The sequence below is a fragment of the Brachycentrus maculatus genome, unplaced genomic scaffold (genome assembly GCF_059751285.1).
Source record: "Brachycentrus maculatus isolate JH-2025_06_01 unplaced genomic scaffold, ASM5975128v1 h1tg000419l, whole genome shotgun sequence".
In the NCBI taxonomy this organism is placed as follows: domain Eukaryota; kingdom Metazoa; phylum Arthropoda; class Insecta; order Trichoptera; family Brachycentridae; genus Brachycentrus; species Brachycentrus maculatus.
In genome coordinates, this window is record NW_028281167.1 from 183,569 (window position 1) to 254,372 (window position 70,804).

A 70,804-nucleotide genomic window follows, 5' to 3' on the forward strand; every position below is an offset into this window, starting at 1 on the left:
TGGGCATTTACATATTTAACTTATAATTTGACAAGTGAATTTATTTACAACATTTCGAGTGTGTCCAAATACTTGTTCACAAATCTGGATTTTCTCCAATCAAGCCTATGAGGGTCGTAAGAGCTGTAAATGCCTAGACTTCCCTATTCTTCTTCATCGTGTTGAGATGTCAAAAAAATGTGAAAGCTAACTTCTTATTGTAGACAATCCAGAATTGTGAACAAGTATTTGTACACACTCAAAATTTTGTAACTAATACGTTTAGAATAGAATAGGTGTTTGCGGAGAATTTTAGGCGTGCGGTGGTTTGACTTTGTGAGGAATGAAGAGATGAGGCGTAAGACGCAGCAAATCTTGGTCACAACTGTCGTCAAGAAAAGGCGATTCAGTTGGCTTGGCCATGCACTCCGCATGCCTCCTGAGAGCTTTAATCAAGCTTGCCTCTTTTACAAGGCATCAGGTTCGCGCCGCCCGGGACGACCACTGCTGACAATTCGTCGGCAGTTCTCATCAGAACTTCGGGACGCGGATCTGACTTGGGAGGATGCAAGGGAGCTGGCAGCCGACAGAAAAGCCTGGAGACAGTTTGCGGACTCCATATGCTCCACCTAGGGAGTGGTTATGGTTTATTATTATACGTTATATTACTGAGCCATCACACACTGACATAAAATATAATACATATAAGACAAATTACCAATCTGTGTTTTTAAAATGTTGCCATATTCACACGTGTCTGAAATAACTCACTTTGAAACAACAAAATGTGTTTGGAGCATTTATGTATTTTTTACGGCTCCTAAAGTGAAATTTTAACATTGCATGTGACAATATTGACTCAGGACCCGAAACCCTAATAAATTAGCTGTACCTACCCTCAACCAACCCTAAATTTAACCCCTAGAAACCGTTCAAAATAATTGTTCATTTGCAGATGTCGCATATTTTGTATTTATCTAGAAACATTATCTCAGTGATTAACCCCCCAGTGACCAAAAATATTTACTTATTTGTTTATTTTACCTAAAAGCCCTGAGGGCCTATTCAATACAAACTTTATTTTGCAGTGTCTCTTAAGGCGGATCTCGCAAACAAACAATTCAGAAAGCGATCGGGTGAGCGTGAAGCCAGACGTGTTACCTTCGCAAAAGTTTTTTTTTTTAAATGTTATATATTGAAAAAATATTTTTCACTTTTTTTTTAACTCCTTACCTTTCAATAACTCTTATATTACATACATATAATCAATTTATTTATTTATTAGTTTTTAAAATTATCAGTGGGAATAAAAACAATAGGGGAAAGCTGTCACATTGTTAATTATGGGTTTATTATAGAAATAGTGGTATTTACCAAGTAAAAGTTAAATTAAAAATGGATAGAAATTACTACAAAGTGACTGCCGAATCAATTAATGAAATTTAGGTTGTATTTAAGTATGTACATATATAGTTCATAGAATAAGATAAAGTAATTATAAAAAATGTAAACCGCTCTTGAGACGACATTTTGTCAAAATGGAGCTACATAAAGCTACATAAATTATTTTTCGGTTACTTCAATCAATTCGTGATAGTTCTCTAATAATACACCCTTTAAATATATTTTCTTCAATAAGACTGGCATTACCAAGTTCCTTCGGCGATAAACTATAAGTATCTAAGCTAAGAGTGAATTCTCGCTAAATTTAGTTATTGTCTTTTCATACCATCGCACGGTTCTTGCTATATCTTCTCATTGCGATAAAATAGACCTAGTGATTAAAACTCTGTGTTTAAAATTGCTAGTTTTCAGATTTTAGAGCGTTCAAAAGGAAGGGCATACTGGAGAAAAAAACCCAACCTACCTATTTGGGGCTGTTGACACAACGTCTTTACTGTTGACGAAAAGAAATCGAAGATCGTTGAAAATCATGAATAAGATACGACACCCATAAAGATTTCGAAAGAAAATTTTCGCAAACAGGCTTCCCTTGAGCCCTTCACTTACTTCAGCCATCTTCTTGTGTCCAGTATTGAACAAAGGCCTCCCTTTTGAACTTCCACAGTTCTCTGTTGGACGCGACTCTCTTCCAGTGCAGGCCCACCACTTTTGATATTGTCATCGGACCATCTTGTCTGGGGTCTACTCGCTTCTGCATCCTGTTCTAGGCCTCCTGTCAAGCACTTTTTTCGTATTCAGCACCTAGCAATTCACAATAATTTAGCATTTACCTAATACCTACATGTCGGCGATACAGCTCATTGATTACGGACACCCAATGTCTGTTCATCGATTGCACGGCTGTTGACTTTTCCAGGTCTTCAGTTGTGTAGTTAGTCAGGCATGTGGATTATCTGCACAGATATACAGTTATCTTCTGTTTACTCCCTCATGGTCTCATAATACCATTGACCTTGCTGCAAAAAGCCCCAGTTAGTAAGGCCATCGTGCAGCTTTTATATTTGTCAAGCCCTGTAAATACCCAGACTTCCATGTTGAGATTTTAAATACGTATTTGCCTATTTTTTCAACCGATTGCGACAAATTATCCCTTGTAATGGCATTGCCTTTGTGGAACAAAATAAAAGTACATAGTTAAAACAGTGTTAAGAAATCATTATTCAATTTGTTTATTTATATAATTTGGTTACGATCATTTACCAAAAAATACGAGCGAATATCCTTGTTGGAAATGCAATACATAACATGTGAAATGTAAATTTTGCTGTAATGTAGATAACGAATACGATATTTTTTTGATTCGTCGACGTAGGGCGATATGCTAACCGCACAGCTAGCACCCCCAGGGTACATATTCAGAGGCAGCGGTTTCTATAAAAAGGAAGATAAAGGAACATTGATTAGTTCTTGGAAGATTCGTGCCAATTCAGATGATCAAATTGGTTCAATTTCGGAGATAGAAAGCCGAAAATATGCGGAGATATAGATTAAAATATTTTTTCTTGGAAATTTCTTATTCCCCAAAAAAAATATTCTGATAACATACCATTATTTTTTTTGTATATTTCAATAATAATAATATTAATAGCCTTTTTAAGCAGGTACTTAATCCTCAATAGTCACTAACAAAAAGAGGGATGAATATGAAAAAAATATGATTTAATATGTATATTGAAAAAGAGACACAGGTAGCTATAAAAAAAATAAGTCCAACAAATAAAATTGGACAATGGATCATTATCAAACGGGAGAAATATGTAATTTAACATACTCAACCTATAAAGGATTGCATTAGACTCATTTTGTGTTTATAACAGCCGATATAATCAATATTTTCATTCATCATTTTCTTTTGCAAAATTCGCTTTCGTAAATACGTTGTTTTCGTAAGTTGGTAATGAGTGACGTCACAGAAACGATGGACTTATGTTAATATTAGTGACATTGCTAAATTATTGGCGGCTCTATTTGTTGATGTCTATGGTCCACCCTCCCACCCCCGCTCCCCTCATATTTGTATAACACAAATGGTAGTGTAAACCATAGACAATAAACCATATGACGTCATAAAACGTTCGATGATCGCATAAATTTGTTTAACAGTTCTTTCCTCACTCATACGTTCCACATGTCCAAACCGTATCAACACACCATTCTTAATTTTATCGATAATGCTTATCACAGCCTTGCATTCTTTCCTTATTTCATCGATCAAACATCGTTTTACCACACATTCGTCAGAGGGATCGCATTTCGTTATTTTAAATCCTTCAAATTGCATACACATAATACTATATTAATTTCCTCATAAATTCAAATGAGATCGCAATGCAATCCTATTCCCAACGAGTTAAAAATCAAATCCAGTAAAAATTAAACAAATTAACTGAAAACTGCAGCGCACAACTGATATGTCATTTTTATACATGTTCCAAAAAATGCATTAGATTTACTGCTTCCGTGCAGACAAAACAGATTCATCCCATGCCTTGAATGCACGAGACAACGCAGTCGAGTAAAAAAAATCTATGAGATGTATGGGTGATCTGATGGTAAGCTGGAAGTGGTCGGTACTTTTTTATTATTTCTTTTATTTTACTTGAATGTTTTTGTCAACTAGTTCTAGTAGAGCTGGCAGCATCATAGGCCCGAAGGTTCAGAGAATGCGAGTTATTTTGTTCAGTATTCATCAGTATTCATCCGGGTGTCGTGCGGCGCGCATGCGTCGATAAGAGCGGCAATCTCATTGTGTTTCGAATGCATTTATTTTCCGACAATCGAAAGTCGTGCATTATGTTTAAATGATAAAAGGTGCAATCTGTGCGCGTGCTGAATTCAAAAACCACTAAAGGATTATTTGACAAAGGACAAATTATAGAAATGTGCAGTGTGAATAAAAATACTTGAAGATTACTTGGAAAAAAAATCGGTGAGTACCATTTTGCTATATCAACACAAACATTTTATATTTTCAAAAAATATTTCACAAAAAAGTAAAATTATGTCTTGTTAGGTAATTTAAAAATTTATAGCTACTGTATTTTTGGCATCTCAACATAGATTATATTTCTTTCTTCTCATATTCTTCTTAAAATGAAGTCTGGGTATTAAGGGTAGTTAGTTAGGAAAAAATGCTCATTTGGAAAATATTTAAAAAATATCCATTACATTTTCGGTGATTACCATTTTGCATTATATAACAACTACATTGTATTTTTTTTAATAAAAAAAAATTAACCCGAAAAAATCACTTTACAATAATTTTCATTCAAGAAATAGCGTACCCTAAAAAGCACTTTTATCATGTAGCACTTAATCCTATTTTTCATCAACAAATTTTATTACTGAGACATATTTTAACTATGACATAGAAAATAACTTAAACTTTCAATAATTCAAATAAATGATTTTTGTTTTCATCCAAACTGACATATCGCTCACCCCTTTCAACAACGTCATAACTATATAATAAAAAACAGATTTTTCAGGAGATCGTTTTTAAAGTTCGAAAATATAATAAAATGTATTAAAAATACTACGAATTTTTTACTACGCCACTTACCTTTTTAGGTAAAACCTGAATGTTTTTTCTCCATTTGAAAAATATTAAGTATTTTCAAAAAAAAATATTTCTTCACAAAAAAATACTTTTTCACCAAAATGCAAAAATAATTCTTTCTGCCCTGTAGCGGGTAAATATTAAATTTAAAATATGCCGCAGTTGCTGGGATATAGTGCATTTTCTGGACATTCCGAAAACATGCACAACTGAAAATTGACGATTTTATATCTATGACGTTGTTGAAAGGAGTGAGCGATATGTATCTAAATAGAAGTATTTGCACATAAACGTTTTCATTATAGTCTCTTTTTAATAAAAAGTAAAGTGAAATATCATTTATGCTTTTAAATTGTCAAAATATATCCAGAAGGCAATATGCCCAGATAGGCTAGAAACCTCTGTCTTAGAATGTATGGAAAATTAATTTATGCAATAGTTTAACATGGCCAACTCCGTGGTGTAATGGTTAACGCATTTTTCTACTGTTCTGGAGGTCCCGGGCTCGAATCTCACCATTTGTTATTTTTTTTATCAACTTAATTGTATACATTTATTTTTAATTAATTTTTTACTTAGTAAATACCACTATTTCTTAAAATCTACTGTGACACGTGTTTCGATCCATTCCGCATCATTTTCAAACACCGTATATGAAGCTAATTGCAAATTTTAGAGTTGGGTCCTTGGGACGTTGAAGGTTGAAGAGGGGGTAGTAGCTGTTTCTAATTTTTATTTATTTATTTTTTTTTTTATTTCTTATCAGTGGGAACATATACAATAGGTCACATTTATTTAAAAAAAAAAAACAATTTTAAACACATTAAAAAAAAACAGAGATTGCAGAGACCCACCACCTTGTGTATCTTGTCGATGAAGTTCTTTTTGTATACATTTATTATTGTTTTTAACCATTTTAACCTAATATACACACAAAAAGAGAAAAAATTTCATTAATTGATTCGGCAGTCACTTTGTGGTAAAATCTATCCTTTTTTAATTAATGTTTTACTTAGTAAATACCACTATTTCTTAAAGTCTACTGTGACACGTGTTTCAATGCATTCCGCATCATTTTCAAACAAGAAAAAAAATTGCTAAATAAATTCAAGAGATTTTTTAATGATCAAACTACTTAACTTACCACGACGCCGCTTCTCCGCGGGGGTAGGCAGGGAAATAGAACGCCATACCACACTCGCTTTGCAAACATTATTCGCCACTTAAACATTCATGCGTGTCCGCATACATACCCGCCTAATAATGTACTAAAATATATAGATAATTTGGCCACTAGTTTACATCTAAAATAAATTTGAATAAGACATCAAACATCAGTTGATCTGGTTTGATTTAGACGCACATGGAGGCATGCAACATAAATATTCATGAGCAATCGCTAACACTTATATTCCTCAAGTACCTACATACATATCGACGTGCCCTACGTAAAGTGCTCTAACTACAGTTTTGTCAATTTTGAGATATCGCTCACTCCTTTAAGAACGTCATAAATCAAAAATCGTCAATTTTCAGTTGTGCATGTTTTCGGAATGCCCAGAAAATGTACTAAATTCCAGCAAAAGAGGCATATTTTCAACTTAATATTTATCCGCTACAGGGCAGAAATTGTTGTTTTTGCATTTTGAAGAAAAGGTATTGTTCAATTATGTTTTTAAATATACTAAATATTTCTCAAATGGAAAAAAAACCTTCAGGTTTTACCTAAAAAGATCTGTTGCATAGTAATAAGGTCAATAAGTGGCTTGATATTTATTTTTAATACATTGTATTATATTAATAAACTTTAAAAACGTTCTCCTCAAAAATCAAGTTTTTTTTTATTTATGACGTTCTTGAAAGGAGTGAGCGATATTTGGTGTATGTTATATCAACTGACCGTTATCTACAAGAATAAAGAAACAAAAAAGTATGCAAAATAAATTACGCCTAGTTTTCAGGCGTAAAAGACGCTATCTACATCGAATTTTCAAAAGGAACTGAACTCTTAAAATGCTAACCGCTTAATTTTGACAAAGCATAAATTTTTAACACGATTTAATACATTATTTTATCGTGTTTTTGAATGAATAATACTAGTTTAGAATTTCAGGTAAAACCGTTAATTAATAAAAAAGAATACATTGAAAAAATATTTTAAGCTCTCTCCTGTAAAGTAACAGATTTGCAGATAGAGTACTTTACGTAGGGGCCGTCGATATATTCATTACATAATTGCGTATTTCTCTTGGTCACAAACTTGTTTTAGCTCATATGTTTAGCGTAAAAACCCAGATAGTAAAGAACCGATACATTCGGATAATTTTCTTATTAATACGTACCGAGAGTTCTTGTATGAATCACTAACAATTCGTTGAAATTTCAACAGAACCCAACCGTTTTCTCAGATTCACCGTTTTACAAGATCAGAAAACGGTCCTAGTAGAATCAAGGGAATTCTCATAAGAGCAAATACAGATACATTTATTTTAAACACATTACATGCATAAATCACATATCGCTCGCTCCTTTCAACAACGTCATATATCAAAAAACTTAATTTTTCAGTAAATCGTTTTTAAAGTTTAAAAATATAATAAAATGTTTTAAAAATGAATATGAAGCCACTTATTGAACTTTTTGCTGTGCAACAGATTAAGGTTTTTTCTCCATTTGAATTTTTTTTTTTCAAAATGCAAAAACATCACTTACTGTAGCGGGTAAATATTAAGTTAAATAGGCTCACACTTCGCATTAAACATTATATGCTAAAAATGTTACCGTAATATGGTAAATATGCACCTCTATAATTTCTTAATTTGGTAGGTGTACCTTGAATATAAAAAGTTTGCGGAATTCTAACCTAGATCAGTTGAAAACAATCATTTAATACTGAAAACATTAATAGGTATTATTTTCCACATTTACCTATTTGTATTATAAAAACACTAGTTAAATCTGTTTGAGTCAAACTTTTAACTGATTTGTAGAATACTGTCATAAACAATTATCAGAATAAATAGTACGATAAACCCATTGACTCAAACACGATGATATAACCTAGACAGTAGTATAACATAGTTATCAGTAAATAAACATTTATATAATCTAACTTCACAAATAAAAAATATAAGAGATGCCTAGATTATATGAAAGCGTTTGAGTCAATGAGTTTATCTTCTTCCTGGTTCCATACCAACTTATCGTCTTTGCAGGCTGTTAGGGACAGCTTTTTTCGTCCTCAGGTTGTAGGTCCTTCTATCATATACATAGTCTTCTAGGTCATGCCTTCGAATCGTGTATCTTTCTGTAGTATCCAAGAATTTTTTGGTCGTCCTCTAGATGTCTTTCGAGAAAGATCCATGGCGATCGCCTGGTTTGCAATATTTTCAGGATCTCTAAGTCCTATGTTCCCATACCATCTCAATCGCCTTTCCTCTACCTTACTTTTGATATCAGTTACACCCAGGCTTCCACGAATACGTGAAGTCATTATTTTGTCTCTGAAGGACACTTTAACTACCGAAAATTATACGGTTTCGGGCTTGCCGACCGAATATTCGAACGAAATATTATTTGTTATTATTAGTTTCATTCGAACAAATTTTTAATGCGTTGTTATATTGAAAAATATAATAACCTGGTGAATATTGTTTCTTTGATAAGAATCAGAATTCGACGAGAGCGAGGAAATAACAATAAATTTGAATAATTTATAAAGCACCATTTTCGTAAAATGCTACCCATCTGCTGGTACTTATATAGATTTTATTTCAAAACGTGTGATGACTATCTTGTATTATGTATACGACTGCACGGTCAACTGTTGTCTACATTAACGGTTTCCAAACTTTATGCAACCACGCCTCTCTTAAAAAATCCGCACCTTCTTTCCTACTTTTTATTTTTTCAAATACTAATATGTACACGTTTTAAATAAATATAACTTTATAAAATAAAAATTAAATTTCATATAATACAGTTAACAGAACAATAGCCAAGTTTTGCATGTTAGAGCAAAACCATACCAAATATGCACATTTACCTACATTTGAACGTTTATTTTTATATTAAAATACCAACCAATCTAACGCATCAACATTTAACTTGACGGATGTTGCTGTTTACTGCCACAAAGTTTTTCAAATCTTTTTGGAATTTATGTATATACATGCATACATACAAACATAGGAATTAAATATATAAAAATAAAAGAAAAACGAAAATAAGCTGATGCACTGAAATAAATACTGATACGTAACAAAGTTTTATTTTTTTGTAGAAATTATGGTATGACATTTTTTATGTTTTTGGAGCCTCCACTGGCAATAGTCCGTGCTTCCTAGTTTGGAAACCACTGGTCTATATACTTAAATAAAACTAATGACTTTTAGACTATCGATTCGGCGCCCGAAAACGGTCAAAGACAATCAAAAACAGTCGAATCAGGCAAAAAAATGAGGAATGCTTCAGAAACATAATTTTATTCCATTGAATGCCAAATAAATGCAAAATGTTGTGGTTTCAATGAGTAAAGTATGAATAATATCTAGAAACGGCATTTTTCTTGTGTGGTTAGTTATTAAATTCAATCAACTGATAAAGTAATATAAAAATATGCTAATGAAAGTTTTATCATCAGCTAATAACGTAATATAAAAATGTGTTATAACATTTGAGTGTGTCCAAATACTTCTTCACAAATCTGGATTATCTCCAATAAGAAGTTATTTTTTGACATAGTAAAAGCTTTCCTCATCCCAACATAGATGGCTATTGTGAACTCGCGCATACTTTGTTATGAATTTGATCAATATACAAATCTAGAAGTTAAAGAAAAATAGCAGTGTGGTTGTCGAAGAACACGTGGAATAATTTTTGTATTAATTAATAAATAAAACACAGATATTTTAAGTCTACTAAGTTGTATTTTATTGTTAAAAACACATAAAAATTAATATTGTGACATTGTTTCACCTAGTTATGGCATTTTCAAACGAATGTGAAGATTAAATGGACTATTCCTTAAATAGCTATGCAATTCTAGGTACTTAAGTAATAGTTTGAAAATGTTCAGTAATAATTTACGTAGAATAATTATTGGTTTATACATATATATGAATACTGCAGTATTTCAAGCTATTTCGCTCATTTCTTTCAAGAGCGTCATAAATCAAAAATCGTCAATTTTCAGTTGTGCATGTTTTTGGAATGCCCAGAAAATGTACTATATCCCAGCAAAAGAGGCATATTTTTAACTTAATATTTACCCACTCAGGGCAGAAAATGTTGTTTTTGCATTTTGAAGAAAAGGTATTGTTTAATATATATATTTTTTAAACTAAATATTTTTCAAATGTAGAAAAAACCTTCAAGTTTTACCTTAAAAGATCTGTTTCACAGTAAAAAGTTCAAAAGTGGCTTGATATTTATTTTTAATACATTGTGTTATATTTTTCAAGTTTTTTGATAAATGACTTTCTTGAAAAGAGTGAGCGATTTGTGAACACGGATTTGGACACCCAAAATGTTGCGAAATACGACTTTCGTTGGTTTTCGCTCGGCGAAGGTCAAAGACATAAAAATGGCGCTGATCGCATCCGATGTATCATTACCAAGAGCACGCAAATTGATGCTTTTAGACGTTATTAATGTCCTATATCCTCCTTTCTCGGAATGCCGAACTTCTGAAACGTGTTGGTGTTCTGATACGAAAAAAATATTGCGAAAGCATATAGAAAGTCAAAATTTATACGGCCATTTTTGGATCTCTTGCTATAAATATTATGGTAATTATTAGCTTCCCTAATTTGTACCATTTTTTTTGTGTCACCAAGTTTTGTATTTTTTATTACTTGAACTTATTATTTCTTTTTCTATTATTTTTATTTTTACTATATATCATTTCTTATTATTTTATATATATTTTTTTTTAATTCATATTTTTTGTAATGACGTAACTAAATAAATAAATACATTTCATCACTAGCTGTACCCAGCCAAGCTTTGCTATGGCTACTATTATACTTCTTCGAGTTTTTTTTTTTAATTTCCTTTAGGATTTTTGTACCCAGCTTATAAATACAAGGTAAATTTACAGACTAGAGTTTTTTTACATATAATTTATATTTGAAAAAATAACTTTGTGATTTTCCATTTTATGAGTAAAATGTAACTTTATTTATTGTATCGGCATTCACTTTGTGATAAGACATTATAAAAATTGCAAAAGAAAAACACTTGTTTTTTACCACTTGAGTTCATTTTATGACGACTAGTTTTAGAAGCTATGCTTCCAACTTCAAGCCTAAATGTAAGCTGTAAATGTTGACATTTAGACCTAAAGATGGAAGCATTGCTTCTGAAACAAGTCTTCATAAAATAAACTCAAGTGGCAAAAAACAATGTTTTTTTTTACAAAATATAACTGTCTTAAAATCACTGTAAATATTTTTGTATAACTTAATTATAATTTTTACCGGTTTCGAAGCAAACCGCTTCTTTTTCAAGACTGATTAACACTAAAACACTATCTACTTAACAAAATTCAAAATATGTTGGACGCCAGGCAAAAGTGCTTGGGTAGATGTGGCTTTATTTTTTTTGCTATTTTTTTTTTACATTTTAATTTTTTGAAACGCTTAGATATATTTTTTTAAACCTACAACAAATGCGGTGTCATCCTTTTAATTCTAACAAAATGTTTGAAGAATTAAACGTCATTATTTTACGTTATAATAATACCATAAATCACTCTGTAACGGTCAATATTTTATCTTTCGTCTTTAACCTTTAGTCGATGTCACATTACATCATCATAAATCAATTTCCGATACATAAAACGACATGGGATATTATATTTCTAATGTTGTCACTTGAAAGTTTCCTTATCAGTACAGGGATTAAATCCTGAATTTGTTGACATATTTATTTATCTTGCATTTAAAATATTTATTTGCTCTACAACAATAAAATGTATGGTTATGTTATAATTTTAACGTTCATAACCAATGTAAGGGGTAAATATAACTTTTCTTGAATGTTTTTCGCAGATACTTTGTGGCACATTTTATAAACTTTATAAAATTGAACAACTTTGTTTTAACCACTTTTTTATTGGAACTTGAAACGTAGAAGCGGCGTGATGTTTAATTAGTTATAATAATAATAATAATTTGGATAATTTGTATAGCGCCATTTTCGTAAAATACTACCTCAAGGGCGCTTATAAAGACATGGATAATAATAATAATAATTAGATGATGATGATAATGATATAAAAAAAATAGATTAAAACGTCGTCAATCGATCTCGGGCTGTCGAGTCTGGAGCGGGGAAAAGATGAGCCGACAAATTAAAACGCCTTCCTCTTGATCCCATGGGCTGGAGAATGGCCAAGGTGTTGGGCAGGACGCCTTCCTGAGTGATGGTCGTCACGCTGGAGGGCAGCTTGTCGATCTCCTCGTCATTGTGGATGGCCAACTTCCAAACTAGCAGTTCAAACGGGACTTCACATTTATCCTCTTTTGCCGCCCTTCCGTGATCCGACATGATGGTTTTGTCTTTGAGGTTTTCCGCTTTCGCTTTCATACTAATGGGAGCTGGCGCAATTGAGGTATTTAAGTTTGTAGTTCGATTTCATAAAATTTAACCGTTTAAGCACATGTTTTCAGATTGGTATTGTCTTTGCACATTTTTATTGCAGTCATTTATCCCCGAGAAGTTAGGGGTTTCGGATGAATACACTATGGTCGTAAAGTATCCTTAAGGGACGAACACAAAGCACTTTTTAACGCCAACTTGCCACATGTGTTCATTCGGCACAGATTCTTAGAAATACACTACACCGTTTAGACCAGCATTGCTATATTGAACGACGCAATGATATTATTGATGCACTTTCATCAGTTAACAGTTAACCTTTATAAAATTATAACTTTTAACCATTTCAAGTTAACACCAATCACAATATTTATAGATGAGCAAAAAATTGTAGACTTGAGATGTAAATGTCCGGAGAAAATTAAATAAATGATGGAGCGTGGTTCTCTCAGCAGCCGCGTCGGGCGCTCGAGGAACCACACCAAGTTGGTTAATATGAATTGTTTTAATGTAAATATTCTTAAATATGCATTTTCCATTCATAAAAGAAAACAGGAAACTTTGTTACATAAGGCGACATCTCTATATCGTTTTTCAACTCTCCTGAAAAAAACATTATTTTTTGTGTTGATACTCTTTTAATCTCTTTCTAACCCTTATACACACCCCAATGGTGCATAGGGCACTGCATCATATAAACCCAAAGTTATCTTAATCGTTAACACATAAAGGAAAGGTGATCAGCCCTCCGCTTCAGGTTACAGTCCAGGGTAATATTCAATAAATATAAGAGTGACCTCCAGAATGGTAGCCGAGCGTGCTGTCCATTACGCTACGGAGGCGGACAATTTTAACATGTTATGTAAAAAATTATATGGAGTTCTACAAATTTAACGCCAAAAATATGAAAACATTATATTTTACTTAACGCCCATTTTTCGATAAATCACAACTTAATCTTCTTTTGAAGTAATTGAACGTTTTTTCTTACAACTCCATTTTTTATTAAAAAAAATAAGTTTTTCTTCATAATCAATAGGTAGGTACGCATATAGTTTTGAAAAGACAAGTGTTATTAAAAGGTAAGGAGTAAAAAAAAATAAAAAATAAATATATATATATATATATATATATATATATATATATATATATATATATATATATATATATATATATATATATATATTTATTTATATATATATATATATATATATATATATATATATATATATATGTATATTTATTTATATATATATATATATATATATATATATATATATATATATATATATATATATATATATATATATATATATATATATATATATATATATATATATATATATATATATATATATATATATATATATATATATATATATATATATATATATATATATTTATATATATATATATATATATATATATATATATATATATATATATATATATATATATATATATATATATATATATATATATATATATATATATATATATATATATATATATATATGGCACTCTATACTACTTCAAAAACGTTCGTCATCCCTGCCTAGAGCGTTCTGCTTTGGATCCCATTGATCTAATTAATTAAATTATTATTCTCCTTATATAGAGAGCGCATTAGAGACCCAATTATTTATCAGTTCGTATATTTTATTAGTAACACAATTAATTTTCATGTGTGACACTTTACTATCGAATGCATTTTATGCCCGACTGAATTTATTGAATTCAACTAACGATTGATCGTTGACACATTTTTTTTTTGAAACTATGACACTTATATGATTATCACGACATATTGAGTTCAAGTTATTTAAAATATAGTCCAGTATAGGCACTTAATTATTTCCAACATACTTCTATATTTTCATTTAATATGGTTACAAAAGTTTTTTTTATTTATTATAATCAGTTTTCTAGACATATTATTTATTGATTTTAATAAATTTTATGGACATATAATTTTTGGACATCTCATCAAAGATGCAGAAGAATATGGAAATCTGGGCATTTACGGTGCTGACGACCATCATAGGCTGGTTTAAGTGATATTATTTTTTTGATGATATTTTTTTTATTTTAATCAATTTTCTAGACATATTATTTTTCAATTTTAATCAATTTTCTAGACATTATTTTTTGATTTTAATCAATTTTCTAGACATATTATTTTTTTTATATTCATCAATTCTCTAGGCATATTATTATTTGATTTTAATAAAAATTCTAGACATATTATTTTTGGACATCTCATCAAAGATGCAGAAGAATATGGAAGTCTGGGCATTTACGGTGCTGACGACCGTCATAGGCTGGTTTAAGTGATAACTTTACACCATGTAACATCATCTATCTTCATCTCATATTTGATGAGATGTCAAAATAATAATATGAAAAATAACTCCAATAATTGGAGATAATCGAGATTTGTGAACAAGTAACACACTCAAAATGTTGTAAGACCACTTCTTTGATTTTATTAATGTAAACAAGACTAGTTTCGAGAACTACCGTACAGATGTTCGAGTAAATAAAATATTAAATGAAATTATAACCGTTTATTTTTAAAAATCTGTGGTTAATATGATAACATACATGTTTTATGTCGATGGTAATATAATATCGGTTCATAAATGATATTTTATTCCTAGAACTTGCCTTGAATCATTACTTTCACATTCAACGATTGTTTTAAATAAATTTAACCTTGTTGTGAAATACTTGTATTTGACAACTAAAAATACACATTTCTACATAAAAAATGGAGATAATCCAGATCTGTAAACAAGTATTTGAACACACAATTAAAAATGCTATACAAATTATCTAAAATTATTATTATTTTATTATTATTGCCCCTTATTTGGAGTACGTGTGTGTGTGAGACAGAGAGAGAGTCAATACATCAGCTTTCTTTTCCATGAAACAAATATATTATGTACACAGATAAAGTTACGGGTTAAAAGAATGGAGTGTTTGAATACACGTAAATGGTCACACGTAACCGAATACTTTAAGTATTTTGTTAGGATTCTAGGATTAAGATGAGATCTCTGGACGCTTTCTTTCTGAATTCCAGGGGCTATAAACTTCATCCAGCGCTGATATTTTATTTGTAAAAAATAAGACAATTAAGGTCGTGTTATTGTAATTACATAGTCTTGGGAAAAAATTTCAAACTACACTTTTTCGATGATGTTTTTAAGGTTTTCCTTCGACGAAGCTTTAGTTTATTTATTTTGATAGGCATTTTATGCCACAAGTTCCAAATAGAGGACTTTTTCTGTATAATCCATATGGCCAATCCAGTGATGGAATTCCATGAAATTTTAATATTTTCTTTGACCAAAAAATTATTCAAAATATGTTTTATTTTTTAAATATGAACATTACAAATCACTTACATGAAGGCAAGGTCATCACTCTTGCGCTTCAGAGACCAGGCCAGGGTAATTAATAAATATTATCGTTTTAATTTCACTAAAAAAAAATCTGGGGAATCGAACCCGAGGCCTCCAGCACGGTAAACACGCTAACCATTACACAGAAGAGGCGGACAAAATCCTTCATGCCGTACTTTAATATCCTCCAGAACCCATCCATGATAAGGGTAGCCACTAATATAGAAATTAAATCTACCTTAAATTTTAGACCACAAAAAATTGCGCTAAAAAGAGTCATTTATTTTAATTATTAAAATAATATTTGAAAACCCCTGGCCACTTCATCTGGCAACCCGGCCCTGGAGCAAACGGGAAAAAGTGTTTAAAAAGGTACTTGGTTGATTAGGGTAAACCCATTACACGCCGCAGCCGAATATGTAATACAGCCATTATTCAAATCTAACGGTACGTCGCACCTAAGGGGTTAATTGGTGTCACTTTGACGTATGGTCACCATTCTGGAACCTTATCTAATTTGTCAAATGTACCGGAGAAGCCATTCAAACAATTGTCCTAGAAACACACAGAATAGAGTGAAAGGTACAGTGTACATACTAAAAGCGCTTCGTAGGAACATGTTACGAGCGTTTTCACGAAGACATATAGCTTACTCCTTTCAACAACGTCATATATCAAAAATCATCAATTTTCAGTTGTGCATGTTTTCGGAATGCCAAGAAAATGAACTATATCCCAGCAAAAGCGGCATATTTTTAACCTAAATATTTACCCGCTACAGGGCGGAAAGTGTTGTTTTTGCATTTTGAAGAAAAGGTATTGTTTAATTTTTTTTTTAAATACCCACTAAATATTTTTCAAATGAACAAACTTTCAGATTTTACCTAAAAAGATTTGTTGCACAGTAAAAAGTTTAATAAGTGGCTTGATATTTATTTTTAATACATTTTATTATAATTTTGAACTGTAAAAACGATCTCCTTAAAAATTGGCGTTTTTTGATATATGACGTTGTTGAAAGGAGTTAGCGATATTTTAAGGCCATGAATTCATTAAGTTGCAACTTTATTTTCTATAAATACAGGTAATATTTTACGTCAATGATTTTTTTCTCAAAACTTAGTTTTTGCATTGAAAAAACAACTTTTCTTCGATATCGTCATATGGATTTGAAAAGAAAATAGTGATTGAAAGGTAATGAGTGAAAAAATATATAAAAATATCATTTTTATACATATTATTAAAAAATATATATATCTGATAAACACTCGTTAAAAAATCGGGCGTGGACACACGTGTACCCTGACCGCGGCTGAACGGATTCTGGTTTGAATGTTTGAGACAAGCTCGAGATCTTAGCTTTAAGATGTGATAAATTATTACAACTTACAAAAGTTTTGTATTAATAGTATGTATACATTTACAAAGACGTCCCACGAAAAATACCTTGTGTTTTATTTGCTTTTTGAAAACGCTGTTGATTTCATCGTAAAAATATTAACTTAATTTTAAAATTAATAATTCTTACAAGTACTAAATTATCTTATATTTTTTTAGTTAAAAAAATATTTAATTTTGATGATTATCGGTATATAATCACTATTACAAAAAAAAAACATCACGCCGCTTCACCTTAAGGGTACTTTTCAGGTAGTTTTTTTTCAATACAAAAACAGTGTTTTTACAAAAAAAAATATACAATTAGGTGCCTCGAATGTTTCCTGGTTTTAAAGAAAATTAAGTTGCGATTTATCGTACAAAAACTTGTTTTTTTTTTAAATATAAAATGGTGTTTTAAGGGAAAAATTCAATCATGTCAAATGATACCTGGGTTCTGAGAAAATTAAGTTGCAATTTAACGTACATTGGACCTTGACATGTGTAATAATACAACTACAATGAAATTACGTCAGGAAACGTCTTATTAAATCACAAGTAATTAAAAATGTCGCAGAAGTTCTATTCACGCCTAAGGAAACAACCGCAGTTCTGATTTCCACTAATAAATAAAGAATCAACCAGCGGATACGATAACGTATTTGAAACCGCAAGATAAATATTTAATTCAGTAACATCACGCTAAATAAACTCGGCAGTTTTTTTCTATCCAAAATAAACACAATGATTTCATCACGAATTCTAAATACAGCTTCGTCTTATGACACTAATGCGTTAAAACTTGAAATGAAACATACACAAATTCGAAGTATACGAAGAAGAAACTAATCCTATGAAAACATGGAATGAGATATGCCAAAAACATACGAGGAAGAACGCTGCTGCTTCTTTTAATTCTGTAATACCACTTACTGGGTTTGATTTCATTACACACGACTAGTTTTACAAACTACAGTTGTATTCGAAACTGGTCGTCTGTAATGAAATAAAACTCAATACGATGTATTATACAAATGTTTAACATTTTATTCCACAAAGTAAACGCCGAATCAATGAATAATCTAATCTAATCTTCTTGATATTTTTCTCTTTCTATGTGTAGACCTTGTGGCCTCTTTTTAAAAGGGATTAGCCTCCTGCGATGTCGATTCCCGGCTGTCAATCCATCTCTTCGGTGGTTTGCCCAGAAATAGTCTATCTTGGGGTTGGCCGTCCAGTGCAATGTGGGGGAGTCTAGATGGTTCCATTCTCCTCACATGCGCATACTATTGTATCTTCGTTGTCTTCCGCACCTAATGACATCTTCGGTCTCGCATATTTCTTTTATCCTGGTAGTCCTTACTCTCGTAGACTCTTGATTTTTGTGATTCATCAGCCACATTGAAATAAATTTATTAAAATACATAAAATACAATTTGTATTGTCAGTTTTTTATTCAATTCTGATATTCATTTAAATAAATAAAAAATTATCGAGATTTCCTTGATTTATGTATTAGCATATGTTTCGCTGTGTATTTTATAAAAATGATTATTTGTGCTTAATATAACAGGCGATATTTTGGTATCGAATATGATGTAATCTGTTGCAAACTGAGTCTTTCGCGCGAAGTGAAGAGAAGGAACCTTGCTCATAACTCAAAACTGATGACATATAAATATACTTTAAAAATTTGAACCGGTTTTTGCTGTTCACACAAAATCCAAACATCCACTGCTCTTGATAGTAATCTACGCTCAGATTCATTGGGTGTTCGCCAACGTGAATCATTATTCGTATAACTGAGCACCTAGCATGAGGCAGAACACAATTATTTCGCCAATCGAACGGTTTCGGGGCCCATTTTCACATTCGCGTAAACGACGTTACACGAATCTGTAAACACAGACAAAATTCATGACGCTTGCGTCGGTGGTGGTATTTTGACACGACTATGAAGGCGTTTATTCTAAGCTAGTTTTATTCTTCTCCGTCTTACTCCTCGTAACTGAGGGTTGTAAACCTTGTCGAAGCAATGATTCTTCTCCAGTTATCCCTCGACTGCGCTGCACGTAGCGCTCTAACCACCGATGTGCCTGCTGCTGTCTTAAGTAGATTTGTCCATCGAGTGGGGATCTTCCTCTCCTCTTTTCCCCTCCAAGCTACCAACCACATCCAGTAATTCAAGGCTTCCTCATTGCCACGTGCAACGTGTCCAAAAACCTGAAGAATACATCATGTATGCATTCTAGCACTCTTATTCTGGGTTATCGTGAACATTTTCAAGCAAAAAAACAAGGCATAAAACGAAAACGATCTGTTGACGAATGATTAACTGTAGTATGGATATACTAACGCTCCAAACTGCCATGTGTTGCGATTAGGGAACGTGCCAACACCATTCACACGAAAGTGTCCACCAATTTTTGCACCGCACTGTACCTTGACCTATTTCGTCTAGCGTCCGCGAATTTGGGCCCTGACTGTAATTTGTGTTGCAAATCGTTATGATAATAACGACGTGCTTGATATTTCTGGCATGATAAGCTTTAGAGGCGTATATAAATTTTACGAAATTTCTTTTTATTTCTTTTTGTAATTGCCTAACGTCCGAGTGACTCTGAATTCCAGCTACGGCTTATGCAATACAGCTTTACTAAAATAATGCTATATTTATAATTTTATGTAATTCTTGAGTGACGAATTGTGTGCAAAAACACTCGTTACCTCGTCAAAGTTATCAATGAAGTTTTCATACAAATGTCAAATCATGATAATTGTTTTTTAATGACCTGATGATGGAACGATTTTCCGAAACCGGGAGTCATGATTAAGAGTTTATAAAAGTGGTATTACACAAACGTGTAAAATGGATGATAAGGAGAGTGTTTTATTACCATACCACAAAGTTATCAATGCTTTTAATATACATAATATATCAATGAAGTTTTATGGTTTTAATATATATTTAGGATAATACTTATATAAGGCCCTGGGATGTTCAGACTTTCATCTTCTTTAATGAAAACGATAAAAGTTTCATCTCAAGTGAGACACCTTTAATATTGAGTCTCTCCCTTAAATAATAAGTCTTTTTTTGATTGGTTGGAAGGTATTGCTTCTTAGTAATAAGCCCTCCAATGTACATTTTTTCTATACATGAAGTTAAAATAAATAAATAAAACATAAATATATCATCAGCATTCGTAACATTTTTAATATAAGTAAATATTGATCTCGTATAGACAAACCCAGAAATAGTGAAAGATGATTTTTAAAAATCAAAATATTTTATACCAGTCCCGTAAATGCCCAGACTTCCATATTCTTCTTCATCTATGTTGAGATGTCAGAAAATAATATGAGAAATATATTCCTTATTTCCCTTGACCAATATAGAATTAATAATTTAAAAAAAAAAAACACTGATGGATTTTCATAGTATTTTTTTTTGACATCTCATCAAAGATGAAGAAGAATATGGAAGTCTGGGCATTTACGGGGCTGACGACCGTCACAGGCTGGTTTACGTGATCACTTTACACACGTGTAACATTCACCAATTCTACCCACTATTGACAACCACACTACTCAAATTCTTGGAAGTTCTATATATATGAACCAATTTAGAAACCTTGTTCTTGAATCACTAGAACTTCACTAGAGACATCTATTGGTGAGATGTAAAGAAGCTCTTTACTAAGCAGAAACTCTTATATTATGATGTATTTTTTTATCAAGTAAGTAAAAAGTTCAAACGGTTTTTTACTTAATTGTCATCTCTTTTTTTTATTTATTTTACTTTTTTTATCTCCTTAGCTAACAAGATTCAGTTAAGGACTAATCTCCAGGAACTAAGTATGCAACGTATGTAACTTCGTTATTTTCACTGTGCAGTGTAGGTACCACCTTGGCAAATATGAAAAACAAATAAAAGCCCTGTTTAATTTATTTACTCGGAAATTCAAATCTCTTTGTAAGACATGCACAGTTTTATTGTGTTTATCTATACTGTGTAAACTTTGTAACTGTTGGTGAGGTAGGCACGATTTTCATCACAAAATATGAGTATATCAACTTTTAAAATTATTTTAAAAAATACACTTTTGGCCATTTGTTTAGGTCTGTTTAATACACGATTATAATTTAAAGTATTAACTTCAAATCCTTATCTGCACCCAATGGTGCATAGGGCACTGCTTCGTATAGAAGCAGTGTTACCTTGATCGTTAAATACACAAAGGAAAGGTGATCAGCGTTCCGCTTCAGGTACCAGTCCAGAGTCATATTAAATATCATATCAATAGTTTAGAGACTAGAAGGAATGTGTATTTGATTGCGCATTTTTATCGATTGTTGCGCGGTATGATCGATAATCCTGAAATTATCCGGAGCATTGGTCTGTATGTTCCCGATAGTTACCTAAGACAGCGTCGGCATAGATTGTTTCACATTCCTATACACAGGACCAACCTGCCGATGGTTATACCTGTAGGAAGAGCTACCGCTATGTTGAACAATATCACATTGGATATTGATCTGTTCCATGTGTCCGAAGGAGTTTTCCGAAGCGGGATTCTTCTACACCTTTAAGTCTTCTTGCTTACTTTTAATATATACGCCTTAAATATTGTTTGTTATGTATATATTATTTTTTTATTGAATAAATTGAGTAATTGAGTAAATAAATATTAGATTGAAAAATCACTAATATTTATTATGATCCTCTTGGGGATCGAACCCGAGACCTCCAGCATGGTAGCCTAGCGCGCTAACCAATACATTATGGAGGCGGACTAAAGTATTACACCATACTAAATTACACTAAAGTATAAAGAGGGATGTTGATCAATCTGTTTTAACAACGAATGAAACTGGCCATTTTTGTGAGATAGGATGCATGGAATCAGTTGGGATGAGTGTATCAGTATTAATTAATTTATTTATTTAAACTAAATCTACAGAAAACAAAGAAGTTCATTAGCGGGCTTATTGCCAAAAATCAATATCCTCCAACCAACCACTATGTATTGGTTTACGGTAAATACCAAAATCTAATTTATTATTAATAACTTTACTAGATACATAAAGGAAATTAAGGCTATTATCATTTTTTTTTTCTTCATATCTTTGTATGCTGAAATATCAAAAATATAAAAACAACTGCTAGATGAGTAAACAAGGATTTGGACCCAAATGTTTTGTACCCACATTTATATATTTAATTATTTTAAACATACATATGTATTAAAATGATTTAAGAAAACACTTCGTTTTTTACCACTTGAGTTTTATTATAGACTACATGTTTCAGAAGTTAAACTTCCATCATTCAGGTCTGTATAATAACTTAAATATAAAATATAAAATTGTTCTATAAATAAGGAGAGAAGAAAGTAAGGGGAAGGGGTTAGTCAAGGAACGGAGTTTGAAAACAAAGGAAAAATGGAAAGCAATGGCGAAGAATTTTGAAACAAAAATATTATTTCATAAATTATTATTAGAATTCAGGTTTTTTTGTATTTCTAAATTTTCAAGATAATTCATAATTTGGCCTTTATATGGAACGAGGTGTAATAATTTTAATTTATGGGAGTGAAATGAGTGATTAGTATCTATTATATGATTTTCAAATTCCGAAAAATAATTACTAACAAGACCGCTATGATGTTCTTTAATTCTAATCTTTATGTATTAATATATTTTCTATCACAATCTCCACACGAAATTTCGTAAACACCACTTTTTGTAATAAATCAATTTTAGATTTTGAGTTATCGAGGATAACTGTTATTTTATGCCGAAACAATAAATAAAATACATATGTATTTATGTTTGTAAATCAAGTAATCCAGACAAATACCTCATTCAAAGGTCTTTATGGCCGTAATAAATTAAATTGCTATTTATCTCCTTGTATTTCCATAATTTCCAGAATCAGATCTTTCCAGAGAACTATAAACGTGAAGTTAACACAAGGCCGTTTAATACCGCCATAAGTAAAACGCAATTTCTAATTATTTCCTCTGACTTCAATTCCACTTCTTAGTATTCCAGGCTATTTTGGATTCCTTCCGATGAATAATTAAATCATATTACCAACCATGTTACACCGTACTTATATTCAATTATATTATTTATAATTATTTTCTGACATCTCATCAAAGATGAAGAGTAACATGGAGTCTGGGCATTTACGGGGCTGACGACCGTCAAAGGCTGGTTTATGTGATCACTTTACACACGTGTAACATTCACCAATTCTATCCATTATTGACAACCGCACTACTCAAATTCTTGGAAGTTCTTTATATTATATATGAACCAATTTAGAAACCTTGTTCTTGAATCACTAGAACTTCACTAGAGACATCTATTAGTGAGATGAAAAGAAGCTTTTTATTTAGCAGAAACTCTTATATTTGTATGTGAGATCCAAATCCTGGATTATAATCACACACATGATTTCAGATTTGTGAACAAGTATTTGGACACACTCAAAATGTTGTAAATATTATTTTCTGAGCCATAACAAAAGCTTTCCCGAAATGTCATACTTTTCTTATATATATATATATATATATATATATATATATATATATATATATATATATATATATATATATATATATATATATATATATATATATATATATATATATATATATATATATATATATATATATATATATATATATATATATATATATATATATATATATATATATATATATATATATATATATATATATATATATATATATATATATATATATATATATATATATATAAATATAAATATATATATATTAATATATATATATATTTATATATATATATATATATATATATATATATATATATGTATATATATATATATATATATATATATATATATATATATATATATATATATATATATATATATATATATATATATATATATATATATATATATATATATATATATATATATATATATATATATATATATATATATATATATATATATATATATATATATATATATATAATATATATAATATATATAATATATATATAAACATATAAATACAAATTTGCTAATAAATATCACGAAATAGCCTATTATATTGCTTTAATAAAAGGTAACGAGCCGAACAGTGCTTTGTTGGATATCATAACAAGGATAATTCACAGATAATCGGCTGGTATTAAATCAATACGTATTGGATTCAGTGTGTGGGTCGTAGATGGGACATTTGCATTATATGATGAACAATAGGACAGTATAATAATATTCATGATAGCCAATCGGATTTGAAATGAATTTTAAACAACTGTGATATATAAATTCACCGTTGCAATAGATAAGGCATGATACAATGGTTTATAGCATATTTAGTGATAATGTCTTTAAAAAGTTAGTGCAAGTGTATAGTTCATAATTAATACGACTTAAATAAATTAAAATAGGGCTCTCTACTAAATAATTAGATAATCTCTAAATATATTATTATAAACCATATCCGTTCCCTAGGTGGAGCATATGGAGTCCACAAACTGTCTCCAGGCTTTTCTGTAGGCTGCCAGTTCCCTTGCATCCTCTCAAGTCAGATCCGCGTCCCGAAGCTCTGACGAGAACTGCCGACGAATTGTCAGCAGTGGTCGTCCTGGGCGGCGCGAACGTGATGCCTTGTAAAAGAGGCAAGCTTGATTAAGGCTCTCAGGAGGCATGCGGAATACATGGCCAAGCCAACTGAATCGCCTTTTCTTGACGACAGTTGTGACCAAGATTTGCTGCGTCCTAAGATATACTGGATATAACCATGAGTCGTGTAATCTGACTCGAAACGTCAGAAAAACGCGGCTTTAACCCAAAAAAATATCTTGACGAAGGCCCTGACATGTGGGTGATTCAGAGGTAAATCAGTTTAAGTCACATTTAAAAGAGAAGTTAAAATTAAATGGATATTCCCACAATCTGATTTTTACGTCCAGCTTTTTATACAAACAATAATATAAACCGTTTTTAAATTATAAAGATAAAGGAGATAAAATGAATTAAATTGTTAATTTATAAACACTAGAATTTGTTAACTGAAATCAATTGCCCAACCTTTTGCCCAACATTACGTTAATTTAATATTTATGATACATTTCTGATATTTATGTATATTTAATATTTCTGATATATTTAAAATATAACAAAATTTTCTGGATAAAAAAGTGGTCTTATACAAGCGCTTTATTCATATTATTCTACAAACTGATTGCTAAATCAATTAATAATTTAAAATAACTTAATTAATTTACCAATGTAATTTTTACATCCGTTATTGGATGCTGATGCCTTGATCACTATAAAGCTCTGAACGCAATGAAGGGACTTACACTGGTTGACCAATGAAGCCTCCATGTCCCGCTTATCTCGGGACAGAAGTGATGTAACGTAACAGTGCATTATATTCTTTGTAACCTGATGAATTTCTACGCAAGAAAACAGTTAAACTAATACAAACAAACGAAAAATATTATTATCAACGTGGTAACCTCTATTTATGCCAGTAATTTACTAAATTTTGATTCCAATGTTTACAGATTTGGCTTTTAATTTGTAGAACTCCATTTTAATTTATATGTAAAATGTGACGATCAAACACTGACTTTTTGAGTCTACTAAACTCTTTTATTATTTTATAACTAACGAACTAACTAACCATCACGCCGCTTCTCCGCAGGGGTAGGCAGAGAGAATCGAACGCCACACCACTCTGTCTTTGCAAACATTCTATGCCTCTTCTACATTCATGCATCTCCTCATACATACCCGACGATTATTACGACTCCTGACCCGGCCGCTTTCAAGTATTTGACATACCTGATTGTGCCAAGTTTTCCTCGGTCGTCCTCTGCTTCTTTTTCCAACTACATTCGCCCCATAAATTTGTTTAACCGTTCTTTCTTCACTCATACGCTCCACATGTCCAAACCATCTCAACACACCTTTCTTAATTTTATCGATAATGCTTATCTCAGCCTTACATTCTATTATTACATTTGATTATTTTATTGTTTAAATAAAATAATAAATTTGACATTTTAAAACGAATATAATAGTAAAATTTAGCTTATAATTTGACCAGTTAATTTATTTACAACATTTTGAGTGTTTCCAAATATTTTTTTACAAATCTGGATTATCTTCAATTGGGAGTTATTTTTTATATTATTTTTGACATCTCAACATTGGTCATCTTTATGTATTAATTTTAAATCAAACACAGATTTTTTGAGTCGACTAAGTTGTATTTTATTAACAAAAAACACATAAAAAATTATATTGTGACAATTGTTTCGCCTTGTTAGGGCATTATCAAACGAATGTGAAGATCAAATGGACTACGGTCCTTATGTCCTTAGTTTTTTGTTAATAGAATACAACTTAGTAGACTCAAAAAATCTGTGTTTGATTTAAAATTAATACATAAATTAAAATGGAGTTCTACAAATTAAACGCCAAGTCAATAAACAAAAAAAAATGGTCATCTTTGTTGAGATATCAAAAATAATATAAACAAATATATATATAACTCCTAATTGGAGATAATCCAGATTTGTGGACAAGTATTTGGACATACTAAAATGGTAAAATATAAGACAAATAACCAATATGTGTTTTTAAAATGTCATATTCACACGTCGCTCATTCCTTTCAACAACGTCATATATCAAAAATCGTGTTTTTTCAATTGTGCATGTTTTCGGAATGACTAGAATATGTACTATATCCCAGCAAAAGCGGCATATTTTAAACCGAATATTTACCCGCTACAGGGCAGAAAGTGTTGTTTCTGTATTTTGAAGAAAATGTATTGTTTAACTATTTATTTTAAATACACTGAATATTTTTCAAATGGAGAAAAAACCTTCAGGTTTTACCTAAAAAGATCTGTTGCACAGTAAAAAGTTCAATTAGTGTTTTGATATTCATTTTTAATACATTTCATTATATTTTTAAACTTTATAAACGATCTCCTGAAAAAATTTTTTTTTTTATATACGACGTTGTTGAAAGGAGTGAACGACGTGTCTGGAATAACTTGCTTTGAAACAACAAAATATTTTTGGGACCATTTATGTACATATGTTGAGATATTAAAAAATAATATTAAAAAACTCCTAATTGGAGATAATCCAGATTTGTCAACAGGCATTTGGACACACTCAAAATGTTGTAGCCTCTATTTATGCCAGTAATTTACTTAATTGTTATTCCTTTGTTTCAGGAATTTGTCGGAATGTCAGCCGCACGACGTCCCCGTTCTTTTGTTATGCCGTAAACCGAGTTAAACTTCAAGGAAATGTGGAATGATTGTCAACGCGCTTAGGTTATAAGCAGTGATGAACCCTACAACAGTTCTGACGGCAAGTGACAAGTAGTAACGGAATCGTTTTGATAAGTTGAAATGTGTTACGATAGTGTTGAAAGTGATTAGATGTTTGTCAAAAAGAACATCAATTTAGTCAAAATGGCGCAAGGCGAGACGACAACTCCTCTCGAGCATAATAAGCACTACAGAACACAAGTAAGTACCATTCATTTAACCCTTAAATCAGACCTTTTTTATATGAGGACAAGGAATTTTGCATCCCTTATGTCACTGCGACCATATTAGGTCAATTATGACCTCCCTGTATCAAAGCTCGCTCTCAAGACCTGCGTGAGTCATGTATGTAGCTCACGACCTGTCTCGGTAGTATGAGCTTCACCTTTTTGAAGTCTAGTAGTGGTTCTCCAAGGATGTGATTTCGTTTGCGAGCGAGTGCGTTACAGTTATAGAGAATGTTGATTGGTGTTGCATTATCCTCCATACCAAATCTGCAGACTGGGGAGTCGTGTAGTCCAAATTTTGATATGTGTTTCCTCAGTCTGCAGTGTCCTGTCAAGGTCCTGGTTAGGATCGTTATTTCTTTCTTGTAAAGCTTTAGCGTTTCTGTGGTGAATATGTATATATGTATATATATATATATATATATATATATATATATATATATATATATATATATATATATATATATATATATATATATATATATATTTATATATATATATATATATATATATATATAACGTGGTAATATTTTCCTTTTTAAAATTAAGTGTAAATAATATGTAAAGTAAGTGTATAATAATAAAATAAACAATGTGTTGCTTTGTAATTAAAGAAACGACAATAAAAGTTTATTCTTAATTAATCTTTACAATAATTTTTATATCTATCTGATTCTGACAGTTATTTTTTCCTATCGGATCTCTTTTGTTTAATTCTGTGCGACGCATGCGACATCTGTGGTAGAACTGTTTTATAATATGTAGGTACTTTTTGTAAGTACTTAATAAAATGTATAGGTAGGTACCTAGTTATTTTATTACATCTCCCCCCTTGGGGAAGAAAATTCATAGTAAAATTTTCACTCGTCCTCCGGATCATCTCCTTGAAGTGAAGGGACTGGTTTAGTGATATGATAAAGGTTTGATTTTATTTTTTTGTGACCTGTATCAATTCTGTATATTGAGTTAGAAATTTTTTCAATAATTTTATAAGGTCCAATTTTTAGTTCATCCAATTTTTTTCTGTTTAGCTTGTTTCCATTTTCCACATACACCATGTCTCCTACGTTGAATTCGCAGCCTATTCTATTTTTGTCAAATAATGTTTTATTGTAATTATGTGATTTTATTGTATTTTCAAGCGCTATTTGCCTGTCTCTAATCCAGTCATTATTAGATTTTCCTTGTTTTAATTCGTTGGGTAAAATATTTACATCTGTACCATATAAAAGATAACTTGGGGAAAAGTCAGTGACTGAGTGATTAGTATTATTATATTTACTAACACATTCTTGAGCTATTGTGGTCCATGCTCTTCTTTTCCCTTTTTCATTTATTTTGCATCTGATTTTGTTCACCAATGTTTGATTCAGCCTTTCATTTAGGCCATTTGAGAATGGTGCATTTACTGCAGTGAAGATTATTGGGATCCGCTTGTCATTTAAGAATTCCTTGAATTCTTTCGAGTTTATTCCTGGGTATTGGTCGGTGAGAAGCATACCAATATCCTCGGTTTCTGTTATTTTCATGACTAGTTTTATAAAATCATTTGCATTCTGAGTTTTCGAGGTTAAAATAAATGCGTATCTTGTAAAGTGATCCACTAAGAGATGTAGATATTTTTTTGTTGATCTTGAACCTCCTAAACCTCCAATTGTGTCTAAAGATATTATTTCAAAAGGCTTTGTGGCCGGGCCTAGATGAGACATAAATCCAAATTTCTTTTGTCCTCTTGATTTATTTTTAATACAAATTTCACAATTTCTACAAATTGTTTTTATGTTTTTCGTCAAATTTTTGGCTGCGTAATGTGGACTAATAGTCTTTTGCATTTGTCCAATTCCAATATGGCATAGGTTTTCATGTATGTCTTTTATGATTTCGATGCTAAACGGTTCTGAAAGAATTATTTTTTCTTTTTTCTTGACCTTTTTAAAATAGACATTGTTTTTTTCAATCCATTTGTTTTTTTTCTGTTGAATTCTTTAATTTTTATTCTGATCTCTTAAAATATCTTCTAATTTAACCAAATTTACAACTTTTAATTGTTCATCTGCATTTTCACTCGATTCTAATACTGGATTCCTGCTTAGACAATCTGCTTCTAAATTCTTCTTTCCTGGATTATATTTTATTTCAAATTCATATTGCGATAAATAATATGTTAAATCACCTAACTCTTCATCGGTCCTAGATTTCAGATTCATATTTTCCAAAGGTTTGTGATCTGAATAAACCGTAAATGATTTACCTATTAACCAGTATTGCCAGTATCTTACTGCTTCCTTAATTGCTAAACATTCTAAATATATTGCTTTTTTTTTCTTCTGAGCTTCATTTAGTTTTTTTGAAAAGTATGCCACTGGTTTTTCTCTACCATCGGGCTGCTTTTGTTTCAAAATGGCCCCAACACCTTCTAAAGAAGCATCGGTATAAATGTTGATTGGTAAATCCTGATCAAAAATTTCTAGAACGGGCTGTGAGCAAAGCATGCTTTTTGTTATTTCAAATGCTTTTTGGCATTTATCACACCAAATAAATTTTTGATTTTTCCTTAGTAAGTTATGCAATGGATCTAGTATTATTGCACTCTTTGGTATGTATTCATGGTAAAAGTTTATTTTCCCCAGAAATTGTCTTACATTTTTTATCGTTTTTGGAACAGGAAAATTCTTTATTGAAATCAAATTATCCTTTACTGGTTTTATTGAATTATTTTGAATTATATGACCTAGATATTTTACCAAGTCTGACGCAAATGCGCATTTTGTAAATTTTAACCTGAAACCTTCCGTTTCGATCGCTTCCAGCAACTGCGTTAGATGTTTAATGTGCTCAGCAAAAGTTTTAGAAAATATAAGAATATCATCTATGTAATTAACGGTGAAATCAGTAAGTTTATACTTTCTTAATATGTTACCTAGTATCCTTTGAAAAATTGCTGGTGAGGTCTTCAATCCAAATGGTAGGCAAGTCCATTGGAAATGTCCTTCTTGTGTAACAAATCCCGTCTTTTTTCTGTCTTCGATTCGTAAAGGAATAGACCAAAACGCTGAGTTTATATCTAGTGTTGAAAAAAATTTGCAATTCCTGGTCTTTATCATTAGGTCTTCAATTAAAGGAAATGGTTGGGCTTGAGGCACTACTATTTTATTCAAGTCTCTGAAATCTATACACAGTCTGGATTTTTTGTTTTCCTCTTTTTTAAATGCCAATGTAACAGGTGCAGCAAATGGACTGTAGGATTCTTCTATTAGCTTATTATCCAGTAATTTTGCAATTTGTTTTTCTATCTCCTTTTTATCTTCTACAGTACATCTGTAAGGCCTCTTACTGCAATATCTGTCTACTAGTAAGTCTATCCTCGCTTCGTATCCACTAACAGTGCCGATATCATATTTGTCTTTTGCAAAAACGGATTTATATTTGCAAATCAGTTCATTTATTTTAGATTTTCGAAATTGATTTAAATGATTTATTTTTATTTCAAAATCTTCTTCTTTTACATGTTCATTATAATTTATTTTGCATTCCTCGCTGTTGTTATTTTCTGTATTTTTAAATTCAGTATTTTTAATTTTATATTTTGTAGAAATTTTTTCTACTTTCTTTTTATTTTCATTTTTCAAGCATTGTCTCTGTGTTATTTTTAAGTCTTCATTTTGGATTAGTTTAAATTTTTTTATCATATCTAATCCTATCAAAAAATCATATTTGAAATTTTCTTCATCAATAATATATACATCAACGTTTTTTTCCAATTCAAATATTTTTATTTTCAAAGTCGTCAAACCGTTTGTCTTTTTAACACCATTAATTGTTACTAAATCTGCTTCATTCATATTGTTTCCTTTTCCTTTTAGTTTTAATAACTTAGAATTTATTAGAGAAACATTTGAACCTGAATCGTAAATTCCAAATATTTCAATTTGATCATTTAGTAATAGTTTGACATTTATTAATGGTGTTACTATTCGTTTTTTTGATCGGTTTCGTTTAACTTAGCTTCTATAACTGAATTGTTTACATGTCTGATAGTATTTTTATTATTAAACTTATCATCCTCCTTTGTTCTAAACCAGCACGTTACTTCAGGGTGATATCGAGTTCCCTTATTTAATTTTTCACAAATCTTACATGGACTTTTATCTTTAATTTTACCACTAGTTCTTAGATTTCCATATCTTCTTTGATCCGAAAACCTTTTTTTATTTGCAATGTTTTCGTGTTTTTTTACTTCATTGAATAAATCGACTGTATCTTCTAATTTTTCTCTATCAATCTTATTAATTATAAATTCTGGTAAACCAGCCACAATAAGATCTACTAAGGTACCCATGTCGATCGTTCTTCTCATCTCCAACAAAAGTTTTTCCTTCCTTATGGCATAGTCTAACAAGGAACCGTCGTTATATTTAAAAGATAATGCAAACATTACATGGTTCCATCCCTTGTTTGTAAATGTTTTACAAAAGTTGTTTTTCCATACTATCCATTCTGAGTTCATGGAAAATTTTATCATCATCGAACTGTACCAATCTTCACAACTTTTATCCATAAACAATCTTAATATTTCAATTTTTTTCTCATCCGTTGTCACCTCAAAACGTGTACATTCTTTTTCAAAAATATCCATCCACTGGTTTGCATTAGGATTTTTGCTTGTAAATTTTTCAATGATGAACTTCTCTGAAATATCTTTTAAATTTTGATGTTTGCTTAACTGAGCATTTTGTATTAATTTTTCTAGTAAGTTTTCTAATGTTTGAGGAGCAGTATCCATTTTATTGTCGTTTTATAACGTGGTAATATTTTCCTTTTGAAAATTAAGTGTAAATAATATGTAAAGTAAGTGTATAATAATAAAATAAACAATGTGTTGCTTTGTAATTAAAGAAACGACAATAAAAGTTTATTCTTAATTAATCTTTACAATAATTTTTATATCTATCTGATTCTGACAGTTATTTTTCCTATCGGATCTCTTTTGTTTAATTCTGTGCGACGCATGCGACATCTGTGGTAGAACTGTTTTATAATATGTAGGTACTTTTTGTAAGTACTTAATAAAATGTATAGGTAGGTACCTAGTTATTTTATTACATATATATATATATATATATATATATATATATATATATATATATATATATATATATATATATATATATATATATATATATATATATATATATATATATATATATATATATATATATATATATATATATATATATATATATATATACATTTATACATATATCGGGTATGTATGAGGAGATGCATGCATGTGGAAGCGGCGTTATGTTTAGTTAGTTAGTAAAATATTTTAATTAATATTAAATTTAAATTTTACTTGGTATTTACCAACTGCCTGTTTAAACTATTGTCGCTGCTATGGATTTCAATAAATAAGAGTATTTACCAAGTAAAAACTTAATTTTTTACGGATAGATATTATCCCAAAGTGCCTGCCGAGTAAATTAATGACATAAATATAAATTTAATATCTGAAAATGAAAAAAAAGCTAAAAATAATTGAAAAGGGAAATATGCATATGTAGAAGGACTGAAGACAAGCTACATCTGAAATACTCATTTGCCGTACGTTTGTATGTTACATAACAAAAAGAAGCGTTTCTTTTTTTATTCGTTACGTTAAAAAATATCGTTTAGTTTTTTTCTACAACAGATACATATTTTAATTCCATGTTATAAGTAAACGTGTATAAAAGTGCCAGAAAATAAACAAACAAATGAACATAAATTCTGAAGAAAAACAAAACGTTTATTTCATCATTTCGACTGCTTTGATTGGCAAGTTGTTACGCAATGGTTGTACAAAAGGAAGACGGAACGATGAAGAAATATCGTTAAATATTTATCTTTCAAGTTTGTTTTTAGCACAAATATATCAAATAACTATTTACTTTTCTAAATCAATTAGTATTTCAAAATAAGCCCATTCGTTTATTCTTTGCTATATAATAGCATTTGAAATAAAGGCCAATGTAAACAAGAGAATACTATTGTGTTTTGACTAATGTATTGTTTTAATGGGTTTTATTAATTTTTGTAGAAAAAAGTAAAAATGGCTTACCACAAAGTAAATGCTTTAAATATTAATAAATTTATTATTTATTCCATCAGACACTGGATTATTTATTTATTTATATATATATATATATATATATATATTATATATATATATATATATATATATATACATATATATATATAAGACGTAGAATTGAAATTTCGAGTGTGTCTTAATACTTCTGGGTTCAAAAATCTGGGTTTTCTGCACTAAGGGGTTATTTTTACATTTAAGAATATATAAAGAAGAATATTAGAATGTTTGAAAAGAAGAGTTATTGAAAGGAGTCAAAAAAAATTTTTTTTTCAATACATCTTTACAATAATCAAGTTCAATCAAATATATATTTTATCTAATTGTGCGCAGATACCACGTCTGGCTTCTCGCGTAGCCGGTCGTTTAATGAATTGTATATTTGAGATCTCACCCTTAACACTGATTGCAGTTGAGTCACTTTATTGTTTAGTGTATATACTGATACAATAATAATTTACTCTAGATACTACAAACGTATTTATGTATATAACTTATTTTATTGACAGAAACAGGCGATCCTCTGAACTTTTTTTGTATTACAAGTCGTCAGATATGCAAGCGCCAGAATGCGAAAAAATACAAATAAATCCCGAACAACGTAACAAAGAATCCGTGTTATGCAGTTCGCGCGGTGAGGTGGTCGCAGTTATTTATTTTGAATTTACTACACATTATTATGACAATGTTTTGTTCAAAACAACGTCGGTAAACAAATTCCAAAACACCGCAAGTCGGACGATAAATTATTTTAACGATCACATTCCTATGTTTCGTGTTCTGCAAATACTGGGCCAGCGTTTTCCGCGTACAATTTATCGAATGTTAATAATTATTTTTAAACATTTGGCTAAGAAAACCCGTAATAAATCTTGTGGGGTCTATTTGTAACCATCGTTACTGCATTTTAAATTATTTTAAGAGAAAAACGAGTATTTTTTTCCTTTTAGCAGACATGTCAAAATAGTGGATAGAAATAAATCTAATGTAATTTAACATTATTTTCGTTTTGGCTGGTAGAAAAAAAGCGTGTATCATAAAATTGGCACCGGCCTCTTGTTGTGTTTTTGGATGCTGTAGGGTTCTTTCGGAAAGATTTCTTTGGAGAAATGATAACCGCTAGAGTATTGATAAGGATTGGTAGTAGGAAAAACAGCGTATTTAATAATTAAAAAAATTTCATTCTTACAAATATATGCTTATAAGTTCCAAAAATTAATGCAATATGGATATTCAATAATGGGAAGACTGAAAAATATTTCACAAGTGTATGTTTATGCTCAGACATCCATTTTCTGTCAAATAAATAAATAATATATTATTAGATTAAAATCAATATTTTAATCTAATAATATATTGAAAATGCAATTCCATCACGAAGTGTCAGTGGATAATATAAATCTATTAAATAAATAAATACTAATGAGACTCCTATAATACACATAGGATGCTCAGACTTCCGTCATGTTTTTCTTGAGACACCTATAAAATTAATAATAATTTTTATTAATTGAATTAAAATAAAACATGCATTGCATATATCCAAATAAAAATATCTCTGCTAAATAAATGCTTTCTCAATCCAACAAAGATGGCCATTGTGAAACGCCTGAGAACATGATTATCAATTTTTTGTGTAGCTTATAATACAGATCATATATATATAGGAGTTCCGAAAATTTGAGAAGTGTGATTGTCAATCATGGGTTGACGTGCAAGCAGTGAATGTTGCACGTGTGTAAAATGATCATTTAACAAGCCATGTAACACCCAGACTTTCATATTATTCTTCATCTATATTAATAATAAGTGAGGAAAGAACGGTAAAACAAATTTATGAGGCGAATGTAAGTGAAAAAAAGAGCAGAGGAAGACCGAAAAAAACATGGCACGATCAGGTATGCCAAATACTTGAAAGTGGTCAGGTTAGGAGTCGTAACAATCGGCGGGTATGTATGAAGAGATGCATGAACGTGGAAGAGGCAAAGAATGTTTGCAAAGACAGAGTGGTGTGGCGTTCTATTATCTCTGCCTACCCCTGCGGGGAAGCGGCGTGATGGTTAGTTAGTTAGTTAGTTTATATAATTAATAAATAAAACCCTTATCCACACCCCAATGGTGCATAGGGCACTGCGTCATATAAACGCAGTGTTATCTTGATCGTTTACACATGAAGGAAAGGTGATCAGCCCTCCGCTTCAGGTAACAGTTCAGGGTAATATTTAATAAATATTACAGTGAAAAAAATCACTTATATTTATTTTACGCCCCTTGGAAATCGAACCTGGGACCTCCAGAATGGTAGCCGTGCATGCTGACCATTACATTACGGAGGCATCTATATTAAGATGTCCAAAAAAAGTAGTATTAAGTTCTACTTACACCTTCCCGAAGATTTTCACTGTCCAACCTTCTACAGTCTGCTACAGTTCAAGAGTCCTGGTGTTGGTGTTTTGTTATTGCAATAACATATGTTTGTGTTCTAGCTGATAGCAGCCCTGGCAGTGTCGTTGGGCCCCTTCGCGGCCGGGTTGGGCAAGGGCTACATGTCCCCTGCCATGGACTCTCTCCAGGGGAACATGTCCAGCGCAGCCCTGTCTGCTAGAGGGGCCCAGCTCACCATCACGGACCAGCAGGCCTCTTGGGTGGCCAGTCTTAGTCTTCTTGGTAAGGGTGTTTTCTTTATTTCACGTTCTTGTTCATGTTTTTTTTTATTTGTATACATTTATTTAAATCACAATGTATACATATTTATGAGACCCACCAAGCCACCTTGTGTGTCTTGACGGTGGAGTTCTTTTTTAATACATTTTTATTGTTTTTAACGATTTTAACAATATAGACACAAAAAGAGAAAAAAATTAAGAATATAAATATTTTACAATTTTCATAAAATTAACTCTTGATCATTTACCCATTCCTTTATTTTGCCTTTGTTCCATATTTTATTTTGACCTCTAACATCCATCGGCAACAAATTTAAAATGTTCGGAACGATATATTGCAGTGTTCGACTCCCATATTTATTGTTAATTCTTGGGACTATCAAACCTTCGTTGTGTGTAAATCGTGTATCATGGTTGTGTACAAAAGGATTTCGATATTTTTGTCTAGTTTGTTGTTCAACGATGATACTCATCCACAATATTCCACGTACCGGCAGTAATTTTAAATGTTTATATATCAAGATTGGATTGTCCCTTTGATTATGCAGATTTTGAACCATTTTTAAATTTGTTTTCGTATGTTCTTGGGTTGTTTTCCATTCTTCTTCAACATTCTCATAATGTAAGCCTTTCATGTCAACATTCGTTTGAAAATGAGGGCATTTTCTAAGGGAAACAACTGTCATATTAATATTTTTTTGTATTTTTTAATCAAACAATTTTTTAAGTGTATCCAAATACTTGTCCACAAATCTGGATTATCTCCAATTATATGAGTTTTATATTTATTGATATTTAAAAATATTACCATTAATAGGGTAGAATTGGTGAATGTTACACGTGTGTAAAGTGATCGCTTAAACCAGCCTATGACGGTCGCAAGCCCCGTAAAACCCAGACTTCCATATTCTTCTTCATCTATGTTGAGATGTCTAAAAATTATTTGAAATAAAATGCAAGAAGACTCAAAGAATCAGTGTTTGATTTATCATTTAATATATAAATTAAAATGGAGTTCTACAAATTAAACGCCAAATATATAAATAATTATTTTATTGGGTCTAGCATTTTACGTCCATATTAATTCCATAAAAACCCTGAGATGAAGATCGGCAGCAAAATCAAGATCTACAAAACTTGTGTCCGACCCATCATGATGTATGGAATCGAAAGTAGAGCGGACACCGCTGCCACAAAAAACACGCTGAGAGTGTCAGAAATGAAGACTCTAAAAAGCATAACAGGCAAGAGTCTTCGAGATAGAATCAGAAATGCCAGGATCAGGGAAATATGCGAGATCGAAGATGTCGTAAGGTGGGAAAGGCAACGAAGGAGACAATGGTATGCGCATGTGAGGAGAATGGAATCATCCAGACTCCCCCACATCGCACTGTACGGCCAACCCCATGGTAGATGACTCCCGGGCAGACCACCAAAGAGATGGGTCGATAGCTGGGATTCGACTTAGCAGGAGGCTAATCCCTCTTAAAAACAGGCCGCAAGGCCTATAATAATAATAATAAGAAGAAGAAGAAGATTAATTCCATCGATAATGCTTACTTCAGCCTTGCAATTCTTAGCTTATATCACCATTCGAACATCTATCATACATTGTTTTGCCATCTATCATACATAAAAAGGTTCATTTGGGGTAATTTTATTGGGTCTAGCAGTTAACGTACATATATACTTTTTAATGCGCAACGAACTGGTGCGGTAGTTAAAAATAACTGTGTAGAAATTTTCCATTATGTCTTGGAATAATTTTTCTCCATTTTTCACAATCAATATTGGCGTACAATGGCTCGCAGATTGTGAAAGGCAATTTCCCTTTCGCGTTTCAATTTCCCCCCACATTGTTACAGAAACCATGAATATTGCCACGTCAGCTGTGTAATAACATCCCTGAACGTACCCCATGTATTTGTGTATGAAAACAAACATTAAAAGTTTTTAGTTCATTTTCTAAAGTCGCGATTGAATTCTGCGAAAATATACCGCGAGGCTTTTCAATGAATTTCAAATCAATACAATATAATCATCTTTTTATTCCTTATTTTTGAAACCCGTTTGTTCTATAAATATATGTACTATTTAATCAGAAAGATTTTATGAACATTTTATTTAAATCATTATTTATTTTAATCGGGCGTGCAAATCACAACGCGCTCGGCCGCGCTAAGGGCTGGACGTCTCTTCACAATATTTTTTATAGAATATGTATATATTGGAGTTTGACTTTTTTTTAGAATAAACCATGTACCATGTATAGAAAAATTGTCTCCTTACCTTTCAATAACTCTTTTCTTTTTAAAACCATATATTTATTTCGAAAAAAAAATCAATTTTTTCAAAGTTTTCGGAATGCCCAAAAAATGTACTATATCCCAGCCAAAGCGGTATAGTTTTAACTTAATATTTACCCGCTACAGGGCAGTAAGTGTTGTTTTTGCATTTTGAAGAAAAGGTATTCTTTAATTATTTTTTTAAATTAATAAATATTTTTAAATATTATTGAAATGGAGAAAAAACATTCAGGTTTTACCTAAAAAGGTATGTTGCACAGTAAAAAGTTCAATAAATAGCTTAATTTATGTATTAATTTTAAATCAAACACAGATTTTTTGAGTCTGCTAAGTTGTATTTTATAAACAAAAACACATAAAAAATTATATTGTGACAATTGTTTCGCCTTGTTAGGGCATTATCAAACGAATGTTAGACGAATAGACATTCGTTTGATTATGCCCTAACAAGGCGAAACAATTGTCACAATATAATTTTTTATGTGTTTTTGTTTATAAAATACAACTTAGTAGACTCAAAAAATCTGTGTTTGATTTAAAATTAATACATAAATTTAAATGGAGTTCTACAAATTAAACGCCAAGTCAATAAATAAATAGCTTAATATTTACTCATACATTTTATTATATTTTTAAACTTAAAAAACTATCTCCTGAAAAATCTAGTTTTTTTTATATATGACGTTGTTGAGTGAGCGATATATTCACATCTTCTTATAGTACATATAATATTTCTTTTTAAATTCTTTCAGACTCTTTTCATTTTTCATGTAAGTTCAATTCAATTCAAATCAATTTTGCGATTCTGTTTTGAATGTAATAAAAGGTAACTAAAGAGATAATAAAAATTTAAAATAAATGATTTGAATATTAAAAGCATTAAAAAGCTTTGTGGATCATATTGATATATCATTTTGAGAAATAAAAAGACTCTGTGTTTTGATCCACTCACATTTTTACTAACCAACTAGTTTCGGCAACAACCTTTATCAGTCATAAATAAAACCCTTAAGAGGGCAACAGGTTGTTGCCGAAACGAGTTGGTTAATAAAAATTGTGAGTGGATCAAAACACAAAGTGTTTTCATTTCTCAAAATAATATATAAAGATAAATGTGTTTTTGGTTTTTTGGTCCTGTGAACATTTTCTTCTACAATAGTAAATTATTGTTACAATCTCGATTATAAATGCGTGGGTATTCTAATCAAGACGATACTTGCAGTATTGCTGCAACATTCTAGTTTGCGGGCAGTAAACAGTAGAGCGCGCACCCAGCTGAGCAGTTGACCTACTGGGTCAGCGCATAGGGTCACGGGAGTTGACTCCGTAATAGCGGCCAACTAACTGGCGACAAGCGCTCACTCACTCTATAGCCCATCACTCGTTACTCATCCATCAATGAACTGTACGCCAACTATTCTCTCACTCCTTTCAAGAACGTCATATATAATACATTAACTTCATATTACCATAAAGAGATATAAATTATTTAGTTTGCAGTACTTAAAAAAATGTTTTTATTATGATTGTTATATACAAGTATTTAATATTAATAGTTCCACACAAGTATTTAATATTATTTATTATAAGGGTATGCGATCAAAAAAGTTTGGAGGTCACTGATATAGAAGATGCACATTTCGATCACTCCTTTCAACAATGTCATAAATAAAATAAAAACTTTCTAGGAGATTTTTCAGGAGAAAGTTTTTAAAGTTTAAAAATAAAATATAATGTATTAAAAATAAATATCAAGCCACTTATTGAAGTTTTTACTGTGCAACACATCTTTTTAGGTAAAACCTGAAGGTTTTTTTCTCCATTTGAAAAATATTTTGTATATTTAAAAAAATAATTAAGTAATACATTTTCTTCAAAATGCAAAAATAACACTTTCTGCCCTGTGGCGGGTAAATATTAAGTCAAAAATATGCCGCTTTTGCTGGGATATAGTACATTTTATAAGCATTCAGAAAACACGCACAACTGAAAATTGACAATTATTGATGTACTATATGACGTTGTTGAAAGGAGTGAGCGACATGTCTTGTATATTTTTATTTTGCTTTTAATATTCATGTGTTTATTCCTCCAATTTTTGTGAGACAGTCAATCTCACTAATTTAATTTTCATAATCAGTTGAATTTCAGTAAACGCAGTTTTTTTGTTTTTTTATTATTGATATAGTTACTTTTTTTATACAATTAAATACAATTTTTAAACATTTCTACTGAATACAAGCTTATAATTTTAGTTGCACTGAGCGTCTTCAAAAAATAGACTAAGCTCTTGTACTTGGAGAGGGACTTTTTTCTTCTTTTGTTGTTGTTGATAGTATCATGTTTTAAATAAAAAAAACACAACATTTTGAGTGTGTCCAAATACTTGTTCACAAAATCTGGATTATATCCAATTACAGGAGTTATTTTCATATTATTTTTTGACATCTCATCAAAGATGAAGAAAAATATGGAAGTCTGGGCATTTAGAACTTCACTAGTGAAGTTCTAGTGATTCAAGTACAAGGTTTCTAAATTGGTTCATATATATAGAACTTCCAAGAATTTGAGTAGTGTGGTTGTCAATAATGGGTAGAATTGGTGAATGTTACACGTGTGTAAAGTGATCACTTAAACCAGCCTATGACGGTCGTCAGCCCCGTAAATGCCCAGACTTCCATATTCTTCTTCATCTTTGATGAGATGTCAAAAAATAATATCAATAAAATATATTATTTTACTAGGGAACATATATTTTTATGCGGTATGAGGGAGTTATCTTGTTTACTTTTCTATTGTATAGTCTGTATATGTTTGAAGTGTTCATCAAAGTTTCTTTTCAAGAAAGTCTTTTATATTTTTAATTTTGAAAGGGAGGCTGTTGAACTTTTTTTATTCCTAAGTAAATGTAATTTTGTTGGTACTGTTTCGTGTTGCATTTGGGTATTTTTAACTTATTTTTTTATCTTTGAGATTTATTTGTTAAGGACCTCTTTCTCCAGTAGGTATTTATAATTCTGGTCCCTAAGCTGTGTTAAAATGGGCCAACAATAATGCGGGTCCGACGACCCAATTGCGAGTGTCGTGACTGTCACACAGAACGATTCACGTGTCAAATATTTATATTTTATCGCCTAATGAAAAGTAGTTTGTTAGGATCACATTTGCAGTGGCCGCGTATGGAAATTGACCAACTAATTCAATTGTAAAGATATTTATTTCATCTGTCATATATTAATTTAATCAAAATCACATTACGCACAATGCTTGAGAAAGAGTGAAAGAAAATAAATTCTTTCATTAATTGATTCGGCAGTCGCTTTGTAGTAATATCCATCCATTTTTAATTTAAATTTTACTTGGTATATACCTATTTCACAAAATCTACCGGTTTTTGAAAATTATCGAAACATGTGTGACAATATATTTCAAGATAGTTTCTCATGTGTGTGATTATAATCCAGGATTCGGACCTCACATACTAATACAAAAGTTTCTGCTCAATAAAAAGCTTATTTTCATCTCACCAATAGATGTCTCTAGTGAAGTTCTAGCGATTCAACAATGTTTCAAAATTAGTTCATCTTTAGAATTTGAGTAGTGTGGTTGTCAATAATGGATAGAATTGGTGAATGTTACACGTGTGTAAAGTGATCACTTAAACCAGTCTATGACGGTCGTCACCCCCGTAAATGCCCAGACTTCCATATTCTTTTTCATCTTTGATGATATGTCAAAAAATAATATGAATATTCTTTCTTTTAAATATAAATAATTGGGCCTTTTTCGTGAAATATGTTCGCAATTGTTATAAATTTTTAGTGTATGCTTCTTTAAGACCTTACACAATTCTTGACCTTATAAAGAAGAGTACCTTTTAGGTACCTATGAGTATGTACGTTTTACCATAAGTATTTGATTAATGTCTCCATAGAAATACAAACGGTTACACATAATATGTAATATTATATAATTTAGTGAGCTGGGTGGCGATAGGGTTATGGTTCTGGACCGGTATACGCTAGTGAAAGCAATCAGAGGCACCTGCCGCACCCACTGGACCAGGGGTCCTCAAACTGTGAAATAAAATTTTCAAAATAAAAATTATTTAGTTTTAAAAAAATAATCCCACCGTGAATACATAAAAAATGCGTATTTTAAGAATGGGTAGTAAATATACATATTTTTCCATGGATCCCTTTTAAAATCAAATATATTAATATACACACACACATACACACACACACACACACGCGCACACGCACACACACACACACACACACACACGCGCACACACACGCGCGCGCGCGCACAAACAAAATATTAACCTAAATATTATTTAAAAGTGAATATAAAATAAACATCAAATTATGAAATATTCTTTTTTTCATTAATTGATTCGGCAGTGACTTCGTGGTAAAATCTATCCATTATTAATAAATGTTTCACTTAGTAAATACCACTATTTCACCACTATTATAGTTGTATTTAATTAACTAAAAATGCCTTTTTTTCCTGTGTATTTTTATTTTTTTACTATTTTTCCTTTCTTCACATACCCTGTTTTGCAATATCACCATCTAAAATCGGTGACATGAATGCCTTTGATACACTTTTAATAGAACCGAGAAGTCTACTCATTTGATATTCTATATACATTATTGATTTGAACTGTGAAAAACCAAACACCAAAGGTTTCCGTCCCCTCATATGTACGTATACAATGGCGGCTGTTGAAAGCCATCGTTAGTGCCATTATTACGGATTTATGTATGGAGAAGTCTATGGGACAAATGAAAAAATCAACCTGACTAGAATTACAGCAAAATGTGCCGTAAATGTAATTGATGGGATCTATGTACAAACTCAACAAAACACATTTATATGAGTATTAAAAACTAAACATTTGTACGAGTATATTGCCTATACCCAAATTAAACAGCTGCCTGACATATCGATCACTCCTTTCAACAACGTCATATATAAAAAATCGACAATTTTTAGTTGTGCATGTTTTCGGAATGCCCATAAAATGTACTATATCCTAGCAAAAGCGGCATATTTTCAACTTAATATTTACCCGCTACAGGACAGAAAGTGTTGTTTTTGCATTTCGAAGAAAATGTATTTTTTAATTATTTTTTTAAATGTATTCAATATTTTTCAAATAGAGAAAAAACATTCAGGTTTTACCTTAAAAGATCTGTTTCACAGAAAAAAAGTTCAATAAGTTGCTTGATATTTATTTTTAAAACAATCTCCTGAAAAATCAAGCTTTTTGATATATGACGTTGTTGAAAGTCAGGGATCCAAAATAAATTAATTGAAAAAATACTTTATGGAAAGGTATTTGTGTTAGTAATTAGTTATTTTTTCTCATATGTTTCCTTTAAACATGCTTCTTACCCAATTTTTTTTGTACACGCCAATTTACTAAACCCGTTTATTCTTTTACATTTAGCCCTGTGTTAGTTTTGTTGAATTTTTAATATTTTTTTTTAATTTTCTCATTTGCGTTTCAGCCTTGTTAACCTTAATACCATGTGCCAAAAATGAGAAATAGAAATTTCTCATCAGGGATATCATATTACATATTTGACTTATGTATGTAATGTGTTTTGACATAAATAAAATTACCTTTTTTTGTATTAAATGTCAAATTAAAGACTGATTTTTTGAGTCATCTAAGTTATATTTTATTGTTAAAAAAACACATAAAAATCCATTTTAATTTATGTATTAAATGTTCAAACACTACGTTTTTGAGTCTACTAAGTTGCATTTTATTGTTTAAAAAACATATAATCAATTTCGTGTCAATCGTTTCGCCTAGTTATGGCATTTTCATTGGAATATCTTAAAGTGACATTCGTTTGAATATGCCATAACTAGGCGAAACAATTGTCACAAAATTGATTATATGTTTTTTAAACAATAAAATGCAACTTAGTAGACTCAAAAACGTAGTGTTTGATTGAACATTTAATACATAAATTAAAATGGACTTCTACAAATTTATCGCCAAATCCATAAATATAAATTATCTTTTTTTAATTAATGTTTTACTTAGTAAATACCACAACTTCTTAAAATCTACTGTGACACGTGTTTCGATGCATTCCGCATCGTTTTCAAACACCGTGCATCGAAATGCATCGAAACACGTGTCACAGTAGATTTTAAGAAATAGTGGTATTTACTAAGTAAAACATTTATTAAAAATGGATAGATTTTACCACAAAGTGACTGCCGAATCAATAAATGAAATAAATTATCTTAATTAGTCCGCAGTATCAATAAATTGTCCTTTGTTATTGAAATGTTTAATTTAAACTCTTTGTAAAAGGAATAATTACAAATCACATCAGATTGAATGAATGGCCTGCTAACAATATGCCCGTTCGCGTTGACATGTAACACACGATCCGGCACAGTATTGACGACACGCTTACAGTTTTACACGTGTCAATTTCACCGGAATTCACTCAAATTACGTGAACAAATCAGTAGTCTGTTGGAAGTTACTAATACCTGCTAACAGGGTTGGCAATTGTCAGTTATTAAAAATAAAAATAAAAAGTAAAACCGGAATAGCCCGGTCTTTTGATTGATATCTAAATTACTACTGCTAAAATGCTCTAAAATTAAGGGAAAATGTTTAGTTTCGCAAGTAAAATCCTAGTCCGCTTCCGGTATGTCATGGTCAGCACGCTCGGCTACCATTCTGGAGCACCCGGGTTCGATTCCCAGAGGGAGGCCAACTGATTTTTCCACTCTAATATTTCTTCAAGATTACTCCTCTTACTCCTCTTGTTTTTACAAATTACAAATTAAAGACGAAATTTAAATTGGCGAACTTTTTAAAAATTTTAATGCAATCACGAAAACATTTAACATAGACTTGTTTGAGAATAACCGCAGCAGTGTGAGGTACTTTGTTAATTGTGCATATGTATGTGTTTATGTGTGTGTGTGTGTGTGTATATGTGTGTAAATGTGTCCACGTGAGCGTATGTGTGTGAGTGAGTATGTTTGCGAATGAATGTTTTTATATATCATGTATATATTTGTGAAGACCTGTTATTGACTTTATTGCTTTGTATTTGTAGCTGTTGGTTTTCCTAAAAAAATATGCTGTACTGGTACCTGAAGCAGAGGATTATCACCATTCCTTCATGTATTATTGATCAAGATAACGCTAATGATGCAGTGCCCTATGCACCATCGGATACGGATAAGGGTTTGAAGATGAAGTATTCATTCAATAATTCGAACCCTTATCCGCACCCCAACGGTGCATAGGGCACTGCATTATATAAACACAGTGTTATATTGATCGTTAACACATGAAGGAATGGTGATCAGCCCTCCGCTTCTGGTACCAGTCCAAGGTAATATTGAATAATTGCAAGAGTGAAAAAGTCACTTGTATTTATTTGATCCCCTGGGAATCGAACCCGGGACCTCCAGTACTGTGGCTGAGCGTGGTGACCATTACACTACGTAGGCGGACAAAGGCGAATATGAAGTATGGCAAAATGATTATGAACGTTATGTTTTGATTTTTTTATACCGGTTGTAAACTATTTTAAATGTTTGTATCAGCCCTGCTCATCTAAATGTATGTATACTCGTACATTGTACACGTGAAGTTTTCAATACTCTGTGCTTTATTCATCACACGTAGAGCCGAAACACGCAGAACGAATATTATACCGTGTGTGCATGTATGTGTGTATGTAATACACACATTGAAAGCTGCTTTTAGTATAGTATTCATCCTAGGAAGTTGTTAGAATTGCGGGATATGGGAATATATTTTTATTCTATGAATCAGTAAAATGTAATGAGTTGGCGTCATAAGTTCCAAAAACCTAGTCAATTATTTATTTATTTTTAATTCATATCACCCGTAATTTATGGATCCAATTGGACATTGATTAAAGAAAACACTTGTTTTTTACCACTTGAGTTTTACTATAGACTACATGTTTCAGAAGTTAAACTTCCATCATTCAGGTCTGTATAGTAACTAAAATATAAAGTACAAAATTGTTCTATAAATAAGGAGAGGGGAAAGTAAGGGGAAGGGGTTAGTCAATTGGACATTGTTAGTTAGATTTCTAACTAAGTTAGTCGGTGACTGGAAACTATGTTCTAATGCTGTTTATACTGACATCTCAACATAGATGATGAAGACCATGGAAGTCTGGATATTTACAGGCTTACATACGACGATCCAATTGGACATTGTTATTTTTAATTAATGTTTTACTTAGTAAATACCACTATTTCTTAAAATCTACTGTGACACGTGTTTGACAAGGACCCAAATCTAAAATTTAGAATTAACTTCACATACGGTGTTTGAAAATGATGCCGAATGCATCGAAACATGTGTCACAGTAGATTTTAAGAAATAGTGGTATTTACTAAGTAAAACATTAATTAAAAATGGATAGATTTTTACCACAAAGTGACTGCCGAATCAATTAATGAAATTATTATTTATTTATTGATTTGGCGTTTAATTTGTAGAACTCTATTTTAATTTATTCGAGTCTACTCAGTTGTATTTTATTGTTAAAAAACACATCAAAATTAATATTATGATAATTATTTCGCCTAGTTATAGCATTTTCAAACGAATGTAAAGATTGAATAGACTGACAGTCCTTAAAAAACTATACAATTCTAGGTACTTAAGTAATAGTTTTAACATGTGCAAACAAAATCTGTGTTTGATTTTACAATGAATACATAAATTAAATTATTATGCATTGAATTAAAATTATTGTAATGGTCAAAATTATTAGTTTGATAGGCACCGTGGCGTAGTTGGGTAGACGCATGACTACTAAACATGCGTCTCGGGTTTGATTCCCGCCAATTGCAAAATAAATTCAAGAAAGGTTTATTTTCAATTGGTAATTGGAGTGTTTGTGATGTATTTTCAGTCACCTTCCCTATCCTTACCAGCCTACCTGCAGATAAGCCTTTATAAGTAAAGGCTTTGGGGGCTATTCCTTGAAAAAAAAAACATTAAAAAATAGTATAGATATAGTAATATTCAAACTAACAAAAAAAAGTAACTTTAAATAGGTTTGATTTTGGCTTTTTTCGATTATCTTGAACCGCATAATACTGAGCTGGAGATATAATAGAATTCTGAATATTGAAAACAAAATATTCCCTTCATTACATAATTAATTTCGCGGTCACTTTGTAGTAATATCTATCCATTTCAATTTCAATTTTATTTGGTAAATACCACAATTCATTAAAATTCACGTTTCGATGGATTATTTGGAAAGCAGGAGTTATTCTTTTCACATACTTAAATGTTTAAAAAAAACTCCTAATGTGAGATAATCCAGATTTGTGACCAAGTATTCGGCACTCCTTAAATGTACTTAACTAAAAATCCTTCAAATGCAAATCTATTATTTTTACTGTATTCTATCGAAATAGTAATTAAAGTTGCGACAAAACGTGACCAATCCTGTGTTAAACCAATATGAAATCATTCAATCGCACCAAAACGTAACAATTTTACAAGCTAGAATTCCTGATTACTTAAAATCATTTATAATAGAAATGTAACGTTTTGGTGAGAACCTCCACCTAAAGACATGATCTTGTATCAATATCCATAACTTTCTTCGCTGCATCGATAACGCGTATCGCTACTATACAGTATTTTATGAATGGCCAAACTCTTCACATGTGTGTGGCCCAAAGTGCGTAGCCAGTCGGCGTGGTGCCGGGAGTAGGTAGCAGCGGTCATTCATTCTTTTCATATGGTCCAAAAACGAAACTACACAACAAGACGCACGTCTCGAATCCACGTACCAAAACCTGCCAAAAGGTGCAATCTCCCATCAGCAAAACTACATTTTTTTAATTTAAATTTACTTGTATTTTTTCTGCAGTTAGATTATATAACATTTGATATAATTATATTTTTTTATTTATAATATTTAACTATGTGTTTTTTATTTAAAATATTTCATTTAAATGTCCGCCGCCGTAGTGTAATGGTTAGCACGCTCGGCTACCGTTCTGGAGGTCCCGGGTTCGATTCCCAAGGGGGGTAAAATAAATATAAGTGATTTTTTCACTGTCATATTTACTATTTATTTAATATGTATTTATATATATTTACATTTCCTTACAGTAAGCAAAACATTTATCACATTTAGCACAGTATCAGTATCAGTATTAAACGCAGCAGCGAGACTAATTTTTGGAATTTCTAAATTCAGTCACATCACCCCACTACTTCACAAACTCCACTGGTTACGCTTTCCCGAAAGGGTTGAGTATAAACTCTGCCTACTCATGTATAAATCAATACACAATATGGCTCCAGAGTATCTTAAGGAGCTGTGTATTCCAGATGACTTGGTTGATAGACGTCTCACGCTTCGATCGGCAACAACATCTGCAATGGGCAAAGTTATCTTACCAGCTCGCAACCAACGCACTAAATTTGGCGAGCGTGCCTTTGCTGTTGCAGGACCGACGGCGTGGAATGCTCTTCCACCAATGGTTAGAAATAGTGAGAGTGAGATGATCTTTAGAAAAAGACTAAAAACACATTTGTTTGCTAAATCATTTCCACCATAATATTTTCCCCAATGAATTCACCGTGAAGCGCCCTTGAGGTATTTTTTTACGAAAATGGCGCTATATAAGTTATCCAAATTTATTATTATTATTATTTATTTTTAAATTCTTTCAGACTCTTTTCATTCTTCACACATTCAGGCATCTCATACCTTTTCAAACCATTATACATTAAACAATTTTGCGACTCTGTTTTTTTTCATAAATGGCAGACTTATTTTATCATTATTATAAATAATATTGTCATATGTGGCAGTCTTGTTATTCTTTGTTTTCATTTTGTAATTCAAGCCACTGCGCAAATGTTGTACGCACTGACGCGACGACTTTACCACGCGCACATCAATGAAACAGCTTTCTCGGAACGTGGTAACCAGACCACACTAGCAGACCTCTCTATTCAGAATCGAACCAGTGACTAGCACTTAAAGTGTTGCACACATGGCGACCTAGAGTTATTACAAATCTATCATTCCTAATTTGTCTTGTACACTTCACTTTTACTATTGCTCGTAATTCAATCCAAGACACATCAATTTATCTCCATATAACTTAATGGAAAACGTTATATCGTTTATCTACTCAAAATATAGTATATCAATTAAGATGTTTTAAAGAAAATCTAACACTTTCTTTTCTGCGATGTCGACGTATACTGACATTTATGACATTCTTCGTTGACCTCTATGCGCAATTAAATGGTGTATAGGGCATCGAAAGGATATGTTTTTTGATCGCCTTTTAAAAAATATTATTAATCAATTTATTTTCATTTTATACGTTTTAAAAAATCCACATGAATACAACAGAGATGATTTTTTTTATGAAATTAGTTCTTGATACCTTCCATGATGGATGTAACTTTATTTGCTTTCAAGTGCATTATTTGGTTTATGCACTTGGTAGAGCTAAGTTTACTGCCATATAATGCTTCGCTTTTATCCTATTTTGCTACCCTTCCGTGATCCGATATAATGGTTTTGTCTCTGCAAATGGTTGATGAATTTGCAAACGATTACAGATTTTAGATGCAAATATACGGGGGGATTTGTTTTAATTGAGGGATTAACAATTTAAGCTAGTATAAACTAGGTAAATAGCTAGTATAAATGGCGCTATATAAATAGCGCCATTTTCGTAAAATACTACCTGAAGGGCGTTCAAACAGGCGTGAATTGTTATATGAAAATGGTGATGATAGAGAAAAATACGTATGTAATAAAAAAAATCGTCAATCGGCTGAGTCTAGAGAAGAGGAAAGTGTCTTCGTCAGTTGGAGCATGGCCAAGATCTTGGGAAGATGTCTTCCTGAGCAATGGTCACGCCGGAGAGCAGCTTGTGGAGCTCCTCGTCATTGTGTATAGCCAACTGCAGATGGCTGGATGATCCTGATCTTCTTGTTGTCTCTGTCGACTGATGATTGATGGCAACCTTTGTTTGGTTTCAGGTGCGTTGTTTGGCGGTGCCCTCGGTGGAGCTGCTATGCGTCACGGTAGACGGAGAGCGCTTCTGGTCATATCGCTTCCCCTCTCTATGTGCTGGCTTCTCACGATGTGCGCAGACTCCGTGAAGATGCTATTCGCGACGTCTCTGGTGGCTGGCTTCCTATGCGCTATCGTGTCCATGGTGTCACAGGTGTGTACTTTTAGAAATTTGAACAGCGTTTTGAGGTCAGCCAACAGGTCGTAAACCTGTTATCGGCCGGTTTAAGTGATCGTTTTACATATTGATATTTCAACAGGGCAAGATTAAAAATCATCGAAAAAGAAAGAAAAAAAATAATTGTCGTAAAAACAGGTTCAAAAGCTTTTCTAAACGAAACAGGATTGATAATGGTGGTATGTCGTGAGATGCAAATGACGTAAGTGAAGGAACTCATGATGAAGGACATTACTTTTTTTTAAAGGAAAGGGGAGATCACTAAGTTAATATGAAAGATAGTGTTATATTACCATACCAAATTTAACGATTACTACTACTACTAACCCTTATCCGCACACAGTGGTGCATAGGGCACTGCATCGTATAGAAGCAGTGTTATCTTGATCGTTAAATACACGAAGGAAAGGTGATCAGCCTTCCGCCTCAGGTACCAGTCCAGGGTCATATTAAATAAATAATAGACTGAAAAATACTTTTAATAAACAAAATAACTAATAATGATTTCACGTAGATGAAAAAGAATATAAACGTCTGGGTATTTACAGGGCTTACGACCTGTCATTGGCTGATTTAAGTGATCGCTTTACACACGTGTAACATTCTGATGATTCTACCAAATGATAATCACACTACTGAAATATTCGGTTGTTGTATTTATCCTTTAATTGACACCTTCTTTCAAATGCTTGTTTTCGGCACAATCTATGATTGCGATGAGTATTTAAAAAAATATATAAATTCATCTTCATCTATGCTGAAATATCAATAAAAATAACTCCCAGATTTATGAACAATGATTAGGACACAATCAAAATATTGCGATCATTTAATACACTTTGTGTAATATTGTACTAGCTCCAAGTATTATCATTGAATAAAAACTGGTTGCAATAGAGGTAAAAAAATATTTTAAAAGCATTTGATAGTACTGTACGTGAAATAATTTTAATGAATCTCACGTGCATTCATAAACGATTCAGCCATATTACTACAAAGCTTACGTATCCATTAAGTCCTTATGACTAAAAAATGTTATAAATAATAACAATAATAATAATAATAATAAATTTGGATAACTTATACAGCGCCATTTTCGTAAAAAAATACCTCAAGGGCGCTTCACTATGAATGAATTGGGGAAAATATTATCGCGGAAATGATTTAGCAAACAAATGTGTTTTTAGTCTTTTTCTAAAGATCATCTCACTCTCTTTATTTCTGACCATTGGTGGAAGAGCATTCCACGCCGTCGGTCCTGCAACAGCAAAGGCACGCTCGCCAAATTTAGTGCGTTGGTTGCGAGCTGGTAAGATCACTTTGCCCATTGCAGATGTTGTAGCCGATCGAGGCGTGAGACGTCTATCAACCAATTCATCTGGAATATACAGCTCCTTAAGATACTCTGGAGCCATATATGAATGTTTCTATGAACTCTATTTATATGGTTGTTCATTCATAATTACATCTTACAAAGAGATCACTCGTACTAGTCGATGACAGGTCAAAACCCCAATAATATAATTAATATAATTCTTTTATTTTTTTCTAAGTATTGAATTGTTTTCGCATTTTCGTGTTTTAATAGTGGAACTAGGGCGGTTCTTTTGATGTAATGACATCATTGAAAGCGTATCACGCTATTAAAAAACCTTTGTTAAATTCTAATGTATGTTGCGTTGATTCATTCTGCCCACGTATATTTGTGGAGGTCCTCACCAAAAAGTTACCTTACAAATATTGCAGAAAAAATCATTTAAATGCAAATCTGTTCTGTTTACTGTATTCTATCGAAATCTTAATTAAAGTTGCGATAAAACGTGACCAATCCTGTGTTAAACCAATATGAAATCATGAAATCGCACCAAAACGTAACAATTTTACAAGCTAGAATTCTTGATTACTTAAAATTATTTCTAATGGAAATGTATCGATTAAGACGTTTGATGAGGACTTTTTGGGGAGGACCTCCACATTTAGTATACTAAAAACATTTCCCTATCTTTGTTTCCAGGTATACATCAGCGAGATTGCCGGCCCTGATGTCAGAGGCTGTCTCTCATCTCTCCTGAAAATCTTAAACCAGATCGGGATCTTGATAAGCTTCACCGCCGGAGCGTACTTGGATTGGCAGCAGCTAGCCTTGGTAGTGGCATGCGCTCCAATCGCCTTGTTCCTATGCATCATCTACCTCCCGGAGACTCCCAGCTTCCTGCTGCTCAGAGGAAAGGACGAAGACGCCGCCAAGTCCTTGCAATGGCTAAGAGGACCACAAGCGGACGTGAGGCAAGAACTAGCCACGATAAGAACGAACATCCTAGCCAGCAAAAGGATATCAGACACCCGCCAGTATTTCAGTAAGAGCATGTTTTCTTCGAGATTGACAGGCCCAGTGTTGATAACTTGCGGCTTGATGCTCTTCCAAAGGTTCAGCGGCGCCCACGCTTTTAGCTTTTACGCCGTATCTGTGTTTAGAAAAACATTCGGGGGTATAAGCCCACATTCTGGGGCTATCGCTATGAGTGTTGTTCAGATTCTGGCATCCTGTATTTCTGGGCTATTGATAGACACAGTGGGTCGGCTTCCGCTTTTGATTTCGAGTGGGGTGCTTATGTCTTTGGCTCTAGCGAGCTTCGGGTCGTATATTTACTACGAAGAAGTGTACAGACACACGCTGATAACGGCTACTACCAGCTTACATGGAGAGTACGACTGGGTGCCTTTGACTTGTGTGCTAGTCTTCACGATCGCTTTCAGTCTCGGGATCAGTCCAATTTCTTGGTTGCTTATAGGAGAACTCTTTCCGCTAGAGTTCAGAAGCCTCGGGAGTGCTCTAGCCACGACGTTCAGCTATCTCTGCGCATTCGTGAGCGTGAAGACCTTCGTGGACTTTCAAGAAGCCATGGGTCTATATGGAACATTCTGGTTGTATTCCGGTGTTTCCATATGCGGGTTGTGTTTCGTGGTCGTATTCGTCCCTGAAACGAAGGGACGAGAAATGGACGAGATGGACCCAAAGTATATTGAATCTGTTTGTATTAACAGATAATTAAGGATATTCTAAGATAGTATTTATTTTTGGTATACATAAGGAGGCTTGAATTATATATTACAATAAAAGCCTGCATTCGAAAGTGGCCATTTATACTTAAAATGTAAAAATTACGTAAGTATTAAATATTTTTATAGATTTAAAAATGTTAGTTGTATTAAATATCATAATAATGACTGATTAATCCCATCAAATTTATTTATGTTTTGTTAGGTAATAGAATATTTATTTATTAAGAATTTAATACTTCAATTCAACTGAAAACTGTTGATATTACATATTATAAATACTACCTGTATCCTGCCATGCGTTGCTGTGGCTCATTCTAGTTAAACGGAAAGAAATTTTCATTACATGATGCTTGTGAAGTAATGAGAATATTAAAATACATCACACAACAAATCAATCGAAAACAATACAAATAAGTCGTTGCAGCTGTCAAGAAACACGCTTCCTGTCATAAAAAATGTTCAGTTTTAGAGTGTGTTGCTGTTATTTTCAACAGATAGCGCTGCCATTGCGATAAAAATATTTTTGAAGAAACGAAAACATTTTTTTGCATGTCATAAGTAAACACCAAATTTCAAAAGAGATCGATGTATAACTTAGGGATATCTAAAATTATGAACAAACTATCATTAAAAATTTAATTTATATAGATAGATAATAAATAAAGTAAAAAATTCGCGTGTTTGAATGCAACATTTCGTCAAAATTTCAAAGCAATCCGTGAATTACATTGGAGATTTAATTTTTTTAACAAACGAACGATGACATTTTGATTGATATGGATTTTAATATAAATTACCCAATTAGTGTGATATTTATGCCCACATTGGAATTCTGCATACAAAGCTTTATTAATTATCCAAAATCATTGTTATTATTATTGAATGGGTCTTACGAGTTGCATTTCGCTATCAAAATTAAAAATATATATGTTTATTACTTATTCAATAGAAATGGCTGACAAATTTGAAAAATATGAAAAAAATTCAATTTGTAAATATATTTTCCTTTTTTTTTCATATGAACATAATTCACTCTAAATCTTTTATCCATATTGTTAAATATTATTTTATTATTTATTTCTGTATTATTAAAACTGAACTTATGTTTTCTTCGAAATATTTTGTGTATTGTCTAATTTACAGTGAATTTTTATTACTTGTATAATTTTTAAAGCATTTATTTTTATACCCGATTTTTATCCAAATATGATTTTATTTAAAAAAATGTACATGAATGACGATTTTTTTGTTGTTTTTAAATCAGGCCAATATTTAACTAAATTTACGATTTTAAAATTTATTTATTTATTCAGTTTTCTTCAAAAATCAATATACTGAACTCTCCTTTAATGGGATAGAACAAAAGATGAATCTTTAAAAGTATACTTTATATAAATATAGTTTACTTTTTGAAGGTTCATTTATTAATAAATTCATTTCAGGCTTTGTTAAATGAATGTTGAACCATTTTAAACATGACTTTTTTCGATATTGTATAAAAAGGAAGTTCAATGTAACACTTTTTAGTCATAAATTTTTTTATTACCATTTCGCATTTAAATAAGACTGTAAGTAAAGATATATTCTTGCAATTTAATACAATATCTATCTAATATATATTATTTACACATATTTCTATTTAATAAATTAAAACACAGTGTAACGTAAAATATCGTTCAAGTCCTAAATTGTCAGCATTTATACTATAGGTTCAGATAGGTAATATATTAATAGGTTCAGAGGAAAACCGAGGAAAACTTAGCATGGTCAATTATTTAAAATAGAAAACTTTATTTTACTTAAAAGTGGACAGGTCAGGAGTCGGAATGATCGGGTATGTATGAATGAGGAAGAGACTAAGTTTGTTTGCAAATACCTTTGTACTATTTTTTCTGCGTACCTCTGCAGAGAAACGTCATGAAGTTTAGTTAGCGAGTTTTGTGAATCGTTAACGCTTATCCATTTTTTTCCAAAAAGCACGATCTATAAAATACATGTTTTTACATACTGTGTATAATAGTTCTTTCATGTTATATTTTTCTTCTGACTTCTTAGTTAACCATACTTTTTGTTACACCTGTATAATGAATTGAACTATTTTATAATTAATATATCATAAGGCTGCTCTTAACTTTCTTATTATACGGTGCTAAATAATTAAAATATATGTTTTAATATTATGTACAGTTAATGAAAATTATTGTTTTAGTTAAGAATAAAATATATAGATTTAATATTACAAAATAAGGAGACGTATGTTTGTTGCGTCACGATAGATTTACACAGGTCGCAGTGACGTGAGATGTCTGAGATGGCGATGACCTACCATTGAAAATATAAAATGAAAGAATGTTGAGAAAATGTTCTGTAAATGGTGCGTTCCATCCCCTCTACCCCTGCGGGGAATGACGTAATGGAAGAGATTTCTATGGTTGACTGACGCATTATTTATGATAATTTTCTTAAAAAATATGTATGCTATAACCCTATCATACTCAATACAGTAATCCCTCCTATAACGTTGAGATAGGTACCACGTTATTGGATGGAACGTTGCAGGGAGTTAATTTGTTAAAATTGTATTTTAATTTTAAATTACTCATTTCATCCATGGTTAAAATAAAAAAAATACGATATAAACATTAACCCCATATAACGATCTCTCCGATAGCGCGGTTGCAATTTCAACGTTATAGAGGGGTTCACTGTATAATAAAAATGCTAAAACAACCACTACATTAGCTTTTTCCACCTGTATTTTACCTGTACCTTTTATTGACCATTGGATAATTGAAAAATAAATGATTATTTATTTATATTGGATAATTAAAAATGATATTTTTTTAATAAAAATCAATTGATTAGGCATCCAATTTACTGTTATTTGGTGATCGTTTGAACCGTTATCATAAATATGAATGTATCCTAAAATACAGAGTGGCGCAAAATTCATCACCCTTTCGGAAGATGTTATAATTTTTGCAAATGACGTCGTACGTCAATCATATTTGACATATGTAAACTAGACAGCTGCAGTATACAAAAAATGATAAAACAGGCACAAATTTGTATCAACACTGGCGGCAGCCACTTGACGGATATCGTCTTTTCCACTTACCAGAAGAAAAAATTAAAACTCCAAACAAAGATTTCCATCACTCAAAATCATTATTTTTATTTAATTAAAATGTTATTCATAAAAAAAATTGGGTGATTTATTTTTTGCAACCCTAAATTTGTTTGTATACTGCAACTGTCTAGTTCACAAATCGCTCACTCCTTTCAAGAACGTCATAAATCAAAAAACTTGATTTTTCAGGAGAACGTTTTTAAAGTTTAAAAATATAACACAATGTATTAAAAATAAATATCAAGCCACTTATTGAACTTTTTTCTGAGCAACAGATATTTTTAGGTAAAACCTGAAGGTTTTTTCTCCATTTGAAAAATATTTAGTTTATTTAAAAAAATAATTAAACAATACCTTTTCTTCAAAATGCAAAAACAACACTATTTGCCCTGTAGCGGGTAAATATTAAGTTAAAATTATGCTTCTTTCGCTGGGATATAGTACATTTTCTGGGCATTCTGAAAACATGCACAGCTGAAAATTGACGATTTTTGATTTATGACGTTCTTGAAAAGAGTGAGCGATATGTAAACTAGACAGCTTCAGTATACAGAAAGATATAAAATGGGCTCAAATGTGTATCAACACTGACGGCCACTTGACGGATATCATCTTTTCCACTTAACAGAAGAAAAAAATTAAAGCTCCAAATAAAGTATCCCATGACTCAAAATCATTATTTATATTTTTTTAAAAAATATTCATGAAAAATTGGATGATTAATTTTGTGCAACCCTGATTTTTTTGTAAACTGCAGCTGTCTAGTTTACAAATGTCAAATATGATTGACGTACGACGCCATTTGCAAAAACTATAACATCTTCTGATAAGGTGATTATTTTGCGCCACCCAGTAAAAGAAAAAAAATACGTAGCCTGAACTATATTTGATTAGGGCTATGTATTCATATTCATCGATATTTCTTAGTAAATATTTTTCCTCATATATTTTTTAAATAAATATTTTATTTTGTGTTTGTAAAACTAGTTTTTAAACTTTTATCAGTACTTATTATGAGTCAATTATGTAATATAATATATAATATATACACATGTATGTGTAACTACTACCAAAATAATTGTTAAAAAATTAAAATGTATTTTTTTGCATTATTTTATAAATGTGAATAAAATATATAATACACAAGAAAAAAAGTTTTTTATATATATATTTTTTGATCTTATTTTTATTCACAACGATTCTACATATGTATAAGATTTGTTTAACTGTCATACGTGATAGATACCTCATACACAGGGGCGTGCCTTCTAAATAGGCATAAAAGCAGTGCCTATCCAAACTTACCCGCATAACATATAAAAACACAACAAGTACCTACCCTACCTTACTAAGTAGTACCAGCTTACCTTACTTTCTCTACTGCCTACCCCAGTTAGCAGTGCCTAGCTTACCTTGCTACCAGTGGCGGACCTACCCTAGAAGCCCAGAAGCCCGGGTTGCCTAACAACTCCAACAATTATTAAAAATACATAATTAATGTATGCCTGTTTTTAAATTATCGCGCGCTTTTTCGTACTACCCGAGATAGCCGAGTGTAAACATTCGGCTTTCGCCCTGTCTGTTGCAGGTGCAGGCGATACATGATTAGCCATCTCGCTCGCTCTCATTGGCTTCAATTTGGGCTTCTGCTTCCAGCAAAACGCATAGTTGATTTGGTTTAAAAACATAACTTTAAACCGTACAATGTAGGTACCTATATGGCATTTTGTATCGAGTTTGGAAGCCAGCTTCGGTAGCGTGAACATAGCTACAAGAAATTTAAGCTACAATTCGCAATATTTGTAACGAACGTATTTCATTATTGTTATCTGTTACTCATCTGTCAGATGCTTATCAACTAGTTTTATGCCTTTGTAGAGTTCATAAATATAAAATATAATAGAAAATCCATAATTAAATACGGTAATTGTAGGAATTATTAAGATTTGAATAAGTTTTCGCATTATTATCGTTCTTCGCTACGTTTTTCGTAAGCACATTTTTGTTTGAATGTCATAATGAATTCGGATACGGCCGATGTCGTTTGTGCTGTTTTATTTATTTATTTGTTTTATTTATAAAAGTGGTTGAAGCAATTAATTTATAATGGAAAGGTGAGCGCATTGAATTTTATTAAAAAAAAAGAAATGATTACATCTCAAGGTCTCAAAGACCTACTCCTGATTTAAAAATATCACAACTGTTAAATTACATAAAAGGAAGTTTAATCAGTCGATATACAAAACTCGTTGGATTAGAAACGTATTGAAATATATTATTAGATTAAAACCAATATTTTTAGCTTTTCCACTTTATTTTTATTTGACCAGCGACCGGGTTACCGACATTTTATTACCGTTACCGACATCATCAGACTGGTACTGTAGATGTCGATGTACTGATGATGTCGGTAACGACGAAACCCGGTCGCTGGTCAAATAAAAATAAAGTGGAAAAGCTAAAAATATTGGTTTTAATCTAATAATATATTAAAATGCAATTCCATCACGAAGTGCCAGTGGAAAATAAAAATCTATTAGAAACGTATTTTACTGCAGTCAACATTTTCTTTATTTCAATGTGATGGCTATTCCATACAAAAATTACATCTTTGCATTTTTTACACTCATTACAATACATTGTTTATCTTTATATTGTTTTTTTAAATAAAGTTTTGTCCTGACATTCCTTGGTTGAACTGCATTTTATAGAATAAAATAACAACTATGAAATTTTTTCCACTTGAATTTTATTTGACCAGCAACCGGGTTTCGTCGTAACCGACATCATCGGACTGGTGGTGTCAGTTATGACGAAACCCGGTTGCTGGTCAAATAAAATTCATGTGGAAAAAATTACATAGTCGCTATTTTATTCTGGCTACGCTTGGATGGCTTGACTCTGGCCAATATCTGTACCCTACGGATTCTCCAGTTCTTTAAACACGTTGTGCGTGGCAACGAGGATAGCCTGGAACGACTAGTTGTTATCGGTAGCCTAGAGGGAAAGAGAGAGTGAGGAAGATCCCCACACGATGGACCGATCAAATTAAGGCAGCAGCAGGCACTTCAATGGTTGATGCGCTACGTGCAGCGCAGTCAAGGGATAACTGGAGAAGAGTCATTGCTTCTGCAAGGGTCACAACCCTCAGCAATGAGGAATAAGACGGAGAAGAAGATTTTATTCTGAAAAATAATGGGCTTGCCTAACTGGTAAGCCCTGGGCACGCCACTGCTTGCTACTTACCTTTACTGCCTACCCTCATAATAATTATCTGTGCACGCCGCTGCTCATACATGATACATACACATCATACATGATTCGTTGTTTCAGAAGAGGTTTTTTTTAAATCAAAGAATACACCAAATCTTCCAAAAATTGCATTTATTTGTTATAAACGTCGTATTGTATACTACTACTACTACTACTACTACCATCACACCGTTTCTGCAAGGGTAGGCAAAGAGGATGGAACACCACACTCTGTTGTCCTAACATACACTCCTAGCTTCATTCACATCCATACATCTAGTCATACATGCCCTCCAATTACGTGGACTTTTGACATCACCAAATTTTAGGTTCTGATTGACCTGATCGTGCCGAATATTTATCGGCCGTCTTCGTTCTGTTCTCCCATCCACATTTGCCAGATACACATTCTCAGTCATTCTCTCGCTATCTATTTGCTCCACATGTCCATACCACTTAAAAAACTTTTCTTAAACTGTTCAATCGTATTGTGTAGACATCTGAAAAACTTGACGTTGGACAAAAAGCTGCAAAATGTTCTAGAACATAGTCCTTAAATTTAAGATATAACAAAATGATAACAATGGTTACAGAGACATTTCTTGTTATTCGACATTCAAATGAATTGACGTTTAATCAAAAGTTACTTCACTCGAAGTGTTGCTATGTTTTAAAAGTGATAGTAAGAAATCTTTTAACTTGACTATGTTATTACCAATATTAAAATAGAAATTATTGTGTATGTGTTTATCCCGGTATCGGGTTTTGTCATGGTCTTCAGGAGTCACAAAATCATCGATATTTGAAGGTGTTTCTTCAACACCTTGAGGTCTTGCAGTCAAACGTGTGGGAGATATTGTAGGGCGTGTAGATCTAGTTGAAATGATATCTTTAACCATCGGTGTTGCTTTTGTTGAACATACAGAAGTTGATGATGGTAATTTCGAAGTCCCAGGTGGTAATTTAGATGACACTCCTGACAAAGTTGCAGACGTTGGTGAATCAGAGCCAAAAAGAGTTATCATCTGTAAAGTTGGTAATGTTTCTGCTTTTGTGTCTTCAGCGGGTGTCTGGTATCCCAAAAAGTTGAATCCCAGATCCTGAAAGTTGGGATAGTGCACCCTTTTATTGGAAAATATTTCATATTCGAAATAGTCTTGGCACTTGTTCCATATTTCCGTCCAATGTATCATTGCATCTCCGGTGAAGAAAAACTTGGCCTGTAGTGTCTTTTTTGGGACTCCATTTTTCCAGAATCCGTTTACAGCAAAGAAACACATCTCGTCTGGAAAATTCAATTGAAAGCAATGAGAAATTTGAAAAGAAATATTTATTAATTGTTTCGGCATTAACTTTGTGGTAAGACATGTTATAATGATTAAAGAAAACACTTGTTTTTATACCTCTTGAGTTTTATTAAAGACTACTAGTTTCAGAAGCTAAACTTCAGTTATTATTCAGGCCTGAATGATGGAAGTTTAGATTCTGAAACTAGTAGTCTTTAATAAAACTCAAGTGGTATAAAAACAAGTGTTTTCTTTAATCATTGAAAAAAAATATTAAAATGTTTTTCATTATTCCATATCTTCTATTCATGCCACTCCTATCGGAGGTAGGAGACCATCTCCTTAAACTCCATACGATCCAGGACCAGCCTGATGAGGATTGCTGCCTCCAGTATTCTAAACCACTGTCGAAGACTTTTGAGCCATGTTGTTCTTTTACGCCCCAAGCCTCGTCTGCCCTCTACCTTTCCCTCTACTAAAAGCTGTAGAAGGGCATATTTTTCTCCACGGAATATGTTGCCAAAGCATGAGGCTTTTCGTCTTTTGACGGTGGTTAGCTGTTCAATTAATTTTATTATACACGCAAGTATTTAAAAGCTAGATGATTTCGTATATGAAGTAAGTATGTTTTCTAGGGATGGAAAGGTTGGTAATTATATAGAAAGGAGAGTAAATGGTCAACTGAATCCAGTGCATAATGGAGTCCCAGTTCCAACCCTAATGTATGTTAGTGAAGCATGGAGTTGACAAAACAAGGATGACATTAGACTAAACGCAGTCGAAATGCGATCTCTCAGACAAATGTGCGTCAAAACGATGCATGATAGATGTTCAAATTGTGATATGAGAAAAGGCCACAAGGCTGAGATAAGCGTTATCGATAAAATTACGAAAGGTTTGTCGGGATGGTTTGGGCATGTGAATCAAATTTGTAAATAATAATAAAACAAATTTACTAGACGAATTAAGTTGGTAACAGAAGCAGATCAAGACAGTGGAAAACTTGGTATGATCAAATATTTCAAATCTTGAAATTGGTCAGGTCAGAAGTTGGAATATATAAGGAGTAAATATGAGGAGATGCATGAATGTGGAATAGGCGAAGATTGTTTGCAAAAACAGATTGGTGTGGCAGTGTTAAACATTATTGGATTTGGTAAATTTATTAAGGATTATTAACGTACCTTTCTTAATAGGGCATATAGGACACACCATGTCATCATAGTTTGAGCACAAAACTTTTATATGGCGCTGCTTGATCCTCTTCTCTCCGTACGTCACGAATTTTTTCATCAACCTTATCCTCTCGCGAGCTTCACTATAATCGAAACACCTTGTATGCCAAAATCCAAACTTGGCGTAAAAACAAACTTCACCTGCGAAAAACATGAAACTATTAATGGAATGACGATGAAGAAACTTTCTAATAGAAGCTTTGAAATAACGTATGAATTAATGAATTGGAAACTTAACAGTCGTTGGGTAATATTATAAAATTAAACACGGTTATTAGATTGAATTCTACTAAATAAATGAATAAATGTAAAAAATATTTTTTTATAGGGGGGGGGGTAGGGATAGTAAAGTGCGAACCGGTTCTTGAACATTTTGAATCCCATCACTGATTACAACATTGAGGTTTGATAATGTCCTAATAAGACGAAACGCGTCACATATTATCATATATATGGAAATAAAAGTAGAACACAATCCAATAACCGTGTTTAATTTTGGATACATTACCCAACAATTCAAAATGGAATTCTACCAACTGTCTACAGTTACAATAAATAACTGATCAGTTGTTCAGTCATCAAAAATCGTCTTTAAAAAAGCCGGGTACTAGAAAATATATTAAAATAACTAACTAACGAACTAAGCATCACGCCGCTTCCCCGCAGGCGTAGGCAGATAATGGATCATGGAATTGAAGCTGGCCAGTTTATGACTAAGGGGATAGGCTGAACAAGAGGGAATCACAGTGTCCGTATGACTGATTCATAAACTGTCACATATCGCTCACTCCTTTCAACAACGTCATATATCAAAAATCGACAATTTTCAGTTGTGCATGTTTTCGGAATGCCTAAAAAATGTACTATATCCCAGCAAAAGCGGCATATTTTTGACTTAATATTTACCCGCTACAGAGCAGAAAGTGATGTTTTTGCATTTTGAAGAAAAGGTATTGTTTGATTATTTTTTCAAATACACTAAATATTTTTCAAACATTCAGGTTTTACGTAAAAAGATCCGTTGCACAGTAAAAAGTTCAATAAGTGGCTTGATATTTATTTTTAATACAGTTTGCTATATTTTTAAACATTAAAAACGATCTCCTAAAAAATCAAGTTTATTGATATTTGATGTTGCTAAAAGGAGTAAGCGATATATGAAAAGTCATAAACTGCAACATTTTGAAACAAAAGATATTCATGAAAATATAAATAATAATGAACCTTTAATCAACAATATGACTTTTTTTGTTTTTTTTTGACATCTCATCAAAGATGAAGAAGAATGTGGAAGTCATCTATTGGTGAGAAGTAAAGAAGCTATATTAAGCAGAAACTCTCATATTAGTATGTGAGGTCCTAATCCTGGATTATAATCACACACATGAGAAACGCCAGAAAATATCCTTATAATTTGACCAGATAATTTATTTACAACATTTTGAGTGTGTCCAAAAAATAACATGAAAATAACTCCTGTAATTGGAGATAATCTAGATTTTGTGAACGAGTGTTTGGACACACTCAAAATGTTGTAGATAAGGAAAGCGTTATATATTAATTTACTCACGGTGTATGGTATTTTCTTCAGGATTCAGCAGAACATGTGAATAATTTTTGCATTTGTAACTTATATCGTCAATGGATAATCTTGTACCATTTTCATTGAAGAATAGTTCTCTTCCTCTTGCTTTAAGAACTTTCCTGTACTCAGGAGATGCCCAAAATGGAAACTGTTTTGCCCTCCAAACGAAACAGATATCTCCTACAAAAAAATATTGCACAGCTTATAAATAAACCAACTAACTAACTAACCATCACGCCGCTTCCCCGCAGGGGTAGGCATACAGAATCGAAGGCCACACCACTCTGTCTTTGCAAACATTCTTCGCCTCTTCAACATTCATGCATCTCCTCATACATACGATTTTTACGACTCCTGACCCGGCCACTTTCAAGTATTTGACATACCTGATTGTGCCAGGTTTTCCTAGGTCTTCCTCTGCTTCTTTTTCCAGCTACATTCGCCTCATAAATTTGTTTAACCGTTCTTTCCTCACTCATACGTTCTACATGTCCAAACCATCTCAACACACCTTTCTTAATTTTATCGATAATACTTATCTCAGCCTTGCATTCTTTCCTTATTTCATCATTCGAACATCTATCGAAAATCGTTTTGCCACACATTCGTCTGAGGGATCGCATTTCGACTGCATTCAATCTGCCTTCATCCTTCTTTCGCCAACTCCATGCATCACTTCCATATATAAGGGTTGGAACCAGAACTCCATTGTGTACTGCCAGTTTAGCTTTCGCTGATAAATTTTTATTTGCTAAAACTGATTTTAGTGCACCATTCACTCTCCTTTCCGTGTCTTTATCAATCTTTCCATCCCTAGAAAACATACTACTCAAATATACGAAATCATCTACCTGTTCTAAAAAATAATAATTTAAATGTGATAGCTTATAAATAATAATAATATTAATGATAATTTCAACATAGATGAAGAAGAATATAGATGTTTGGGCTTTTTTTCATTGTATTTCAAGTTTTCTTGTCAATTTATTTATTTATCAAATAATTTTTCATGTGATATGCTATCAAAGACTTTACGAAGATCAATAAAAATACCAATAGTTTTTTTACTCATTTTTTTTATAATTTATTATTAATAATAGAAGTAATTTTTGCTATAGCATCGTCGGTACTTAGTCCTTGTACGAAAGCAAATTGAACCTTCAACCTAATAAAATTCATGCGTAATAGCAATATATACCATATTTATTGGTCAAACAGTAAAACAGTTATAATTTTATTAGACAGTTTATTTTTATAACTCGGTACGCCTTTGACGTTTCAAAAGTATGAGTCTCACGTGAGCGTTATGATTTTTTGGACTGATTTATACCACAAAAATCAATTTGTTTACTGCATGCTACCTTTTTCTGCATTTAAATATTATTTCTGTTTGTTCTCGTTTTATCAGGTGCAAAATATTAGCGCGTCATAGTTTGGTGACATTGTTTCATGCTGGAGGTCCCTGCTTCGATTCCCAGGGGAATCAAATAATTTTTTTCACTCTAATATGCATTTATTACCTAGGATCGGTCCCTGAAGCGTAAGACTGAACACATTGCTGTTTTAAAAGTAATTATCGAAGCAAACAAAAATCTGATATAATGTAGCATATTTCATAAACTTTATAAAATAAATAATATGAAACCTTCATTTATTTTTTTGGTACTGTTATTTTTTATTTATTTTTGTTTTTTTTTTTACGTATCCATCCCTGAACAAGACAAGGTGGTTTTCGAATAAATGAGTAGGAATAATATTACCAAAAATGAAAGTGGTAAAAAACAAAGAATGTGTTTTACTATATTGAAGTTATGAAAACACAACTCTGAAAAATGTTTATGAATATTTTTAAGCTTCTTTTTTCTTGTAAAAATTATTAAAAAAAATATAAATAAAAATTTATATGAAATATAAAAATATATTTTTAGTATTAATATTACAAAAATCAGATGTAAACTATTGTTTTTATGAATTAATGAAAAATGATTATTAGAACTTATATTTATGTATATTATATCTAATTTACTATTAAAATCTTACTTTTCATTTCGGCATCAGGTACATTGATCGTGTCATTAATTTCTGTAACAAAAAATCATTTGTTTTGAATATTGAAAGCATTAACTTTGTGGATCATATTGATATATTATTTCGAGAAATAAAAATACTCTGTGTTCTGATCCACTCACATTGTGAGTGGATCAGAACACAGTATTTTTATAAGTTCAGAACACAGTATTTTTGTAAGTATTTTTATTTCTCGAAATAATACATAAAAAATCATTTTATAAATTTTTGCATTGTAAATAATTCGAACAGATTTATACAACATTTTTAACATCTCAACATAGATGAAGAAAAATGAGGATGTTTCGGGTTGTATTCCAATGGTTAATGTCGCGAACTCTCATATTTCTAGGTTTGAACCCACTCTACCGCAATTTGATACCTATTTTTAATAATAAGCTGCTTAGGCCCACAGAAACAGTATGAAATTGAAGTATTTTAGAAAATAATAAAAACACAAATATTACTTTTTTAAGTCTGGGTATTTTCAGGGCTTGTGACCTGTCATATGCTGATTAAGCGATCACTTTACGCACGTGCAACATTCACCAATTCTACCCATAATTGATAACCACGCTACTTCAATTTTTTTCTAAACCTTTAGATATATTGATCAATCTCGTGACACAGTACATATGAGTTCACAACAGCCATCTATGTTAGATTGATCATCTTTGTTAAGATGTCCCAAAAAAAATTTAATATCTCCTTACTGGAGATGATCCTCATGAATCAAATGAAATTATGGTAACTTTAAACATAAAGAGTAAATCCACTCACGAGAAGGCATAGGCAATACAACTTAAAAAGTTGAAGCCTGAGTAGGGTCATGATAAGTGGTGTTGCATAAACCGTAGCTAGATTTCAGAGTCACTTGAACGTTAGGTAATTTAAAAAAAATGATCCAGATTTGTGAACAAGTTAGACACTCAAAAAATTGTTAATTCTTCTCTCTCTCTCTCATGGACCGATATGGTCAGCAACGAAAAAGTGCTCCAAAGAGCAAGAGCAGGGAGACAGTTGCTGGCTGATATCAAGGTCCGGAAGGTGCCCTATCTGGTGCATGTGCTGAGAGGAGAGAAGTACGAGCTATTGCATCTAATCATAAAAGGCAAAATAGAGTTGACGAGGTGCGGGCAGAAGGCAGATCTCCTGACTCCGGAATATACGAGATTGGACGGGGATCAGGACCTTCGAGGCGCTGTTTAGAGCTGCCCAAGATAAGGACAACTACTCTCAAGTGATAGTCGACGTCAGAGGGACCTGACATGACACTAACAGAAGAGAGATATCATAGAAGACAAAAAATTGCAAGATTATTGCATACAAAGTCATCGTAATCAGAGGGCATATGGCTCACTCCTTTCAACAACGTCAAAAATCAAAAAACTTTTTTTTTCAGGAGATCGTTTTTAAAGTTAAAAAATATAATACAATTTATTAAAAATAAATATCAGGTCACTTATTGAAGTTTTTACTGTGCAACAGATCTTTTAAGGTAAAACCTGAAGGTTTTTTCTCCATTTAAAATTTTTTAAGTATATTTAAAAAAAAAAATTAAACAATACCTTTTCTTCAAAATGCAAAAACAACACTTTCTGCCCTGTAGCGGGAAAATATTAAGTTAAAAATATGCTGCTTTTGCTGGGATATAGTACATTTTCTGGGCATTCCGAAAACATGCACAACTGAAAATCGTCGATTTTTGATTTATGACGTTCTTGAAAGGAGTGAGCGGCATATGACTGACTAGATGCATGGACGTGAAGAAGGCCAGGAGTGTATGTCAGGACAGAAGAGTGTGGCGCTTCATCCTTTCAGCCTACCCCTGCTGGGAAACGTCGTGATGATAGTAGTATTAGTAGTACATACAGAAGAATAAATTAATACATTTTTTTGTGTATTAAAAACATTATCAATTTTGTGGTATGGTAAGACACTCTCCTTATCATTCATCGTTCACTTTGCAAATAAAACTGGTCTTTGTTTAAAAAAAATCTAGAAATAATTAAAGCAATTAATAAAGATTATTACTGCACATATTAAAACTATTACTTTAGAGTAGGTACCTAGAATTGTACATATAACTATTTAAGGACCGTCAGTCCATTTAATCTTTACATTCGTTTGAAAATGCCAAAACTAGGCGAAACAATATTAAATGTAATGTGTTTTTTTACAATAAAATACAATTAAGTGTACTCAAATATCTGTGTTTGATTTAATAATTAAAACATAAATTAATAAAGTCTTACCCATAATAAATAACAAACTAATTTTAACATCAAGTCCACTTTTAAAAATATTCCCATTCTGATTCATTTGTCCCTTCTTTCAAAAATTTTAATTTTGTATAAATGTCAGACCGCAATAATTTTATGTTAATGACCTGATTATGGAATGATTATTCTGAAACCGGTAGTTACGTAATAGTGTTTATTAAAGTGGTATTACATAAAGTGAACGATGAATGATAATGAGAGTGTTAAAATAGTATAATACATACCTTGAACACTTTCAGCGTTATCAAAAATTTGTATTAAAAAAATGAAAAGCAAAATTGTGACTCTCTTTACGTGTTCAACCATGTTCACAACAAAACTATAGACCCACTAAAATTATATGTTATACACAATAAACAAATTTGATCAAAAATATTTCATGGTTATATTCAGGATTTCAAAAGTGACTATTATACTGAACAGTAAAACATCTATAAAAATAGCAATTTAATGGCCTTTGAATCATAAGTGCAACGATAAAACGAATCACGACTCACTATAATACGAGTATACATAATAGATAAAGCATTTTGAAAGAAACATTATTCCTACGTATGTTGGCTTATATGAGAGGCCCTTAGCCAAATTCAAACATTTCTAGGTCTTATTTTCACTAAATTGTAGTGTATTACCCACTATCCGTAATCAGTGGTGCATAGGGCACTTATTGGCAAAACTAATACTGAGTCCGAACGATGCGGTGTTAGTTTCGTTAATAATAATTTTGGATAATTTATGTAGCGCCATTTTCGTAAAATACTTCCTCAAGGGCGCTTTAATTAATTGCATTAAGGTTGTAAAAAAAAAATTAAAAATTAAAAAAAAAAGTCAGTGCGCGAGAAGCTTCACGTGTATTCCGAGTAATTTTTTTTAAATGGATTTTTTTTTTTAATTATGTATTGAAAAATTTTTTTTTTCCTTTTTTTCTGTGGTCTCAATTCTGTGGATTGGTCTGCAGCAGTGAATGACATCCTCGCCATTCCGGTATATTATGCGAAACCCTCTTCAGCTTCTCATACGTTGAACAGCCCTTACCTTTTAATGACTTTTCTTTTTAGAGCCATATATTTAGTTACCAAAAATAAAATTATCAGTACAAAAACGGTATTTGAAGCAAAAAAAATATTTGGAAACTCTCAAAATGTTGTAAATAAATTAACTGGTCAAATTATAAGTTAAAATAATAATTAGAAAATGATATTTTCCGGCGTTTCTCATGTATGTGATTATAATCCCGGATTCGGACCTAAAAGAATAATATAAGAGTTTCTGCTCAATAAAAAGCTTCTTTTCATCTCACCAATAGATGTCTTTTGTGAAGTTTTAGTGATTCAAGAACAATGTTTCGAAATTGGTTCATATATATAGATCTTCCAAGAATTTGAGTAGTGTAGTTGTCGATAGTGACATCTCTTGGGATAATCATTACAAATTAAGATAAGACAACTATTATTTCATATTAACAGTGTGCGAGCAATCCCAAAGACTTGATTTTCACAAAAATATTAAAATAGATATTTCAATAAAGA

At 31.7% G+C, this 70,804-nt stretch overlaps 1 protein-coding gene across 1 annotated transcript; it reads left to right on the forward strand.

Annotated features, from left to right (window-relative positions):
• Positions 1 to 4,134: 4,134 nt before the first annotated feature.
• On the forward strand, positions 4,135 to 57,644 carry LOC148302742 (facilitated trehalose transporter Tret1-like). Its single transcript, XM_088271070.1, has 5 exons — positions 4,135 to 4,372; positions 27,660 to 27,959; positions 36,602 to 36,782; positions 51,164 to 51,351; positions 53,390 to 57,644. The coding sequence occupies exons 2-5, from the start codon at positions 27,870 to 27,872 to the stop codon at positions 54,422 to 54,424; spliced, it is 1,494 nt and encodes a 497-aa protein (XP_088127196.1). The 5' UTR covers positions 4,135 to 4,372; positions 27,660 to 27,869; the 3' UTR covers positions 54,425 to 57,644.
• Positions 57,645 to 70,804: the final 13,160 nt, after the last annotated feature.

Coding starts and splice junctions, on each gene's coding strand:
- LOC148302742 (XM_088271070.1), top strand. CDS start 27,870: ATGTTTGTCAAAAAGAACATCAATTTAGTCAAAATGGCGCAAGGCGAG. Junction 36,783..51,163: donor GGCCAGTCTTAGTCTTCTTG/GTAAGGGTGTTT, acceptor GTTTGGTTTCAG/GTGCGTTGTTTGGCGGTGCC. Junction 51,352..53,389: donor TCGTGTCCATGGTGTCACAG/GTGTGTACTTTT, acceptor CTTTGTTTCCAG/GTATACATCAGCGAGATTGC.